At 38.0% G+C, this 72,089-nt stretch overlaps 1 protein-coding gene across 1 annotated transcript; it reads right to left on the bottom strand.

Annotated features, from left to right (window-relative positions):
* Positions 1-16,884: 16,884 nt before the first annotated feature.
* On the bottom strand, positions 16,885-50,087 carry SYT15 (synaptotagmin 15). The gene is made up of 8 exons (XM_072424121.1): positions 49,971-50,087; positions 40,365-40,566; positions 39,096-39,238; positions 37,565-37,860; positions 33,937-34,107; positions 30,152-30,272; positions 20,476-20,658; positions 16,885-18,345 (listed from the first exon to the last, which is right to left on the bottom strand). Exons 1-8 carry the CDS (start codon positions 49,975-49,977, stop codon positions 18,209-18,211), a joined length of 1,260 nt encoding a protein of 419 aa, XP_072280222.1. The 5' UTR covers positions 49,978-50,087; the 3' UTR covers positions 16,885-18,208.
* Positions 50,088-72,089: the final 22,002 nt, after the last annotated feature.

The raw sequence follows: 72,089 nt of genomic DNA, 5'->3' as shown, positions 1-72,089 counted from the left end.
AGGTAAATCAATAATATTTTATGAGAAGGATCATATAAACAAAATAGTTAATGGGGTTTAACAGGCTGCAACCCTATATTAACTTTGTGCAAGTCACACTTTCTGCTCTGTTGACAGGTCCATTGCTGCTCAGAATGCCAACAGTCTCCTAAAATAAATACTTTAATATCCGCTTTGAAGTCCCCAGGGGTACAATGTCTGCAGAGAACTCATTACTCCTTATGTGATGGAATTTATGATATGCTCCAGCCTCCAGCAATGGAGAAACTGGCAACACATGTGATAACAACCACTCCCATACCACTGGCTGCCCCCTGCCACATATGCTGACTTGGGTATATCTGAGATCTCTACCAGTAATAGACCCAGATATCAGCAGCACCTTCAACTATGGATGGATTTCAGCGGCCAAGTGGTACATCCTTGATTTGTATGACCATACATCTCCTACATGAATAACATTCACCTATTCTTTATTTCCTATTGCAAATATTACAAAATGTAGCATTAATAATTGATAATACTAATTCATGCATGTATTACAAAACAAAAAACTGCATAAAATCTACATTAGGTTTTTATAAAGTTTCCTGAATAGCTTGGAAAAAATTGAACCTGGACCATATTGAGTTCACCTATGAGCTAAGCTATTGACCACAAAACACCATTTTTTAAATATACAAAACCGTCATATTACTTGGCCAACGCCACTGTTGATTTATTGCCCTTTGAATCTTTTGCTATTGCCCTTTGAATCTCATGCTTCAGACTGAAAATAACCCGTGCCTAACCCTGTATGAATACAACACAAAAACATACCTTACATACTTCAGTGTGGTTGTCTTTTTTTGCTTTTAACTCTTCGGTCACATTAGGACAAGGGAGGCTTTGCTGTATGTATGGCTCAGGGTACAGTCCTGGCACTATTCTGTGTTGGGACCAAGAAACTCTTATGTATATGCACAGTACACAGTTAGATCATCATCATTTGAATCTCAAAGCCACCTTTAAAAAGGGTATTTAATAATATCTTCCCCTTTATCTTGAGAAATGGGTACAGGGGTACATAGAACCTCTTTAACATTCCCAGAAAAAGTTAGACTAGCCCTAAAAATAACATCACAACACAAAGGTAAAAAAAAATATTTATCTTTTTTTAAACTAATAATTACCATTTCAAGGTCTAGTGATGTTTATATAGAAGATCCTCCAACAATCCATCCTACACAAGCTCTGCCCGAGTTCTGTCAATCAGGCAAGAAGGACAACTGAGGATAGATGTCACATAATAGATAGATGAACACATAATAATGACAGGTGGATAAAGCACCTGTCATTTCATTTAGGGAATCTAAGAACAGTAATTGTTTGATTGGCACAATGAAAGGAGCATTACTTTTGCTAGTAATTTTGAGCAGTAAAACCCACAAACAATGCTAGTCTGAACAAAGCCTAAGTAAAGCCCCAGGCCTTGTAAACATTCTGTATTAAAAATACTGTACATACATACTGTATGTTCAGCAAAAACCTTGTCTATCTATTACTAAAGCGTCAATTTGGGAAGATTTTTAGGATCCTTATTATTCAACTGTTATAGTTCTTTTTTCCAAAACTTTGCAAACATAATTGTAAAGTCTGTTGACAATTTAATATTTTATTTTGACATTGCAATAAAGAGAAAAAAGCCAGAGAAAGGATGTTAATCCACTGTGTTAACCCTGACTGCTCTTGATTAAAAAGTGCCTAATGATTAACCCTTTAGTATTCCCTCAATTTTTTCTAAATTGTCCTGAACTAGACTAGAATACTGTGAGAACACTTCAAATTTTTACCAATGCAATTTTACCATCTTGAAAATTTTTAGAATCCCAGGGGAAGTAAAACACTTTGCCAGTTCATAATATCTTTCCCTGTGACCTGCATTTTGAGCTCATCGCCACTTGGTAGAAGACACCAATACATCTCTAATGCCCTGATGAAGTCATATTGGTGAAACGTGTCCAGCCAGAGTTAATTGTGTTCATCCCACCATGTTCATCTATGTAATCATGTTACATATTTCTATTTTGAACTGTTAACCTGTCATCATAGTACAGTTGGTCTCTGTTGAGTTAGAAGTAACCTTACATGGTGTCCAACCTCAATTTGATCATTAAATGTTTATTGTTTGTATGTAAAAAAAAACAAGCTTTTTTCTCTTTGTTGCATATCCATAATTTGGGGTTTTGGAAAGGAACTAGTCTTGACAGGCTTTTGGTACCCCTCAACCTCTAAACTACTTAGATTGACATTGGCTTTACATAAACAGGCTGGTCTTGCATCCTGTGCACAGCAGTAATCAGACAGAATGGAAGGATTTGCTTTGGGAGTCACTGAGGCTCTATGGAATTGCACAGTATTACATGGCAGATTAAAAAATTGTTTTCAACACTGCTATATTCACAGCACTGTTGAACCCACCACTGCTAAAATCCTTTACTGCTATGGCACACATGCAGTGAATTAAATCCTCCTTCTGCAAATGACTGCAAGTATTTCTGATCCTCACAGATAAATGCTATTGCTAGCAAGTACATCTCTACATTTTTTGTGTATGACCTATAGACGAATTAGCTCCTAAACTTGTTATACAATTGACTTTAGGCAATTAGAAAAAACTGATCCTAGTCTTAGAATGCAGCTATGGTACTTATTAAGACTTCCTCTCAATAATGGGATTCTTAGAGTCTTGTACCCCCAAAAATGGTAAGGACTTTCAAAAAATTGTTACTCCTCAAAACAAAGTTTCCAGCTATTTCTTTAGTGTCCGTAAAGTTAATTGTTTTGTCTAGTGTATGTTGGAGATTTGACATTTTCCAGTGACTGAACCTTCTCACTCATTCTCTTGGCCCTCCTCTACAAATGCACCTACCATAAACTAAAATTAAACAATAATAAAACTTTTTGACCATTAGCCATGATGTACAGAATTTCATATTCTACTTTGTAGGGATTAAATTCTAATGCCTTGCAAACAATTAAATTATTAAATGTTATTAAATGTTAAAAATTATTAAATGTTTTTTGTTTTTTTTTAAAGCAAACTACGTTTTTTTGATTATTCCAAGGGCATCCCATTGGTTGCTAAGCCTCCAACTTTTAAGTTCTGAGCTGGCTCCATTGCCAGGAGCTGATGACCCAGAGCTGAAACGGAGTCCCTGAATCTGAAGTAAAGCTGAAATTAGAATGTCTCCTAACCTCCTACCTCACAGTTCTGACTCTGGGTATGTACTGTGACAACAAAAAATGTGGAAAGTAGCTGGAGATGGAGTAGGGAGGAGCCAGGTATGTTAATACAAGTATACCAAAGGAAAGGGAAAGGTAGGGGTTTGCATAAGAGACTTTGTAAAAATATATACAGATGGTTCTCCCTCCAGGCAAATTATTGTAATCATCTTAGGTGAAAATGTAGCATGTGTATAGCAGTCCCCAATGTCTAATGGCAACTTGCCACAGTGGTTCACTAAACAGCTGGGTGGGGATGACTGCTGTTATTTCCAATGAGGGAGGACACAGCAAGGTATCTTCTGCTTCTCCTCCATCCTCCCTTCTCCAAAAAATGTGTGTACAGTGGTCATTTATTTGAGTGTCACTGGAAATGATCAAGAGAAATTGCAGCTATAGTCTGTAATTTATAGTATCCTAAGTACATATATATTGACCTGTCAGAAAATGCACTGCAACTATTGATCATGCCATCCTGATCCATGACCTATTTGGCCTAATATGCAGCTTCAAGAAAACATGTTGCAGAGAACCTTCATGCCAAAAATTAGAAGGGATGATCTGATATGAAGTCTTAAAAAAGTGGGAGAGGCCAAAAAACATGGCAAAAATTTTATAAAAAGGAAATGACAAATACCTGAAAATATCTGAAACCATATTAGAAGTAAAAAAACAAGTTTTCAATCTATATATTATTATCAAAATATACTATTCAAAAAGTTGGTACATTATTAGTCTAATTGAATAAGTCCTGTAACTCCCAGGTACCATGCAAATTGAAGACTTTTACCATACAACGTTAATGCAAAAAATTGGCTGCTTGGTGTTTCTGCACTGTAATATACGACTGCTTTGCTTTCTGCATTGTTCAAAAAAGACTCAATAGTGAGTAAGTATGCACACAGTAGAGATATACATATATTAAACATATATTAAACGTATACAGAAAACTTTTAAACAAACTATGACACAGTCAAAAAAAGTCATAGTATACATGTACTCACACCAACCACAGCATCTCTGTTTTATTACAAGCTTTACTGTTGCTGTAAGAAAAAGCAAATGCACTTAGTTCTTAGAAAAAAATGTTAGTGGAATGTATATTGATGAACAAAGGTTTAGTACAGAAGAAACTCTGAGCAGATACTGCTTAATGCTTTAGTCAAGCAGCAAATTGGCTGTGACTCACACTCCAGCATCTCCCTCAAGTGCCATAATGGGTGAATCATTTGTATGAAAACCAGACTTCTGCCATAGCATACGCCTAGACTTTCAGAGCTACAATATTTTACTGCCTGCACTGATTTTTAACCATGTTCTCACGGACACAGAATTCAAAGAATATCTGAGTGTGCTGTTTCATAGTGTGACCCAAATGCTGCATGCAATGTTTGTACAACATGATGACTGACAAAATACAAATTCTGTATTTACCCCATTCCATTTCAGCATCGACAATGATTGTTTTTATTTTCAAGCAAATGATTGCACAGGTTGAATGGGTTAGGGCTGATTTTAGACCAAATAATAGCAGGATACCTATGATGAAATTGTTTGGTCTTCACATTTTAGCATTTTCTTTAAAACTGTAAAAACCCCACAAGTGCAGTATATGAGACCACTATTCCTAATATTGATAATTTTTGATGATGATTAAAAATAATCAGCTCTGTTTTCTTTTACTGTTTTTATCTATATCTTCTGTATTTTGCAATTACACAATAAATAGATAATATAGACTGCAGTCTTTTACAGTTTTGCAGAGGGAATTACTGGGTGTATTAGTAGAGTTACAGCTGTTTGGAGCTGATCCCCAAGCTGCTGCTTTTGTAGAAACATAGACGTCTGTTTCCCTGGCATGTACCTGGTAATCAGCCCCCTGATTTCTGTTCTGCCAACATCCTCTGCCCACCTCTCAAATGTTTCTCACTTTATAAGTGTCTGCTGCCATTTAGTGAACATTGCAGCCAGAACAATGCTGGGCACAATAGAAAAGGAGAAAAGTAGATTCACGGCAGCAATCCAGTATGCAATCACAGCACTATAAAAAAGTAGAATGATTTATTCCACAACAAATCTGAGAGTTAGTCTATGGATATATAGCTTTTGAAACCTGTAAAGAATGTTATTAGTGTAGGAGCATTGGGGCAAAAGTTTTTCTCACATAAAGTTTAATTGTGAACCATACATATACATTTTCGTCAATGTTTTTTTTGTCAAACTAAGAACCTTACCCTAACCTGCTTAAAGCCCAACATAGTAATATAAAGTATAATTTAGGTAAAAAGCCTTTTGTAGAGTAGAGAGGTATTTCAATGCCATTTGGGTCCCTTCTGGAAAGATGCACCCTATTTGCGGCCATGGTCACTGGGACTGAAAACTCAGGTTAAGGGAAAACTCAACCTTGTAGACTTCTCAGCCATAGCTGAGGAGCATACTTTCAATGAAAACAAATATTCCAGGGACAACTGAGGGAAATTCCCCTCACATTAGGAAGACTTGCTTAAATTTCTGGTTGTGCCTACAGAATACAGAACATTACAGCAAAACGTAAACTGATATGGGTTTTAGTCTTACACTAAAAAAAATGTTTAAAAAAACTCTATACATTTTGCTTTACGGTGTAACCACACTTGTAATCCATAATGAAAATCTTCAGTGAACTTCAGTGAGCTACTAGATTGTAAGCTCTTCGGGGCAGGGTCCTCTCCTCCTGTATCACTGTCTGTATTAGTCTGTCACTTGCAACCCCTATTTATTGTACGGCGCTGCGTAATATGTTGGCGCTATATAAATCCTGTTTTGACTGCAGGTATTGGACACAAAATTCAATAAGCATTAATGTCCGGCAACTAGCATTTTTTGAAGAACAGATTATGGCAGTCCCCATATCTCTTTTTTATCCTTAGCCTAACCACTAAGCCATAATCACTAAATATATGTGTATAATACTTATACTATAAACCAAGGTACCTACTTTCACCTAAAAATTTGGTAAAATGTTTTGACAATAGTATAAACCCAGAGTAGCCAAAACAGCTAGCATTCAAAACAGTAATCAATAAAAAATGCCAGTAAATATGTGAAACAATACAGTGTTATTTTGAATTTCTTTATATATAACTGGAAAAAATGAAATCACTAAGGCTTTGTCTTTTTATCTCCCACCACCCCTTCCTTTTTACAGTTTAAAGAATTTTGAACTTGTGAGTTGGTTATGAAGCTGCGCTTGGTTCTAAATTATCTTTTGTGCATTCTCCAGTAGATGGAGCAATATCCTCATGTAAAGTTTACAAACTGCCCCGGAAAGCAAGGGTTTACAGGAGGAGACAATACCATCTAGTGGCCAGAGTAAAAATAAAGGTTCTTTTTCAAATGGCACTTTCAGGTGAAAACAAAAAGGATTTAGTTTATACTCAAGACCTAGACCTAGACTAGTGGAACAAAAGCCACCAAATAAATTGGGTTGCCAAAAAAACATCAAGTTAGAAATGTTAAATAAATGTATTTGAATACTTAACAGGACAAGGTTTTAGAGAGGGGGCAAACTGGGCAACTGCTCAGAGCCCCCACCTTCTCTAGGCCTCAACTGACAGAATTGCTCAGGTTGCAGCGAACAGAAATACCATGCATTTGGGTTCCTTTCTTTAAATGTGCCAAGGCCATGCCTACTAACTAGTTCATGTGCAATGCATGCTACACTCAAGGCATGCCTGTAGTGGTGACTCCCACAGTTGCCATCATTCTTATGTCAGCTCTCAAGTAATTTTTTTAGTGTTCAAATATCATAATATACATGCCATATCTAAAAAAGGATAGAAGAATGTGTTATCTGCTTGCTCCACTAATTACACCAAAAACTAAGAATATTTAATTTCAGAGCTGTTTGATTAGGGACATCATGGCTGACACATTTTTTTAACTTAAATGTGTATTGTAAGCAGATTTTACCAATAAACTATTGACATTCTGCATGAATTGTTCATAAAAATTTAGTAGAATCTCTATGTTTAACATGGCAGTTTACCAGACAATGAATATGTAGCTAAAACAAATGACAATCTAGAATAATTTGTTGTGTAGAATCTTTTAGGAGGATTTACACGGTCATCAGATATGATTCTGTAAATGTGTGTTGCCTGGGCTAGCTAGATATGCATTTACCAGTCCAAACAACTCCATGTAAGTTACACCTTGGACCTGGTTTTATATAGGACAAGGCTAGGTACAGATTGGACTATCTCTTTGTTTTAATGATTTCTGCTCTGAATGATTCATGCAGTAAGATAGAGACATTGAATTTGGTTTACTAAAGACAGAAAATAATCTGCTGGAAAAATTGTACCTGTCACTGAGAGATGATTGAAGCTGCCATTGCTGAACTTGTAAAGAATAATAATTCCCTGGATATTAATCTGATATTTTGGTGTCAGTAGTTGCAGTCACACCTGAAATAATCACGTAGTTAATTGGGTGACAATTAGCTGAACACCTGAGCTGTGTACTCATTCCGGGTCAGTGATCAGAACACCAATCAGACAAAATGTATGTTATAGAACTAGGTCAGAAATGACAGCATCCTCATGGTCTATTCTGTACAAAGGTTTTTCATTTTAATGGAAGGGCGCTAAACATAGTTATGTGAAATGGCTAGAAAGTAATTAAACTAGAGTGTATAGGAGTGGCAATTTTCTAAATTAAATGGTAATAAAGGGGGGGGGGGTTCTTCCTGTTTTTCCTCTGTGACAGAACATATAGGACCCCCACCCCAAAAAAAAAAAAAAAAAACACAGACGGCAATAGAAAAAACTGACTACCCCCATACCTAATCTTTAACTCCCCTGGCAGTTAGCCCAATTCTTTTCCATCTGACACTCCGAGTTGTTGGTACTGGCAGGCCCACAAGTATCCTATCAATGAAGGAAGCTTCAGGGGATTGGCCACACAAAACAGGAACCCGCAGAATCAAGGGAAATTGGGTAAGTATAAATGTGTTTTATAAACCTTATATGTATATGATAATGTAACCCTTGCAATGTTGTAATGTGCATGAACATAAAAAATGGCCTAAGAATTTCCATGACCTTTGCATACATATAACTATGCTCAATAAAATCACAAACCTTCATTTTTGTCATAGCATACATGCCACGTATTGCCCACACATTCCATTGACCAAGTATAGCTTTTCACAACATGCCGTAACCAGAAAATGTATATGTGTTGCTTTTTATAAAAACTAAATGTATTTTTACTTTCTTACAAAACAGAAAAATATCCAATTGTGATCTGTCAGGGGAGAGGTCAAACTTTTAATACTCAGGGATAGTAGTAGAACAGTAATCCAATCCATTTCCTACTGCTGGATTTTGTATTTGGTAATGAAAATTGTCACTTTTAGCTGATTGCCTCTTTAACGTTGAAAGCTGTGATAACCATGCTTACCAAGTTGTGGACAATGTGATCACACTTTATACTTGAAGTATTGCATGCACCATAATAAAACGAAAAAATTCCATGGGCACTTATCTCTACTTTCAATAATGATGATAAGGCATGAAAAAGTGCCCATCAGTACTACATGAAAGTGGTGGGGTGTTATTAAAGTGGTAAAAAGTTTCTGAAAGTGAAGAATTTGCAGAAAAGTGAAGCAACTTAAAGCAATTCATAAAACTCTCTTTAACGCCAAACTTTTGTGAGACATTTTTTATGATGGTGTAATAGTATTTATTTAAGGAAAGATCACGAATCATTATCCTGAAGTCATCGTGACTGTACTCCATCTGTGGACACCACTTGTATGTCTATACATGTACACAGCGACATCTAGTGGCCATTCTGATAATTGCAGGATGAATACAGGATAAATACAGAGTCAAAACGTTTCTTACAGTTCTGTTATTTGGTACTCATTCTCACTAATGTATACCAAGATTTAAGCTCCTCATAATATATTAACTTATTATTTATACCAGATTTGAATACCAATATATTAAGTTGTTAGCTAGACACGATTTGATTCATCATACCCAGATCCACATACCCGTGGGTGGGTCAATCTATCTACCTCCTTGAATACCTTCAGAAAAATATTTTCCTACAATATCCCCATACTCCTAAAAACATCATCTATTTATATAAATAATTACCTATCTACCCTCCATACAGATTTGAATATCAACAAGCTGACTCAACAGGTGAATGAGTTAATACGTTGGATGAATTGACTAAATATTGTCCTATACTTTAAAGCCTAAAATATACTTCACCAGAAACCAAGATGCTTGGGCTTCTCTGATTTTCTATAGGTATCTAACAAGCATATATATATACACATATGTTATCTTTAAATCACTTAAATACACTGTACTAATTTTATAATGCATATTATTTCCAATTGCAAATCTTGCTTGTTAGCACATACAGCCGAAACATTGCTGAATATCAAAACCACTACCATAATTCCTTAACACTTTCTGCTCAGACCACGCAATTTGTATACAAAACTGTACCCCTGAGGAAGCCAAACTCTGGTGAAACGCGTCAGGTCCTATACGACTAAAACGTATTAGCAGCTAGTAGCTGCAGATCCTTGAAGGCCCAAACACAGTTCCACTCCACCTGAGGCTGCCACCCTGTTCCCAGCCACAACACTCTGCCTCGGGAACGCAATCTCTTTGCAGCAGCCCCTACAACCATCTTTAACTTCCACCACTTCAGGAGACACTATAACTTGATAGGCCCTGGTTTTATCACCTTTTCTTACCGCCAATCACCATCTCTGAGGACCTTAGCCGCCACAGCATGCGGGTATAACACCCATACGCCCTCCCACACCTGTAGAGCCTTCTGGATGCCATCCTGAATGCCGAATGCCCATAATTGAGTCCCCACTGCATTCAGATGCACCCCATCACCTCTGAGATAGCACCATGTCTCCCCCTCCAAGTCCTGATGTCACACCACTATCCCCCCATTCAGTGCAACAAACTGCCCCACACCTTTTGCTGACCTTCACTCTCACCCTTTTCAACCAGTCCACTGAACGCGACAGCCTTCTACACGTTCTGGCCACAATATCTGGCCAAACAAATAATATTCCCAGGAAGGCAGTATATAAACACAAAAAGGTCCAGTTAATGTTTTGTATCAGTTCCCAAGATGATCTCAAATCCAAATCATTCCCCCCAGAGTGGATCACCATAATGTCAGGAGGCCTATGCAACCAAGCCCTAATACTATCCGCCCCGGACCCCCAAACGTCTAGCAACATCAAGCCCCAAGGCTGCCTAGTAGACAGGCTCACTAACTTCCCCACCCGCACTGCCCTGAACAACAATGTTTCATACCTGCTGTTACAAACTGCCCCCAACTGCCCCAAAATCCTCTCGAGCAACTCAATGGTAACTGAGCGCCATGAATCCTGGCACACCCAGCCCCTTCTAAAACCTATCATGGCCTGTATCAACACAAACGCCTTAGTGGCATCCCGCAAACCCAATTTGAACCAAAATGCCAACCCCGCCAAACGCCTCTTCATAACTGGAACCAAAACACCCTCCAAAAATGATCTACACACCCAGAGCACCACTAACTCCACCCACCTCTTGTAAGAACCTACCCCCCAACTTTACTACAAAGCTCTCCCCACTGCCGCTATACAGCTGAGTACGCTGCCCTCGTGCTATCGCTAACCAACCTGCGAATCAAGACTGGGAGAACTGGGAGAACAAGACATTCTACCACAGTGCCACCAGACATGGTTCTCCCCTCCACACTGCCGTCGGTGTCAACTCCTGAAAGATGTCCCACTAGAAGCGAGAAATAGCATCCTCCAATCTTTTGGACACCCCCGGGATATGTACAGCACAAAGTTTTGTTGCATGCAGCGCAGAACCAAGTACCGCATCAAACGCACCACTTGGGGGACCCTGCTGAGAAATGGTTCAGGATCTGCACCACCCCATGTTGTTGCAGTAGAAGCGTACCCTCTTATTAGCAAAGAACTTCCCCCACAATTCAACCGCCACTACTATTAGAAAAAGCTCCAACAGCACCAAGTTACCTAGCAGGCCTGCCCCCCAAGGACTCCACCCTCCGCTAAGTACTCCATCCACCTATGAAATACACACCGGATCTGGAGGAAGCTGTAGCATTGGTAAACGGCTCCAAATCCACGTTCGTCACTGGCCCTTCCAACCAAAACGCCTGCCCATTAAACTTGCTCAGAAACATTTTACAAAACTGCAGGTCCTCCTGCAATTCCCTTGTCAAACACAAAATGAGATGGTTCCTACACTTCTGCGAAAAAATCCTCCTCGTGGGGACGATCCAGCATGCAAGAGTCAGCTTTCCTAACACTCCATTGTTGGCCCCTCCGTCTTTTCCAAAACCAGTGGCACTCCAAAGGGATCTGCCACATGTTGCACTGTACCCAAAACAACTCTACACACACTGGAAGCTGGCAGACCAATGCATAGAAAGTCATCCAGGTAATGCAGGATGGACCACACTCCCACTAAGTCCTGCACAATCCACTCCAGGAATGTCCTGAAGATTTCAAACAAAGCAAATGAGAATGAGCAGCCCATTGGCAAACACCAATCCACAAAGTACCTACCTTCCCATTTGAATCCCAGCAGCCACATTCTTTCCGGGTGGACTCGCAGCAAGCGAAATGCAGACTCAATGTCCGCCTTCACCAGCAGTGCTCCCTTACCGTACCTCCAGATCCACTGTATGGCGCAATCGAAGGACGTGTATGCCACTAAGCACAATTCCAGGTCAATGGCCACATTAACCGACCCTCCGAGCGCATAAGGCAAATGGTGAATAAGCCAAAATTATTTCGGCTTCTTCTTGGGCACCAGACCTAATGAAGACACCACCAAATCAGGCCATGGAGGGGCTTCATACAGACCCCCAATCCTGCCCGACTCCAACTCCTTCTGTAACTTACCTTGTACCAGTGCCAGATTGACCACGCAGATTGCACACTTCTGGAGCAACTCAGCGCATCGACCAGCGCACATCGGATCCGGAACCCATCCCTGAACCCTGTTTCCAACAAATACGCACCCCCCCCCTTCGTGTCCAGATACTTACTTGCTTACTTACTTATTGTGGGGTCTAGTTCAGTCACACAAGTTGCAGTCTTAAAGTTTGGAAGTGAGAAAGATTCACTCTCCATTAATAGTTGACATAAATCCTTTAAAATTATGAAATCTTGTGTATTTAGGTTTTTGTAAAGTTTTCGTTGATATGGTAGTGGGTCTATAGTAGGTTTAACGAACATGATTTTAAAAGTTACATTTCTTGCAAAAAGGTTTATATCTTTGATTAGTTCAAATTTCCCTAGTCTCTGAAAAAAAGGTAAGGCCCATTTTCAGAGCCTGTATTTCTATGTTAGATAGTTGGTATGAAGATAGGTCAATTGTTTCCAAATCGTTTAGTCCTTGTTCATTTTTACAAGGTAAGGATCTAAAGAATTCTTACGTTGTACAGGAGAGGGTATTTGTTGGTGGAGGACCTCTAAAAAAGATTTTTGTATTTTTGGAATGGCTCCTGAGGATGTGGTGTATTCTTGAAGACATGAGGATTCTTTGCATATTGAATATTGGGCTGTATCAGATGGAATATCTTTTGAATGTGTTTTTATGATGTGAGTTGGGGAGAAATTTTAAATGTAATGTGTGAAGTTCGAATAGTAGAAGGTGATGGTTTGGTATTGGTAATTTCTGGTTGAGTATTGCAGAGTGAAAGTGATATGTTGGTAGAGTAATATTGGGGGAGTGGAAGAGAAATAATTTGGTAAGTTTAGGGGATAGGTGATGGTGCTGATGGCACTCTTTTAGGATCTTGTGTGTTGTCAGATAGGTCACTAAAAATCTATTTTTCTTCTTGTGAGTATGGGTGATATCTAGTGCTGTGATCTGTTAAATGATTGAATCTATTAGGGATCAATTTGGATTGTTTACCTTTGGTTTTTTGTCTGGGATTAAAGTTGTAGTGTTTTTTCCCCACCTATATGCTCTTTTATTATTAAAGGCCTACTTGTCCTTTTTTTTTTTTTTTTTTTTTTTTTTTTTTTTTTTTTTTTGTCTTTTTTGTTAAATATGGAAATGAAATTTTCATTTTGAGATCATTGAATTTTTCTATGAATATGAAAGAACTAATAGTTCTAGTTCAGAGAGTTCTTCCTCATACGGTAGTAATGTTTAAGTAGTCGCATTAGATCCTCAGAGCATTAATTTATTATCTGTTCCCAAGGTGTACGAATTTTCTGTGTTTTTAACTTTTGGGAATAGTTGTATCCGTAGACCAAAGGGGTTGCAGTTTTCTGCAATAATTTGTCAACGTACTTGATGTGTCAATATAGTTGGGATTTCTTCTCAAGGAGATATTTGAATTTCAAGATAAGTGTGTCAATTTGAGCTTCCGTTTGTTTTAGGGAATAGCACTTGTCTTCAATTTCAGACGTGAAACCTTACCACCCCTTTCCTAGTATATTGATTCTGATATGGAATAGTGTTTTGGTGGGGTGTTTTGGGGATAGGAGAAGTTATGAGAAATGTTAGGCTTGTAATTCCCATTACTAACGTAGACAACGTGTACAAAATGTGGTCCTTATCTTTCCCTTGGAATGCTATGTGAGAGCCGCCCTCTTTGAAGTTGCAAAAGAAAAGGGTTGTTGTGGAGAGGAAAGAAAGGTTTGAGGCTCAAATATATAAAAGGTTAATTCTGTATCAGGAGACTCCATGATTCCCGAACTGCCATCTTAGAAGCTGCATCCGATCACCACGACTCCTGCTCCACCCTGCTGTCCTTCTGCATCCTCTCTCCAGCCTGCCATCCACACCAGGAGACTGGCTGGCCCCTGCAGCTGTACTCCTCCCTTGCCGGGCCCCACCACCACTTGCGCAACCCCCGAGCAGCACTGCCGCAGCTTCCTGTTGCTGATGAGCACCTGGGACAACCCCACCATGATGAGAAGGGGATTTCAAACACTGCAAGCTCCGCTGGTGAAGGGTATTCCTTCCTGCCTGCCCTGCTCTCTGCAGAGGCCACAGGAGGGTCCCTCACAGGGCTCCTATGGTAGCGCTGAGCGTGCGGGGAGACTTCTGGTGTCAGGTGCCCCCGAGGGAGGATGCAGTACAACTGGGCTCTCAACATACTGGTCTGGCATTTCCCCCCTGCAACACGGCCTCCATGTGGTCCCTATGTGGCCAATCCTAACCCCTGGATCGTGCTGCAGCCCGAAACGGTTAGGCTGTTAGCCATAAGGCTGTCAATCCCTGCCATTAAGCTTGCTCCCTGCTGTGCATCCACTGACCTCCCCCTCCTTCTTAGCCATCCTTTTAACCCCTTCCTTACTCTCTCGCCTAAACTTGTGCCAATCCCTGACCTGCTTCCCCATCACCCTACTTTCAAAACCTAAACTCCATGCCTTCCCTCTGCCTACTCCCCCCAGTTGCTCGGCTTTGGTCAGTACTTTCTTGCTAATGAGGGGTGGGGGGAGCAATACCAGCTTCTGAGACTAAGGATATATTTACTTCTACCACATTACTCTGTTACATCTCTAAATATTTTTGTTGATTATTGAAATGGCAAATTTATCTGTAGGCATTGTTTGCATGAAGAGCTAATGTTTACTTGTTTAAATATGTTGAAAAGGTTATCAGTTTCCATGGGGTGTACATAATTTTTCATGTGGCTGTTGTCACTTTGATGACAGGCAGGGTGGTGGACCCTTCATATTACCACCCCACTTGGCAGGGAGGTATACAGGGCCCAGATTCTAAGGCATCAGTCTACGGCTTCACCAGTGCACCCCACAAGAAATTATGGGATTCTAAGAGACCGTGCCCAGGTTGCAGCCCCTGTACACACAGAAACTGGTAACCGTTGTGTGGGTAAGACAAAATTACAGTACAAAAGTGAAAGGCAACGAAAAGTCAGACAAGCCAAGGTCAGAACAGACAGCAATCAAGAGTAGTCAGGTCAGAGCTGCAGTTGGGCTGCGTACTGTACACATATTCAAATCAAATCCATATAAAACCATGCTGGCACACCAAGGCACTTCTAGTTTAGCTGAAGTTCAGATGTCCCAGCTAATTCAAATTGAACTACAAGAGCAGTCTTTGTTAACCTTTACAACATGAGGGAACCCTTGAAATAACTTTCAGGTCTTCAGGGAACCCCTGACAATAACACATTATCCACAGCTCACAGTATATTAGCGTGGTGGACACTGGGAAGAATGCCTTTTACATTGCTGACCATTGTGAAGAACATCATCCTTACAGATCAAAATTATGAAAAAGATCATTGGTGTCACATAAACTTGAGAAGCACAAGCTGCTCATTGCTCAAGGAACCTCTAGGAACCCCTAGTTAAAAAACATCGTACTAGAGTGTTTAGTATATTTTTTATCTAAAATAGTTTTCTCTTTGGGGTTCCCCTTCACACATAGGAATCCGGAGATGGCACGTATCTCTCTGGTACACAAGTTTATATAGTCAAATACCAATAGATTCAATACCAGATCAAGCTAAATGGTTACTAAAAGCCACCAGGTGGCATTAGGTACACATCACTGCATATAAAGTTTGTGGAGAAATATATAATGGCAGAAACATGGAGGCTTCTATTATTAAGCAACTTCTGAAAATGTTATGCTGACCTGCCACTGTCCAACTCCAGTCAAAACATAACACTTCACAACCCTTGGCTTCTGTTATGGTCAGTATGCCCAATGCAGAGATTCCTCCTCTCTTACTGGACGATAGAGGGACAAGAAAACACACATATAAAAACCAGACATAGTCTAATCCTTGCCTTGTTTTTAAATATTTTTGTTTTGCTATCGCTTTCCTTTTACAATGGTTTATGTAGTGAGGATTTTATACAGTAAATGACACCACACTGCCTAATAATATGTTGAGACAAACATCTGTCCTAATTGCATTTATTAAAATAATGTACCTGTTCCGACTTACATACAAATTCAACTTAAGAACAAACCTACAGTCCCTATCTTGTATGTAACCTGGGGACTACCTTTATTCAAAATTTGTGATTAACTTTGGTTGCCAAAAAAAGTTCTTCTTTTTCGTTCCCTTGACAAGGGATTGAATATTCCTGTCTTTAAACATGTCAGGGATATGGCAACTTTGCATCTGTTTGAGGAAGATAGTTGCCATTTTCAATTACTAAGAATATTGTTTTGAGGGGGGGGGGATATTTGGCTCCGGATGCTGACATCAGTATGACATCAGGCCCAGTGGGTTACCATTAGACTAGTCATAAAGTTTAATCAAGGGGTTTAAGGTGGCCCTTTGGGCCTGCATGAGATTTAGCAAGATAGCCAAAGTCAACAATCTTGTTTAGGTGATCAATCAGGAGACTGAGAGCAAATAAATATATTTAAATATTGTTCAAGGTATATGGAAATGTTGTCTGGTATTTTTTTTTTTACTCCTAAGAGTGTATTGAGCACTTTGTTACATGAGATAGGATGAGGCCATTTGGTGGGAAGGTAACTAAAGGGTTTTTAGAGAGTTTGCAACTGTAGGTGCCTAAAAGTAAGGGAGGCTTTTTTTGTCTCGTCTTGCAAAAAGGCAAAGTGCAGGTTTCATGCTGGATTGGTGCACGTATCTTGAAGAACAAAAAGACACAAACTCAATGCACATGACTCTTGTACTTGGACAATATATTTAAAGCTCGGATTTCTGCTTTAAAGCTGTGCAAGTGTTACAGAACAGAACAATTTTCACAGACAGTCTTGGCAACAGAATAAACTAGCAGCACATTTTTGGCTGTGAAATAGATTGTTTTTTGTTTTTACAATTAGCTTAACGTATATACAACAGCAAACCTTATTTTTTTCAGCAGCACTGCATGCTTTAAGCTGTAATGGGCCATCTTTGCATGGAAAGTAGATATTAGCCAGTGGTAAATGATTTAATTTGAGGTGTAAACAATGCAACTGGCTTGCTACAAATAAGACAATTTAGCACTTTAGTGTCCCAATGTTAACAATTTAGTGTCCCTCAAACATAAAACAAATGCCCATCGTCCTAAAAAGAAGCCTAACAGCACAAAAAAGGCAGTTTAAAAAATTAAAAGTCCTATCAACACAAATTAAAAGAAAATATAATAAAAAGTTTGCTATGGACATGGCAGCAGCTGATTAAAATCCACAAAAAAGGCCACAATAGTAATTAAAGAGGCAGGAAAGAGTTAATTGCCCAAAGAGCTAACAATCAGAAATTTTGTTTCCTGTTTTTCCTTTCAACAGCTGGCTGTCCTGTGCGCCCCCTCCCTTTTACAGCTGTTCATCCAAAAGCCCCCTAATTGGTCTTTTTAAACCCGCTGGCTATGGTCTTAAGACCCTGCAGTAGATGTTTTAAAAAAATTGTGAATTATTCTAAACATAATTTTTTTTACTGTCAATTTGGAAGTAATATGCTTTACTTTTTTCCTCATGGTACCCGCAAACCAGAGCCTCATCCCAATTTTTAGACTGTGGCATTTTTTGTCTCCACCATGTCATTGATAGCAGTGAATATGTTGTGTTACTTCACCCACAAATAACCTTTTTGGGTGGCATTCTTCTTTTATTAAATGTAAAATATACAGGTATATACATATTTAGTGGTTCGTACATGATTCAAAGTTTTTCTTACTAAATATCAAACATGAAATGATTATGTGTTCTTTGCTGTGACAGAGCTAATACTGTGAAATAGCCACGTTATGGTACCATGGTCTATAAATAAGTATATTATATTCCTTGGAAAGCCCAGTCTTTTTTCTATCAGACCAAAAACACTGACATTTCCAGAAGATAGCAACATACATTGGAGCACACAGAAGACTTGTTTGCTTTTTTCCATTATCCTTCCAAAAGTGTCTTCCTTTGTACAGGATGTTAGTTACACTTCAGGTACTGATGCTCAGGGCATGCCATCTTTTCACCAGTTCTTTGGGTTTATTAGTCATTTCATTCCAGTGTTCTAGCTCCCGACCTCTGGTGTACATGTATGGTCCAACAACAACTCGGCCCAACAGACTAGTCTCTAGGTAAAGCAGAAGACATATAAAACGATTGGTATTTTGTAATGGGTTATATAACTCAGTTTTTTACTTAAGACAGTGTGGCCAATCCCAGAATGATCATATATAGAGAACGAAGGATACACTGATGGGTTGTTTTAAAGCACCTTCTTGATTTTACCATCAGAACAATGTATCTTAAAAATCTCAAATGTTTTTTGCAATTCTAGTTAAAACCATTAACCTAATTAAAAAGAATTAGGGTCACACTGTAGTTACAGAAAAAAATACTAAAAAACAGTATTTCCAAAAAGGTAAATGCTACTCAATAGGGCCTTTTTAAACACACAATCACCAGGAATTCACTATCATTTATTGATTAAATTCTTTTAGCATTACAGAATAGCAGTACCATATGATCCATAAATATTAAACTTATCAGGATCCAACATATCTTGGTGTCATGTTTCTATGAAATTTCTACCACTTGCAGCCAGGACGAGCAGATAAAGGGTTAAGAGCAAATAATATTAATTACTTGTATCAATTGCTTGACTGATAAAAGGGCTCATGGAAAGCATGACAGGAGTCTCATAAATGGACCAAGAAGAGTGGTTTTCGTTTTCTCCCCATTTAGGTAACCTGCTTTAGGCTTGAAGAACTCCCTCAGTAGGAATCAGAAACACTAATAAAACTACCCATGCAGGTACAGGAACATCAATAGTCAGAGTTACATTGAGTCTTGCAGTTGAAGTATATTATTTATATATTAGACTTTGGGTTTCAGAGTTCCTGTTTTGGTTTCCTATGAGTTGTAGTCAGCATTGATATTAGGAAAATTAATAGTGACAAGGCATCCCCATGGTCTATTAGGAATTGCATAGAAGGCACTGTTTATACATGGGCAGTGAGTTGTCATTCAAAGTAAAGTCAGAGCTACAATGAAACATAAAAAAATCAAAAATTGTCTGTGATTATAAATCTAGCCAATCAAACTCTGGAGCTGCAGAATTGGATTGGTCTGTTTTGAAGGTGTTTGTATCTCATTAGTCATCTCTAATCAGCACTTGCATTAAAATGAGTGGTTCATGCAGCTTCCTACAACCTATCAGTTTTGGAAAATAAGCATCTTCCTTTATCAGGAGAATGTTTATTGGTGTTTCTATCCCAAGGAGGGAAAACCAATTGGTGTTTTGATACTGAGGATCATGAGACTACATCACATTGCCAACTTTTGCAGCAACCTTTCCTTATGGGCGGCATCCTTGAAATAAGATGCATATCTGGAGGACCATATGACTCAGGTTTAGAAAAATATTTTAATTTCAGTTTTTGCACTTGTTAAATAAACAAAGTTGTTAAATTAATCAAAGTTTTGCCTTTGTAATCTCAATAATCACTGCTATAGCAATAAATACAAATTCTTTAAATATACTGTAACACTCTTTAAAAGACCCATTTATGATTGTTCTTATCCTCAGGCCCTTCCGTCATACAGCAGCTGACAAAGCCTACAGATGGCACCTAATTGAGTTTTGAAATCTTAATTCTCTGTTCTATTCTATATAATTGTTTCACTTGGGAGAAACATACAGTACAAAATTTCCTGAACATAACAAAGGCTTTTATAATATTATTAATTAGGCAGTTTGATAGATGCACATCCTTGTGCCCTTTTCATATGAATACATCTGTGCAGTAATTACCCTCAGTCACTGTGACAAAAACCTGCAGTGCTCTCTGACGGTGAAATGGTTAATAAGAAAACTAAACTTATGTTTGCTAGTGATATTGGACAGGTGAAGGTTGGATAAACAGCTGGAGAAAGGGACCTAGTTCACACATTGTTGTTTGTTGTATTTTCCATCCAAAGTTTTGAAGCAGAACACTTTAACTCCCTATTGGCAAAAACAAAGTTTTTACTACACGGTGGTTAAATAGAAATAGACGCAAGTCTAGGTTATTATGCCATGGGCAGTATTAAAACCATATGCCATTTGCCCAATGACTGAATATGAATATATGGAAATTGTATAACCAATCTTGGTTTGTTTATTTATAATTTTATTTAGAAACAGACCGAATGAACTTATGAATTTGAAGTATTGATATTATAAATGTATTATATGTGTATGTGTGTATTTGATACTTACTATCCCCACTAGTATTTTGCAAAACTGAAAGACTCAGACTTGCTGTGTCCAATTCACTTTGTTCCAGTTTAAAGCTGAACGTTTCATTAAACACAGGATTCGGAGTCCCAAGTATTACAGCAGTCTTCTTACTCTTAATAAACTTGTTGTGGTTCATAAGTGACACCTTAACAAATGCTGTGCCTATAAAAAAGAGACATGAATTCTGTGATCAGTATAAATAAATTAGGCTGCTATAAGCAAATAGAGGAAGCTTTCCTAGAAGAAACGACCCGCAAATAGTTGGTTAATCTGGTGGGTGACTATCCTATAATTACAAAGACAATTGAAGAGAAAAGACAGGGAACCTATGTAGGCGAAACTTGTCTCGGAGGGTGACCATCTGTGTCTTTCACTTGTTGTACTGTTGTTTAATATACGTACAAGTGTCTTTTTTTGTATAACAATTTGATTGTCTTTTTTTATATACTTGTTATTATTAAAATAATGTTTTTACTCAGTAAGATTACTTTATGAGTGCCATTTAAAAGCTTTCCCTGTCTTTTCTCTTCATGGTTGACTCAATCACTGCAAGATGCCCAGGTCCTGTATTTGCACAAGTCCAAATAATCACTCTATTACTGGGTTTGACAGGCGCTGTGCAGTATGACCAAACATTGCCATTCTGGTCTTGTCTGTCCAAACCAAATTGTCCCAGAAACTTGTTGGTTTGTTCAGATGCAACTTTGTAGACCTAAACTATGCTGTCATGTTCTTTTTAGAGAAGAGAGGTTATTGCCTAGTAACTTTTCAAAACAAACCATATTTAATGGTATGATCATGAGCTTTAACATTCCATCTGATGGTTGTAGTAGTAAAGAGTTGTAACTCTTACAATTTCTCTGAACATTGCATGGCCTGACTTTGGGGTGATGGGAGCCACACAGTCTACTTATAAAATAACAAAACCCCCAGTGATAAGTATCCTGGACCTGGTCTTCACCCTGTAGTGATGTATCCTTACAAACAAAACTGTAGGCAGTCTTCCCAAGGTTAAAAGGTTAAAAATTGATCTGTGATGCCATGACTTACCATACTCTAGTATTTTAATAAACAGTATATTGCCAGCTGATAGATACCCACTTGATACCTAATGTCTCCATTTCCCTTTTGGTTATCAAAGGGTGCATACATCTCGGTGTTCTCAGAAATGTACACCGGTGTATTGTAGGTTGTAGCCCTGGCCTATCCTACATTATAATAATCAAAGGTTACACATCAATATAATGTTACTAATCTCAAATTAATTAACTAGTTGTAGACGGACAGTACATTCCTACATTTGTACAATGGGCTTTACATAACCGCCTTTAAATAGGGAAGATCTTTTAATAATATTTCCTTCCTCTGGTCTGTCTTCTGTGAATCTTCTTCTGTATAATCAGATCTTACTAAAACCAGACATCACAATGAATGAACAATGAAGACAGAAGAAAGAGTAAATCTCAGAATGTGGAAATAAGTTTGGTTTTTGCATATACAAATTACTGTATTTCTATTGATCATGGGAAACATGGTAAATATGGGAAAAGAAGCTTCCTTCTTCAATAGGCACTGACCTTAAAGCGTACCTAAACTCAGAATTTTCACTTTACATAGAAGGGTAGACAACCCATTTATGTTAAGTAAAAATTCTGCGTGGTTGTTTGTTTTTTAAGTGCAACAAACTTTTTTTTTTTTTTTAATAAAGGTGCAGCACCGCTTCCCAATTCTCGATCGCCTAGGCGGTCGAGAATGAATGGGAGCGCAAAGCCTCCCGGGATGCCTGACGAAGGCTTTGGGTGCTCCTTCTGCGTATGCCCAAGCATCTCGGGCATGCGCAGAAGGAGCATTTTTGCGCAAAGAGAAAAATTTTCCGATCTTACGCATGCGAAATGAGATCGGGAAATTTTTGTTTTCATCCCATGTCACCCGCTTTTGCGCCTGGGTCGGGTGACGTAGGATGAAGAACAGGAAGAAGAAGAGAAGATGGCGGTGCCCGGAGAGACCGCTCCAGAACAGATGCCAGGACAATGCGGGACCCAATGCAGGACAACCCCGGAGCAATCTGACTGCCCTGCAGGATTAAAGGTAAGTGTATTTTTTTTTGTAAATTTGAGTTTAGTTCCTCTTTAAGCCTAAAATATGATTAATGGTGGCCCTTTCAAATATTTCAAATGTCAAATGTTGTTTAGTAAAATCACATCATATATTTTTTTGTGTTCCTTTTTTCTATTTCAAGGATTTTAATGCCTACCACCTATTAAAGCTTTAAATTTAGGGTAGAGGAGGGAATAGGTATAGCTTAGTCCAGCCTTTTACTGTTGTCTGTATTGGGAATGAGGATTTGTCTCCTCACCTCCCATCACAAATACTTCATGGGAAATCAGAAACATTTTGCAGTTCTCAGGACACAGACAAAAGCTACTAGATTTCCTCTAGAGTTTACTGGGGGTTCCTTGGGCAATGAGCTTCTCGGGTCAGTTTACATGACACCAATCTTCTCTTTGGCTGTAAAGAGGCATTCTTTCTATATTCTTTCAAAAATATTCTAGTAGACTAGAATTGTTCAAGTACATTTACCATGTCTTGACCTGCAATAAAAGATATCCATGTTCCCACAATAAAAGTATAACTGGCAATAGTCTGCCTTCTGGTATTTGATGGATCAAGATAATCATTCACTTAAACACGATTATGCCCATGTACAGCTTGTTTTTATGTCAGCTATAATTTGTTGTACTTCTCCAAATCAAATTGTAAGCATTCGTTGTTATGATTAAATAACCGCTGTTGTTTGAATTAGAAGCAGCTGTAACTCATGTGTTACTGTCCTGGATCATTAGGCAAATGTTGTCACTGCTAAGAGGTATCATGTGTTGGATTGTCATACTGTAATACTAGCCATGCTTTCATTTTCTAAAATTGGGGACTTCCAGTCAATCAATAAATCTTTTGTGTAGACAAATATGATACAGTGCCACGCTATACAGCTCTTTATCTTTGCTTGTAGAGGGCACAGTAATGAAACTTTTCACCCTGTTGATGGCAATTTGTAAGGCTATTATTCGGTTTAGGGGAATTGTTTTTAGAAATAAGTCAAGGCCCTAGTAGCAATGGGCTGCATATTTATTTCTGCACAAAATTCAATTTTGATTTACAATTGGCAAATAAATGAAACTTTACTGAATAATCCAAATATTGTGTCCTAACAATGCATTTTGTCATTTGAGTAAAACATGTCTCCTGTTATGCATCATTAAAAACATATTTAAAAAATAATTGATCATAACAAATAAAATGATCATACTCAGGGTTTGTAAATTCAACACAAAATACTGACCATAAAAGAAATTATCTACAGCCTAAACAAACGCAAAAGATAAACTCTGGAGATTAGAATTAACAAACCAACAAACACACTTCTATTTGATAAAACAAATGAAGGACATTACATTACCTTCCACCTGTTCTCATTGCTCTCTAATAGGAGGAATAACTTCTTGTTGGTGTCCCCATTGTAAGTTTTGTTGTGTCAGAGTTGTCTCCTAAATATTCCTGGATATATGCTTGATTTTGACCCTGCAACCTTAATCATACCCCCCACAGTGCTTTAATTAGTAATGCTGCTCAGAGAACCTGTGCACTAAAAAAGAACAAACTTCACATTCAAGGTAGTTTGTCTGCCAAGGTAATAAAAAAAAGCAACTTGGTTTAATTAAGTTTTAAAATAGTTAGTAAAGGGATCCCAATGTCTGCATCATCATAGTAATGGTATATCGCCCTCTTAGCAAGGCTCCACTATGTTACAGGTAATGTGGTGCAATTTTTGTAGCACAGTAGCATGCAATCATTTACGAATTCCCTAGGGAATGAAACATATTCACCTTATTAATTGGCTACTTAATCTCCTTTTCAATATGGTAGCAGGAATATACTTTGAACCAAAGTATCCTTGCTGTGTGCACAGGCAGGCTTTCAGGTAGGACAAGGTTGTGAAACTGTTAATCTGAAATCTACAATTTCTTTAGTCACCACTAAAAGGAGATTCTCTCAGAATTTATGGAATGTTGTCAGGTGCCTATATAAACGTAGTTCCCCTTGGTCTCCTTCCTGAATTTTTTTTTTTTTTTTTTTTAACATTCTTTATTTTTATTTTATTGGGAAAAAAGAACACAATACATAAAAAACAACATAGATAGAAACAATAAAATCTCAGAGTAAGACAAAAACTGAACAATGGTAAGTATGGGGAAACAAAGACCGGTGCATTGCATATATCACATCATAACACAAACAAAGAAGTTACTCGTGGTGTAGTTACAGGCATATCAGCATCATCGGACAATCGGTGCTGCAAAGGGAGTTATAAAGAACAAGTAAGTGAATGTAACCTGAGATACTCCAGGCCCCCCTCCCTCAGCCTGAGAGGCTCGGATCCAGGTGGCGCCTGAACTCCAGTGTGTCCCGATAGTAAATACACCCACCCCATAACATATTAAATTTCTCTTGCGTGCCTCTCAGGCTCGCAGTCATGTCCTCCATGAGCATGATATCATTAACCTTGTGGAGCCACATGCCCACTGTGGGGACCGACACTGTCTTCCATAGCATAGGAATACAGGCGATTGCTGCCACTATAAGGTGTCTGAGAATGGAATTTCTGTAACCCTTATCCGGAATAGTATTGTGATGCAAAAGGAAAAACCCGGGATCCCCAGGTATATTGTGAGTAGTGACCTTCTGCATGAGATCCCTCACCTGAGCCCAGTATGAATCCAATAACGGGCACGACCAAAAAATGTGTAACATGGTGCCCCTTCCTCGGTTACACCAGAATGATGGAATGAGGCGGGATCTAAGGGCCTGAGGCATCGAGATACTCAAGGCTGCAGATTTAGAGTAATTGATTTTAAAATTTGACACCAACCCATATTCCCGTATCGTGTAAATAAGGTTTGGCAAGGAAGTAAGAGGGTTAGTGCTGATGATTCTTGATTTTTTTATCTGCTCTGGCTCATGTTGTTAACTTTGATCTTGCTCTGGTTCCTGATCTTTTGGCTTTAGCCTCTGACCTTGTTTTGGTTCTTGGCCCTGGCTTCTACCTTATCTAACTTTACTCTAGCTTTCAATACCTGACCTAAATACTAATGATTCTCCAGTCACTGCCACCATGCTTCTGCTTGCATGTTCTACCTCTTCTTACCTTGCTTGTGTGTAGATTGAGGACCAAAATCTGGTACCTGTTAGTAGCACAACTCCTCACCCTCAAAGACTTTGTTGAAGGTGCTTAGTCCTTGCATCTTAAACATAGACTGTGCTGTCAACAAATCAACATCCATAGTTCCTAGATGTTTTTGTTTTAGTTTATCTAAATGTTATGGACCAATGCTTTATGTTCAACATGGATGCCATATATTATAGTGCGATTCAAAAAAAATCGGTTAACAATAGCCCAGACCATTTAAAAATATTTGGGGGCATGCTAAACAACATATACATTTTTAATAGGAATAATAAACCCAACTGAAGGTAAACTGATTTTGGTTAAGATAACTTGGAGGTAACTTATTGGTCTGCAGTGGCATATGACAACCTCATTACTTATGACTGAAAAAAGAACTGGTTCAGTGATTTTTTTTTTTTGACAACTGGAAATGATAAAAACTAAAAACAAAGTTTCTTTAAAAGTAAGCTGACATTCATGGTTGCAGAAAAAGTCAACCATGTAGAGGATATGATGGTGGAATTCACAATATTAGCCATACAGAGACACTTAAAGCAGAACTGTCATAATAAATAAAAAAAAGACACCTTTACTTCCACATAGTCCTCGTTCCTCAGAACGACTTTGACCTCAGCTCACTGCAGTCAAATCAGTTGAAATTCCTGTCTACTCAATGGCTGCCAGAAGCTACATATTGTGTGCAGGAATTTTGCCTAATCCACCACAATGTAAATAAATGCATGTGCAAAATGGTTCCCAACTGCTAATGGTTCCATTACAGTTAAATAGAAGTGGTTGGGAGCATACAATAATAATTCTGCAGTATACCACGAGTCTGAAAGTGGCCAAACAATATTAAATAAAATGTGACTAGTGAAAAGTTCAAATGGGTTTCTTCACTTTGCTTTTTATAAAAGTTATTGATCTCAATGTAAAATAAATGAGTGCTATATTAAAATGTTAACTAATAATAAAACAAACAAAACATAATTGGGTAGTTGCAACTGCACTGTACAAAGACATGTTTTCTAAAGATAATAATTTTCTGCTAACACAAAAAAATATAATAATTATTGCCTATTGCAATTTAAATTCTTCTTTAAAAACATCACACCCATAATAAATTCAGTATTACTAGAGAAAATGTTTGCTGTAAAATATGCCCTAATTGCGCTTCATTAACCTTCAAGGAGGAGAAATTAGTTGAGAAATTAGTTGACATTTTCAAGGTATTTATCAAGCAGGGACCGTAACACTGACTCATCATCATTCTGCTGTTAGTATGAAGAGAATAAATCACAACCTTGAGGAAATACTGAACTAAATCATATTTAAGTACTATGAATGCTCTGTAGCACAAAGGAAAGTGATCTCTGATCAGTTGTCCATCTGTTAAATTTTACTCTGTAGAAACCTAATCCTAATACTAGTCAACAGACTAAATTATGAAATGTAATACAGTGAAGACAGTTGATAATATATTTCACACTCTGAACTGTTTAAAAATTGCTACTATAGGGTATATAGAGCCCTGTTGATTTATTTTTAAAATTATTTTATTACAAAAATATGGACAGATTTGTTTGTGTATACGTATGCATACAGACCAAGATGCAGAGTGTTGCTTAAGGGGGAAGATTTTAAAAAATTTCAAAACTAACCCTAAGAGATTATTGCTTTAAAATAGGATATATAAGTGTGTATGTTTTAACAATCATATTACAAAACGGCTCAAATAGTAGCTGTTCATAGACCAAAATTAAAAAAATTAAAACAAGGCATGATTGCAAAGATAAATCTAGTGATGGTCCATTGGATTCAATACAAAATAGCTGTATTGAGTCCAATACAAAGAAATCTTTATTTGCTGGATCACCCTGGTTCAATAATGAAAGTGTATCTTCTCCACTCTTAGCGAGTTTTAATAAATCAGGTCCAAATTCTGAGAAACCTGCTCTCAAATGTTTCTTGTGCAACTGAGAATTTTATTTTGCCTGAATGCTCCTTGTTGGTCATCTGTCTACTTTCCAACACTGCTGCTCATATCAATGCCCAGTATGACCAGCATACATAAAGACTAATACAGCTAAAGCTAATACAGTTATTGTAAATTTTCTGGTTAGCTCAGCTGGAATACCAAAAAACACATCTTTAAAATAATGGGTTAATGTGTGTCTATAACACTATTCATACAAAAAAATGTCTCGTAGATTTTTTTAGCTTTGTTGTTCCATTAAACTACTATTTAAAGCACATTCACATTTAAAGAAAAGAAGCATGTACTTAAATACTTTATTAACTATGCTGTCAGTGCATGCAGAGAGCCTTTCCATTCCGTGTTCCTTTAATTGGCAATTACTGAAGCACCTTGCTGTTAGTGGTTGCTAGTAGTGCATTTTGGTCTGTCTGCAAAGTATGGCTGTATTTTTAATAAGTAAGTAAGCCATGGTGAAAAGTAGTGTTGAAATATTTTAATGTATAATTGCAAATTATAAGGCAATAATTTACAATATAGTATCAATTGGCAAGTGTATCCATATTTCTCAGCCCATGCTCATGGTAACTTTAAAGAACAAATCAGCATAGTGGCAGACGGTTTTAACACTATTGTGGTAATCCCTAATGTGAAATATCATTGCAGAAGTAGACTATTGTTTTTATCCGATTAAAACCTTTAAAAAGCACTGCATGTTCCTCTCATTTATAACTTCATAACCTTCAGTATCAACCAAGCAGAACATTCATTGTTGAATCCCAACCTCCCTGTAACTTGAAAAACAAAACTATAATGACACTAGGCTTTTCTGCACCTCAAAATGAACTATATAAATTGTAGCATAGACAAGATGTTACTTTATACACAGATAACCAGGTTATTAAACATTACTTGGTAGTAAAAAATACTTTTTCAAATAAACCCAGGAGACACAAACTGCATATTAAAAACTGTCCATGGCCTCCCATTGTACACCAAGCTTAGACACACACAGCCTAATGGTGTGGGAATTTAAAGTATAGCCTAATATATAAGCATACTCTGTCTTCCCTTTGTAGAAATATGTTTTCTCATTGTTTCCCTCTGTAAAGCCAAGGGTTGTTTTGTGTGTGTGTTAGTGTTTTTTTTTTCATTATACCCTGAACACAGCAAAGATCAGTCCTCAATATCTAGTGAGATGTGAGCCCCCTCAGTGACCTATCCCCAGGTTAAAAGTATTTTTTTTTTCGAAACCAGCTCCAGCTCAGGTATGGTTACCCATCAATGTTCTTCTGCACTTATGTGTAAACCTTGACATGCCTAGCCTATTTTCCCTCAGTGCTCAATCCCTAGGCATGTTTATTAATCTCATAGTGCCCAGTATCCAATTTATGATGGTTTATGACTTAACACTGTATGTGCTATATTCTCTTAGCACCCATCTGTTGGCATCTCTTAGCTGCTAATATGTACAGAACAGATCGATCTATATACAACAAACTGTTATCGCCTTGAATTTGATGTAATTGGTAATGATACATAATGATATTGCAAATACTGTAAGGTGCTAGAAATAACATAAATACATAGTGAACAATGAACTTTTAAAATGCTGTTTTAATAATTGTTTCTGGACTTATTAAAATATAATTGTTTATACAAATGTTATAAATGATATAAATTTGTTCTTTGGTGCATTCAAAATTCCAATAATTTTTTTCTGGATGTATATAAATGTGTATCTTCCACTGTATGTAAGGAGGTGGACATGGTAAATAGTTTTCTACAGGAAATGTAAGCAAAACTTCCCACTATATGTGCATGTACCACTCAACAGCCAGTTCCCTATTCTGAAACAGACACACTTTAAACACACAAACAGTAAATTTAGACTTTAGGAAAAACTAATCTTGTCTAATTTCCTAAATAATGAGCTGAAGTTCTCACTTCAACCTTCTTACCCCTGCAGCATGTCAGGATTTGGTCTAGTTAGGAACAGAACAGATATGACTTAAGCCACGTACACACTTTTACGATCCTTTCCAATGTCTATGCACTGCACGATGCATGAACGGTGCTGTACATACAGCAGCGTTCTGCTCTATGCAGAGGGGAGGGGGGAACAACGACGGAGCGCCCCCCTGCTGCGCACTCTCCCCCATACCTTGCATTACAATCATTCGTCGTTGATCGTCCGTGGATCCGCCAGGACGGTCATTCGGACGATGAACGACGAGTGCTGTACACACTTCAGAATCCGCCCTGTGCCGATTATCGGGCGAGAGCCATTAGTAGTGTGTACGTAGCTTTGGAGAAGACTTTTTTTAAAGAATTGTTTAGGTATTTATCACACAACAGATGTCATAAATGGTATTATAATAACATGTAATACCAAACTATTTTTTTTTTTGAATCGATAAAAAAGCTCACATTCCAAAATGTATATGTTTACTTACTGACAGCACCACGGTCCTCTGGAAACTGTATTCCCTTTGCTCGAAGGACCACTACAGTTAGACGTCCAAGGTAGTCATTGTAGCTAAGAGAGAACTGAATGTCTCCATACACTGATGGTGGCTGTTAAGGAAAAAATGATTATATTTAGTGATTACCAGTACAAAAAGACAACAGTGTACCTCCAAATGTGTATTGTTCTTCTGGAACATGGTGATGTAAGCTTTTGAAAGATTTTAATTATAAATAAAACATAAGTCTAAAAAAAAGCAGATAATTTCTGTTGACTCACATGAGTTAATACATTTTTTAAAGTATTACACAGCAAATGTCCCTAATGAGGACACAGGACAAAAGTTGAGGTTCTAACCCTTTCCTACTATAGCCAAAATTAAAAAAATGTAATCATAAAAAATGCATCTGTTGAACATAAAGGGTTTTAAAGCTAGATTGGGCTCTATTTATAAAACGGAGAACCAGACCAGAGATTCCCTCATTGGAATCCTTCAGGTCCATGTGTTTCAATAGCAGTAATTGATTGCCATGGGGAATGTTTGAGAGAATGTGAGATTCCCTGTTTTATAAATAGAGCCAATTATGGTATTGCTTGTTTCCCAATCCTTTTTCATTAGCAAGCTTCCTTCCTTCCAGAATAGGCCAGGAAATATGCAGCGTATTAAATTTCTGCCCAATGGGTGGCTACAATGCTTTGCAGGTTCTCCCTGTAGGTTAAACATAGCCACTCTTTGCTCCCAACTTAGACTGCTTTAATTATGTCTGTGAAGGTTCTCATTATCCAGGTCATTGTATATTTAGTAGTAGTGACATTAAGCTGGAATAGTTCTTGTAATTTTGAAGATGTCTCCAAGTTGCTTTAGAATTTTTACAGTTGCAAACATCTTCCACATTACAAGAACAAGTCCAGTTGAATGTGATGAACTACTACTAGATATTATTTTGTTATATCCATGCTGTGTTTAGGAGCCCCAATGATGTTGCACCCACAGGTAATATCTGCAATGATTGTAAATAATGTAATGGCTTTCTAAAGAAAATGTTTTTAGATTAGAATAACTTTGCACTATTTTGCTAATCCTACATCATTTCCTTTTTCCTGTCATTTCATTTTATAATTAGTAAATAAAGTCAACTTAAATCAGTCAAGCACAAGTAGTTGTTGTAACATCCACTTCAGATGGTTCTATGTTTGTTTTCACTACTGAATCTAATTGAAATTATTATCCTTACGGAAAGTGCAAATTAATGCATTTTATTTTAATAAACATCTAATTGTTTTATCTTTGGACATTTTTTTAAACAGCATTCCAAAACTCTGATAAGTCACTTAGTATGCATAAAATAGACTAGACATCATGCACAGACAGGAGTTTTAGTATTACATTTTGGATTATCAGACGATACAGTAGTGAAAATATTGGCAGTGTCAGACATAACGCACCGTTAAGTGCTTCACCACAAGCAAAAAATAGTATTCAATCTTTAAAGTGTATTTGACTGTTGTGGATTGGTAGTGTCAGGCTAGGAAAAAACAATTTCTACTTGGAATCACTCCACCCTTTCGTTTAAGTCTATCTCACATCCATTTAATATCAACACAGTAGTTCACATTGTGACGTCAATATGCTTTGTCATTTGAATATCCAGTATGTCCACGCAGTTCTGTTTTTTGATGTTGTGACATAGTATCCCACATGTATTCTTCCAGTAAAGTGGATTTCTTGTCCTTAAAACATGTCAAGGCTGGCCCTGCCAAATGGGAGGTGTACTACTAGCGTTTCCTCACAACTTCTATCTGGTACAGTAAGAATTTTCAGCACTGTATGAAAGAGTTATAGGCTTCAAGCAAGTTGTGCACAAATAACGTGGTTTTAATATTTATCCTAGGGCTATTTAAATTGGAGCTTTAATCTTCCACGAATAAAGGTATTCTATTTATTTTTTGTTGTCACTTACATGATAAGGATCTATACCAGAGCCATCAAAGTTCCAGAATCTTTGTTGATCATAGTTTATGCATATTAACTTTAGAGGATGTGGCATGGTGGACTTGATTACTAGGTTCAGAACTACTGTCATATTAATGTTTTATTGTTTAATTATTAAAATAATTAAGGAATTCCAGATAATACAACAGTGTAAATTAGCCAGCAGCTGGAAAGTTTTAATTAGTAATTAGTAATTTTGTATCCCAAAATCTCTGCAATGGATACTTACAGAGAAATCCAATTCATGTGACGGATAGCCAAGGGGGGCATTTTCTTAATCCTACAGAAATTAGGGTTCATTGAAGGTAAGTTGCCAGTTGTGGGACAGATGTGTGACAGGATGGCACGGTATGATATAGTTTTTTGTATTGTTGTTGTGATGGCGCTGCAGCAATAACATTTAAGAAGGAGTTAGCCACAAGAGTCCCCCTCCTATCCTACATTTTTTTTATACCTACAGCTCCTCTTTCAGCAGAAATTGGGGTTCAAAGAACATAAGAGAACATTTATATGTAAAAAGGCACCATGGTATGGTAGTGATAAAATTTTAGTGGGGGGCTAGCCAGACAAGACTCGCCCATTTATCCTACACTTCCCTTTCTCTACTGTTAAAAAGAAATTGGTGTTCACTGAAGTTAAGTCGCCAGCTATGTGTGACAGGGTAGCACGGTATGACAGTTATAGTTTTTTATATGTTGTGATGGCGCCATAGTAATGAAATTTTAGGAGGATTTAGCCACAATAGTTAGTCACATTTTTCTTTTCTTACAGAGTAATTGGGGTTCATAGAGAGTAAGGGGATAGCTATGTGTGACAGGTTAGCATGATATGATGGGTATAACATTTTATTAGGGAAGGGGGGGCATAAGGGGCTTCCACATTTCCAGTTGCCAAATCCCTCTGATCCAGAGAAATTAGGGTTATAAGAAGGTAAGTGGCCAGCTATGTGTAACAGGCAGCTCGCCAGTCGCTTAGTCCCTCGCACTGCAGCGTCTGCAGATTTGACTCCTGATGGCAGTGAGCAGTACTAAACTTCTCCCCCAAGCCAGGGTTCCATGGCATGAGGAAGGGGTAACAGCACTGCAACCTTACTGCCAACCTAAACGCACCCTTTGGGTCACCATAACGCACAGACGATCGGTAGTACCCTAACCCTGGTCTTGAAAAAGCCCTCCTTAATGTGATGTTGTAATGTGTGTTGTTGGAATTTTTTTGCTTGTGACCCCCTATCTGGCAACTTGTTATGTTTAGGGGGGTGAAATTAATTTTAGTTACAGCTCTCAGGGTCCCCTTTGTACCCTGCAAATTTGACATTTCTATGATAATCAGTGAAGGAGATATGAAGATTTAAAAATGTGGATAATTACAGCTACATGGACACAGACACAGCTCTCACGCTGCTGCTGGGATTATCTTACAGTAGTGGGCGGGGAACAGTCACAGCTGATTGCCAGGTCTTTAGTACACGCCCACTCCCAGGGAGTAACACTGACATGCTCAGGAAGCTCCCTCTCCTGGCAGCACAATCTCGATAGAGGAACATAGGAGATGCGCACGCCCAAACCCCCACAAGACAACGAGCTGGGAGGAAATGAGGAAAGGGATGGATCTTGCAGCCGTAGGTTGGCAACCTTGCTCTACATGATTTCATAAATGTAGTGCAAATGCTGAAACAAGAAAATAAAAGGTATAGCACAGGATAAAGTCTGCTCAAATGCCAATATCAGTTACACAGCAAAATCTGTCAGAAATTAAAGGCCTTATTCTCTGTAATGTCTTACCTCTGAACTTTCTTGTTCAAGATCTCGCCAAATGACAAGCTTGCCATCATCTGTTAAGTTCTCATTTTTCAGAGGGAAGAGAACCTGTCCCAAGAGATGGTGCTTTTTTATTTTATCCACATGATAGACAGAAAATCTCAGAATTCTCTGATGTAATGTTTTACCAGAAACCTGCAGAAAATTGGACAAGATCATTCAAGATATTAAATGAATACAAAAATACAAGATCTTAAATGCAGAGTTTATGCAGAGTTGGAATTCATGAAATCCATAAATTGAGGGTAGAACATTCCTTAAAGGACTTTACTGTAGAATGGCCATAAATTACGAATAAAGTTTATTTTTAAGTATTCCACTAACCCAACTCTCTCCTTTGCAATCTATTATAAATGCTGCAGCTCCATTCTTCCCACCACTCCTCTTCTGCTGCCTTTCTTTGTAGTTCTCTTCATTGGCTTCCATTTTACCTTATAATCATATTCAAGCTCCTGTGCTTAGCCTTCAAATTCCTTCATAGCTCTTGTCTCAAACCTCTTGTCTTACCTTTTTGACCTGGTAGAAAAATACACCTCTAGCCTCTCTCTTCACTCCTCCAATGACCTACTACTGACTTCCTTACTCATAACCCCCTCACATGCACGACTTCAAGACTTTTCTAGAGCTGCCCAGAATCTCTGGAATGGTATTCCTTATTCTATTCGGCCTGCTACTACTTTCTGCTAATTTAAAAGAGCACTCAAAACCCATCTTTTCAATTTTGCCTACCCGTCTTCTTCAGTCTTAAAACCCTCACTACTTCCCACCACTCCCTATCTCACCTCCTATTGTGTGATACTTCCCCCACCCACTAGATTGTAACCTCTCAGGGCAGGGTCCTCTTCTGCTCTTGTGTTCTTGTCTGTATCTGTTTGTCATTTGCAACCCCTATTTATTGTATGGTACTGTGTAATATGTTGGCGCTATATAAATACTGTTTATTAATTAAAAATAACAATAATAATAATAATAATAAAGTTCATGCTTCTGCATTTTGTATAATTAGTCCTCCTACCTGGCAAATTTCTAAATGGCAGTACATTTTTTATTACAGCAGAGAGTGATAAAAAGAAATAAGTTATGGAGACCAAACTCCTTATGCTCCCCCAAATATCAAGGTTTGAAATTATGCAGCCAAAAAAGATGTACAGTATTGTACAACCAATGTGTATTGGCAGTATTATGCAATTTTTCATCAACTATTACATTCAATTAAACAAGGAAGGATTTTGGAGTATTGCCACACGCAAGTTAAGATACAATCTGAATGTTTAGCAGGGCAAAGAAATATCTTGACAAACCTGTAAAACATGCCGCATTCCTCATTTTTAAGATATTTAGGTGTTTAGTTTTGTCTTTGTTGTTTGAGTTTAGGGAAAGTTTAAAGTAAACTGCCATGACAAACTTACAGAGTGATATAGTGCCTGTAATCCTTCGTCCGCTATGGAACTTCTATACTAGTTATCATGCTTTTCCTGTGGCTATACTTTCCAAATCACTGACCTCGAGCAAGCATGCAGATTATGAAGACGGAAATTAGATTGTTCCAGGTTATTAATTCAAAGTGTTTAGCTACAGGTTTACCATATCGTGGAAACACAGAGCAGTGATGGTAGATGCCTATCAAGTCTTCCATTTCTGATTATAGTACTAAATTTATCCTTTATTAGATTGCCCTACTACCTTTGGAAGTCTATTTCAAACATCTAATACTCTTGTGGCAAAAGGACTGTTTCTAAGGTTAGTTTTGCAAGTTTTTTGCCGTATCCCCTGTTAGTGAGCTCAGCAAATACTGTTCCTGCAGTCTGTCCTGATATGAGTTTCCCCTAGACCTTCCATTATGTTTGTTGTCCTTCTCTTGATCTGATCTGTCTTTTTAATCTTGCACAGCATTCTAAATGTTGGCCTTTATAGCAGAATCAGTGCCTCTTTTACCCTGTTGGTGACCTCACTAGTTAGAATAGCCATACCAACCCAACATTTTCAGCAGGAGAGGCTAACAAAGTCAATCTCTATGTGATTAAACTTTTCACTGGTAATGATACACTATGTGCTGTTGATCGTAATTCCAGGCTGCCACAACATGATAATCAACTAACAGTCACACATGCAAAACTGGCCATAAACCTGTTCCAGATGTAAATTTCAAATTTTTCAGCTGGTCCAGAAGTAATTTTTTATGCTACAAAGTCAATTCTAACTTATTAACAATGGAAGTTCGATTCTGCTTCTGGCCTCCATATATTTCCCTTAGTTCTCCCCTCTGGTACTCTCTATACACGGGAGGTTTGCTTTTCAAACTGTAGGAAAACACTGAAATTCTGACCGGCTGTGGACATGATGGGATTAATCATGTAACCCAGTATGAGAACCTGAAATCCTGCAAGGGTTGTCCAATGTTTCCTCAACTAATGAAAAAGTCTGAGAGGAGTGTTTGTAGGTATGCAGGAGTGTTTTAAAAATACCCAGCAAGCATACACTTTATATCAATTATCCTGGGTAATTCCATACTTCCATAGCTGAAGGCTTAATAATCTGTACAAATTATGTTTTTTAAACATGATGGGAATCTAGGGTGTATGTCAACCAAGAGGTCCAATGTGTCTTGGTAGTTTGCCCCATGCTATATTTTCTGGACCTTGTACCTTCTTGTACCTACCAATTCTTCTACACTTTTCCTCACTTGTTAGGAATGTAACTTCATTCCATTGTAAATGATGAAATATGCAGGAATTTTAGATTAATGAGACCCCTGTGTTTAAGTTTGGTGCTTTCTAAGATACACTCTTGCTTGCTAAATGTGCTGCCTACCATGACATACTGTTTCAGCTAATCAGCAGGGGTTGCATCACGCCCAGTGCAGTTTCCCTATAAGCCCCTTACAGTTTTGGGGTTGGTTAGACCAGAGGTGGGCAAACTTCTTTAGTCAGGGGCCACAATCTGAAAAAAAAAATTGCCAGAGGGGCGGGGTCGATGACAGAGTGGGCGGGGTTATGCCAAAATCCTCGTCCACTCTCCCATCGCAAGCTCAGAGCCTTGGATGGCAGAGTGGGCGGGTTATGTGCAGTGACAGCCTGCCCACTCTCCCATCGCAGGCTCTGAGCATGATGGACTGAAAAATAACACTTTTATGAGCTATCTATATAGTCTATTCACAATATTTGCATGATCTGGTCAATTCAAAAATCAGTTTGCTTTCCAACTGTTTTGTGGTTTCCATATAACTTATGGAGCTTCACTTCTACCATGTTATTTGTTAGGTACAAAGGATCTCTTTAAGGCAAATAGCAAAGCCAGAATTTTACCTAGACCTTCACTACTGTATGCAGTTCCATCTGCAATATATCTTTCTATGTTCTATCCTAATGACAGTGAAACAGAAAACGAGGGAGCAAGTATTCCTAAACAAGTAAAGATAAAAATACAAATCAACAGACCTTTTTTATTTTACTAATAAAAGGTGTAGAACCTGAAGTATAAATATATACCCATCTTCTCATGTCTCCTTCATTATCTCATTGAATTTTAGTAGTCATGGTTAATTGGGAAGTTCCCTCCCAACAACTGTCTTAAATTTGTCAGCAAAACTTACCTGAAAGACAAAGTTTTCATCGAACTGGGGATTCAGGGTTTTACGCTTTGATTTTGATTGAAGATAGCGCCTTTCGTCAGGCAGGAGATGCATCTTTACAAAAGGGTTGCAGGAGTCGGAGTTGAACTGAAGGTTTCTTACTTTAATAAGAGAAACCACCAGTCTTTCTGTCTCATGTTCATACTCTACAGCAAACCATATGCGCCCAACATTTCCTTCTGGGAAATCCATTTCTTCATTATCATCAGGATATTTATACAAAGCTGGGTTGATTGAGCCCAAAACATATGCTCCCCCTAAAAATTGTAAGTAGAGATTACATTAATATATTTTCCAGCAAATAGTTTACTGCATATACTAGAGTAGAAATAGTTTTTTCCCCCAAAATGCCATTAGAAAAAGAATTTCAGTTTATACTTGAATCTCACCAGCAGGCAGCACTGTATCTTCATGTCAAGTGTGTAACAAACATTATGAGTTAAGATATGAGTTTGTTATGCAATTTTAAATGAGGACACAGCTTCATCTTTCTTGTTGACCAACAATAACGCACAAAACATCATTTAGGAGCACATGACCAAAAAAAGTACAAAATACTTTATCCTGTAAAAAGGTTGAAAAAAAGGATATATACAGAGCTTATGTAATTTTAATTTACACCATGGATGTATTTATTTTTGTTAACTTTATTGGCATGTCCTAGATAGTAAGCTCTTCGGGGCAGGGTCATCTCCTTCTTCCGTGTCACTGTTTGTATCTGTCTGTCATTTGCAACCCATATTTAATGTACAGTGCTGCGTAGTATGTTGATGCTATATAAATCCTGTTTAATGATATTAATAATAATAATAATTACTGTTCAGAATGTCAGGCCACAAATTGAGGTTTCACAAATAGGTTTATAATCTATAGAAATGAGATACAGTAGCTTTTACACAATACACAGAATCTGTTTTTTTACAGAAGCTTACTTATTTTAAAAACATGCATGCTATACTTCTGTACAGTAATGCCAAAATTATTTTCCACATACTTTTTTTAACAGCTGGAATGCTGTAGTAGTGTTTTCTATTAAGGTTACAGAATTAGGTGTAGAGAAAATGGGACCAAGCCAATGGACCTGATCTATAAAAGTTATCCAAGGCTGGAGAGGATACACTTTCAACAGTAATGCTAGGTGATCCAGCAAACCTGGAATGAATATGGTCCAGGTGTGAAAACATTTGCTAACAAATTGCACAACCATTCCATGTGTCCTGGATCACCCAGCTTCTCTAGCCTTGGAGAGCTTTATTAAATCAGGCCCAATGTAAATGAACATGTTGCAATATGAGATTATATCATACATATGTACAGTAGATTTAAAATACAGCCTAAAGAGGAATAGGCCAGATTTCAATTTTGATATAAGAAGTTTTAGAAGTTTACAGGTGATTTCCCATTAAAACAGAATTACTCCTTCACTTTATTCACACATTTTCATGTTAATATAAGTGAAACCTCCTTCAAATTTTAAGAGAAAATATTTTACCCATAGAACAGAAGGACGATCGTGGAAGAAAATCTGGAGCAGTATATGGCTCACTGTCTTCTTGGACACGTTCCCCATTCTGTAAACCAACCCAATCTCGCCCATGGAACTTTGGTGGAACAATAAAAGGTACACTTTTTGTTCTAAAGTCAAAAGAAAAAGATAAATGCCTGTTACCAGTTACATAAATATGACTGTTGATGATATTTGCTCATGCTTAAAACTGCAATTGGCATTGCTCGGACATTTGTATTGCTATGCTATTTGCACCTTTTTTAACTAATCAAACAAATAGAGTGATGCCAAACATTTTGATAATAATTGGGCACTGTACCATAAAAAATATTTAAAGAAAAATACAAGTTTTTGAAGAACATTCTCAACTTCAAACCTCAATATTGTAAACTATTATAAACTGAAGAGCCTTCACAGTAGGTTCTTCCGCCGTCTTCAGTTAACTAAACTGAAGAGCTAATCAAGTTGAAAAACCAGACTTGTTGGCAAAGGGTATAGGCCATGTGGACATAATCTGATTTTATTGCAATTTTTGCTAATTTCAGGTTTGTATCTGCTTTTTAAAATATTATACTGTTAATTGTTGCAGCAAGTAGCTTTATTTTTTCATTTTCTGTTAAACTATCCGGATGATAATGAAAATTTTCCGGTCCTTTTTCATGAAATAAAGTATCACATCAACAAAAAGATCAGACTTTTAAGGTACACAGTGAACGATGCAAATAATGATGTACATACATTGTTTTAATACAAACAAGTCAAAAACACATATCACAGATGACACCAAACAAAGGGGTCAACACTTAGGCAGATAAAACTGAACCCTTTTTCTAAAAAGCTTAATCCCTAGGTGGATACGACTGTTCAATTAAACTATTTTATTATTTGTGTATTCAGGTGAGTGCAGCTGTTAGACTGTATGTCATTTGTTACTATTAATTTTGTATAACGTAGGAAGGAGTTAGGACTTCTGTCAGGTTTACCTGGGATACCATTCAAGGTTTTCTCTAACTTCTGGCCTTGTTTATGATGATTTAAAACACAAGTGGGGAGAACTCTCTAATAGGGGAGAAACTCCAATTTTATCTCTAGTTGACCTCCTCAGCAAGTTACTTGGAAAGGATAGAAATACATTTATTGTGGGACTTTCTATACTACAGCAGAGGGTGGATAGGCATTAAAAATATTCAATTTCTATTTAAATTTCGTGATAATTCTTGTAAACCTCAGCAGAATTCCAGTGTTGAATCTTACCCCAAGTCCTTAGCATAACTCAAAGATGGTGATAGTCTCTCCATACCGGCAATGTCAGTTTGCGTTGGAGTTGATGTGTTTCCCAGTTCCTCGTAAGAAAGGCTAATGCACTTCTTCTTCCATAGGATGTAGACTCCAAACCCAATTAGAAATAATAGAAGAACTGCTCCTATTACACCTCCAGCCACTGCTGCCACCTGTTCTAATTGAGAACAAAATAAGCAAGTTGGTTTCCTAAACAATCAAATAGTTGTTAGTTAGTGCTTATGATGCATGTCTATAAGTCTGAAATATTCCACAGACAATTAGAGTTCATAGTTATGTCATGTCATTGACTAGCCCTTAGAAGAGCAAGCAATATATTATCCCTACAATATTTTAGGGTCAGCTTTGGGGGAAGCAAATTTACCTACCATATGGTTCTGGGATGTGAAAGGAAACCTACACAAACATGGGGAGAACATACAAATCCCATTGAGATAGCTCCAGTGCAAACTAATCAGCTACCTTGAATTCCACTCCCCACCCCAATGTTATAGGAAATACTCAATCACAAACCAGACTAATCATGAGGCTAGTTTGTCCACTGCAAAAAAAGTAGGTCATTTCAAGATTTTAGGTCTACTATCACATAGCATTACTAGTATTAGACCATACAGTGAAATTTCAGTCCTTTGAGTGAGATTGCTTAAATCTTTATTTAGAAATGTTCTGTCCAGTGATACAGTTAGTACTAAAGTCAGAAGATCAACAAGACAGGTAGGTATTGATTTAGAAATTTAACAATGGCAGTCTACAGCAGATAACTCCTTTTTAAGCCTAAACTTAGTCAACCTATTTTTCCCTTTTAATATAGCATGGGAAGTAATAAAACATCTGCCACATTCATACCGATATATGTGATCGAACTAGAGGTTTTTCTCCTTTTTTCTCAAATTACAATGCTAGAAAAATAGTGAGGTGAATGCACAAACCCCAATAAAACCTTCATATTTCACTCTTTTCCACTAGAATCAGTGTTTTGTTGTGTATTTGTCCACTTTGGAGAGATTTCTCATCAGTTTCTGTCCTTGTATCCCAACAATAAAAACAAAGGATCCAACCCATGCCGTTAAAACAAAAAAACCTACAAAGGCCTACAATGTTTGCCAGAAAACAAAGGGACTTCCCCATCTTTTATATCTATACAGTTTAGCCTGAAGGCTGGAAAAAAAGAAAACATATTAGGTGTTTTTAATATAATACTTTATGGAGTCATTTTAGGGTTTAATATTGTAATTACCAATAACATTAGAGACTAGTACTGTGAAAGTAAACCGGACATCCATGGCAGATGTTTTCACTGCCGCCATAGACTTGGTGAACCCCATTACATAACCACTGGAAACATGTTAAACTAATCATGGTATATAAATCACAATGAGCACCTATTTGTTTGGATTAGTCCTCCATATGTTAAATCATACCTCGTAATTTAAGCCAGACACTCTCTGTAGGTAATTTACTTGAACAGGATGACAATGTTGCCATAGTACTGTTAAAATTGCAATCAAAGTTTTCGTTCCAACATCCACCTGTTCAACCCTATACACTGAAATATTGTGCAGAGTTCTACCCCTGAAATGTTTAGAAAAATTTGTATATCCCCACATAAGCCACTGCCCATCCCTCCTGCTCAACTACTTACCATGTCCTTGTATGAGTATATAGTAAACCATTCATTTGATTATTTGATGTAACTAATATGATTAAACTGAACAAATCCTACATTCAATCCATGCTGTGAGCTGTCAATTGTTTTTTGTATTTAGATTGTTTCTAGCTAATCGTGAATATTCGTTTGTGTATCAGATGTCAGATCCATTAAAGATCACTTTGAACAGTTTTTAATATATATTGTATTTTCAGTTGATATTGAACGTTTTCTTGGTTTGGTTATTTAATTGATGGTGAATCATGTGTTTCCACTCTATTGTACCTAGACTGTTCATTAATTGATGAGTGTATAGCGACTTAAAGGGTTACTAAAGGGTGATCAGGAGGAGCCTTGGGAAATATTAGTGAACTAGGCTGCAAACTAAAGGGTAGGACCTCAGAAGTATATATATATTCTCTGGAATATTACTATGCAAATGGCAACACAGGAAAGCAGTGGGAGCTTAGAGAGACCAGGCATACCTGGGGTAAGTGGAAAGGATTTGGGTTCCTAGAGCACTGGGCTGAGTGTTCATTAGGGTACAACCTATATGCTAATGATGTTCTGCACCTAAATGGAAGGGGATCTGCTGTCCAAGGGGAGAGGTTTATGGAAAGGTTGGAGGGATATTTAAACTGGGATTGAGTTGGGTAAAAGAATTGGGGCCGAAAAATCGGTCAAGGATTAGTCACTATTTGAGGTTGGATTGGGGTTAGGTAGGGGAAGGTCTATGGCAAAAAATAAGGACATTTCAATGTTGCAAACAAACTTTGGCAAACATAGTCCCATTTGTACTACAAAGAAAGATATCATGAATGCAAGTATAAAATTGTGCTTGTTCACCAATGCCAGAAATCAAGTAGGAAGGTGGGATTATTGCAGAACTTTATTAATTATAATTGGCTCATCGTAATCGAATACTCCTACCTAAGTATTGCCACAAACATTTGAATATTATGTTTGTGAAGTATGGGCTTGCACAATGGGGTATATATATATTAAATTACTTTCACCACACATTCCCCAGGGGTAGAAGTCCTAATGCCTGTTCCATAAAGCTGAGCAAAGCTGGAAGAAACAGCAGCCCTGCAGAGATGACAGATCCTAAACCAGTCATTGATGTATTCTTGGTAGGTGCTATCTTCACCGCAGGCTCCATGGTGGATTTTGGTGAAGATGATATAACTTCTGTGCATGCGCATGAGTTACATTGTCTACAGTGGCTGGCTCTGTGTGTGGCACTGCATGCGCCATACAATGCATTGTACAGTGCAGGGGTAAAACAAAATGCCACCAAAAGCCAGGGATTAATGCATATCATGTCTCTTTTGTCAATTAGTACTAATTCCTGGTTAGTTTTTTTGGTAAGGTCAGCAGTAAAAGCAGCAGAATCAATGCTAGTCACTTCCTATAACAAGTTAATGTAGAATTCTCAGGAAACAGTTTTACCACACCACACAGTCCTGTCTGGCAGGGGACCTGAGTTTACTGTGCTTCAGTTAAATATTACCTCATGGTCATTCTATCCCTCAGCCTGGGACTGGACAATGATCAGAGAAGCAGCACACTAATAAGCCTATATTTCTGTCTCTTTGCTCTCTTTTTATGTTCAGCACTGTAGCGTTTCTGACTGGATCCTTGTGCTTCTTTTCCTTTTCCCTGTCTGAATTTAGATGTGCAAGGTCTACAAAGGTTGACTATAACGCAAATTTAGATACCATTCAGGTATAATTTTGTTTATAACTAATCTACAAACACAATAAAAAATTATATTATAAAAATATACAGGAAAAGCAAAAAAAAAACACAAAAAACACAGCTAAGTATTGCATTTAGAAAATAATGTAAATGAAGGTTAGTTAGGGATAACTAAGGGCTAATTAATCTACTTTTAGGTTTGCTTCGGCAACGTATGTGTAATGAAACAGTTTCATTGTAATTAGCTGCCCCCAATATTTGCAACTACAACTATGTATTCATTTTTGTTTGCATTTAAACCTTTAACATCTGTTACTGCTAATGAAACTGCTAGCAACACAGACTGGGGACCCTTGATGTCGAATAAACAGCAGATTACAATAAATCGGTCTTTTATTGGTTAAATATGTAATAGTCAAATGAACTAATCCAATGATTTTTCAACCACTGTGCCACGGCACCCTAGTGTGCCGTGGGAGATCTCCAGGTTTGCAGTGGGAAATTAGCCAAGTCAGGGGTGGATCGCCATGGCTACGCAAGTCGATTGTGGAGCCTTGGCTCAGTTCTGGCTTTGCCCACTCATGTCAGTAGGGGTTGTCATAGTTCCTGGTTTGTGGTAGCACAGGACCCGTAGTCTGACAAAGGAATACAGAGGCTGCTCTCTCACTCTCATTGGGTGAGTCATATTGCACCTTAGCTAGAACTTCTTTTTATGTATATTCTTATAACTTGAAGTCATGTACTTGTTTCTTTCCCTATATCCAGTATCTTAATTTCTAGTGGTTGGTAAAATTCTAACTTTCAGAGGATCTAAAAATACACTCTTTTTTGTAGAGTGGCTGCTACATGTCACTTGATAAATATTTGACTTTAAAGCTGCCTTTGACTTTAAAGCTGCCTCATTTTTTTTTCTAGCATTTTTACTCCGACCAATTTTTGGGTATAACATGTTACTGGGTACTGAAGAAACCATGCACCATTGCAGAATATAACTAAATGGAAAAGAGATTTACATTAACAGACACGAATGAAGAGTGCAAAAATATACCTACTAAAATATGACACAGTTTGCACAAAATGTGTTGCACTCTATTATTTTAAAGCTTAGCAGCTTTTTAGCAAGTACTGTGTTACATATAATAAAAAAAGGAAAGATGAGGGACTTGAAATGCAGTATATACATGGCAAAAGGATCAGCTTGGAGGGAAGATATATTTCTCCTTGTTTCCTCTTCTATGGCAGAGATTAACCAGCAACAGGTCTGCTGGGATTGCAGATCTGGGTTTTGCATGTCACTCAGAAGTGTTCTGATCCAGGCCAAAGTTTGGTTTTGTCTGGTCATTAACCCCCCTAGCGGTAATCCCGAGTGTGACTCGGGGTGGAAAAAACTAGCAAAAAGCAGTAACCCTGAGTCACCCTGAGTCACAGCCCCGCGCTCCAGAGGCGATCGGACGATTCCGCTGTGATGCCGGGGCGCCTCTCTGTTGGGGCGTGGCCGGGCGGGAAATTTAAAAGCAGATTACTGAATAATCTGCTTTTAAATGCCGCCCGGGTCCCCGCCACCCCGCTGCACGCATCCGCAGTTAGGATTTCTGCATGGTGCATCACATCTAACTGCAGATGCGATCACCAATAGTAAATTCCAGGGGTGATGCCAGCGGCGATTTCCCGCCGTGATGCGAGCAGCTTCAGCAGAGTGAGCAGGGCAGGGACATCCCCACCGCATCACCCGGCAAGATGTGTGACATCTTCCGGGTGATGCAATGGATTCTGGGGGCCGGAAATTTAAAAGCAGATTACTATGTAATCTGCTTTTAAATTTTTTTTTACAGTAAAAAACACAGCAAAACATAAAATAAAAGTATAAAAACACATTTTATTGCACCAAGCATCATTGCCCAGTGCCCTGATTTACATTTTGCCCACTATTAGCCCCAGAGAGGTCAATTCAGTACAAAAGGATGCCGTTTGGCTTGCATGGTGCTCCTGCCTCCTTCCAAAGAATGATGGACAAGCTTTGGGACCTCATCGCCAGTACGAGGCCGCGTATTTGGATGATTTAATCATTTACAGCCCTGACTGGGAAACCCACCTGCCTTGGGTACAGGCTGTCTTAGACACACTCAGAAAGCGGCACTGACGGCCAACCCTAAGAAGTGTTATAAAGGCATGGAGGAAGCCAAGTACCTGGGGTATGTCATTGGTCAAGGTGTGATTAAGCTCTAAATTAATAAAATCGAGGCAATTCAAAAATGGCCCTAGCCTATAAAAAAAAAACAAGTCAGAGCCTTTTTTGGAATTACTGGCTATTATAGGCGCTTTATTCCCAATTTTGCTTCAATTCCAGCCCCATTGACAGACCTCACTAAAGGCAGAAGTTCTGTCATGATTAAGTGTAACTCCGAAGCCGAGAAGGCTCTTTGTGTACAACCAGTGTTGATGACTCCAGACTTCACAAGAGAGTTTGTTGTTCCGACTGATGCCTCTGAGGTGGGACTAGGTGCGGTACTGTCCCAAATCAAAGACAGGGAAGAGCATCCTGTTGTGTACTTGAGCAGGAAACTGAATGTACATGAAAAAAAATATTCAATTGTAGAAAAAGAATGTTTGGCTATCAAGTGGGTATTGAAAGCCCTTAAGTACTATCTGTTGGGTAGGAAGTTCAGACTTGTCACAGATCACGCCCCTCTGAAATGGATGTGTGACAACAAAGAGAAAAACAGTCGAGTGACCAGGTGGTTCTTGTCTCTCCAACCCTTTAAACTTACAGTGGAACACAGACCTGGTAAACTCCAGTATAATACAGAGGCTTTGTCATGAGTCCACTGCCTCTCAATGTCGGTTGCTCAACCGCGGTGGCTTGAGCAGGGGGGGGGGGATATGTGACATGGCAAAAGGGGTCATCTTGGAGGGAAGATATTTTTCTCCTTGTTTCCTCTCCTATGGGGGAGAATAACCCAGACCTGGGTTTTACATGTCACTCAGAAGTGTTCTGATCCAGGCCAGAGTTTATTTTTTTCTGGCCATTAATTACTGCACAGCTGTGAGCAGCAGGTAAAAAGGAGAGGAAGGATGAACTCCCTGACCTGGGGCACAGGGAAGCCGCCTTTGAGAGCCATTGTTGTACTACATGTGATTAAAGGTTGCTGGAACCTTTATGTTGAGTTGGCTGGGTTAGCCACCAACAGGTAGAGAGGAATCTGCTTGCTGTTTAGTTAGTGCCTGACTGGCTAGGATTTATTTTTGTTTTGTTTTGTTTTATCTTATGCAACCTTTTAATAAAACTGACTGCGGGTCAGTTTCAACCTTAACTACTGACTCCAGTGTGCTTCATACACTTCTCCCTCAGTCTGGGAGTACCTTTTACCCCAGAAAAGGTGATCCCACAAGTTTGGTATACCCATATACATGACTGTGTTGCCTAGTAACTAACAGTTGTAAAGTTCAACAATACCAGTAACTTTGAAAATTCCTTAATATAAAAATTAAAAACAAACGATAACACAACAACACATGCAAATCACATATGCATGAATTATCCTCCATATAATTCATGAGGATAATTCATGCATATGTGATTTGCATGTGTTGTTGTGTTTAATTTTTATAATAAAGAATTTTTAATGTTACTGGTATTGTTGAATTTTACAACTGTTAGTTCATTGGCAACGTAGTCATATGTGTATATATATATATATATATATATATATATATACTGTATTTAAAGTCCCCCACCTTTTCTTTTTCTGGTATTTGTTAATTTACAGATGTGGCAGATGTAATTTTGTTGAATTAAATGTGGAAGTCTCCATGTTTGTTTCTTTAAAGTCCTGTGTTACACTTATGCACAGCTAGTGGAGTGATTATTGTACTACAGAGTGTCATTTTGTATCATTTTGGTTTGTGGTGTGCTGCATTAATTTTTTCAATGTAAAAAATGTGCCGTGGCTCAAAAAAGGTTGAAAAACACTGAACTAATCAACTTCTGACATGTGTTTGTGTGTGTGTTAGATGCCTGGTCCTCGCTTGGGTTCTGTGGTTTCTCATACTGACTGTTACACCAGTACTATGTAATAGACAGGTTCTATCTGTAATGTAATAGATAGACCAAGTGCACAGAATGTAATAAATATAGTAGAGTTTACACCTCCAGAGTTTTGCAGGAAACGTGTCCAAATTGATATATTCAGTGCATACTATACTAACACCACCGGAAACCTATTTGCAGAAACACATCAGTATTGTATGGACACCAACAGAAAACGGTCTACAATTAAACAAACAGTGCCATACTGACTTCACCAGATACATGCACCTCAGGGCATATTCAGCACTATATTGACACTAAAAACATGGATGCAGAGACAAAACGGTACCAAAGTGACACAACAGTAAACATGTCCACAGAAATAAATTGTACTGTAGTTATGCTGATAGAAACATATGTTTTAAGTACTGAAATGTGACTTTGTATCAGTCTTTTGTAAACTCGCAAAGATCAGATATGGAGAGGGAGAAACCAAACAAGCCAGGCATTCTGTAGTACTTATGTTTTAACAATAAGCAAGTTATATGATTAAAGAGCACTGTTCATTCACAAATTAGGGGTGCAAAATATGGAATTGTGACATGGAAGTGGGTCACATAGAGGCATGCTCTTTTTGGGTGGCTAGATCATCCCCTTAACTTAGGATGGTGCTAGAGGCAAATTCATACTCAACAATAGTGCCTACCCTGGGGCGGTTGCCCAATAACTCAAATTTACAGTTTGACCTAAGTCATACCCAAAATAAACCTTCCATTAGGAGATCAAGTAAGCAGTCATGTCTTCTGGTTATAAAATATCCAACTTGCCTGGTTGGTGCTCTGATCATTGGCCTTTATTACCTTCTGTATCACTGACCCAGAATGAGTGTACAGCTCAGGTGTGGTGCATGATTACAGATGTAACTACAATTAGTGCCACCAAATGATCGGCTTTACATCCAGGCAATTAGTATAATTCACAATGAGTTCAGCAATGGCATCATCTCTCAGTGGTAGGTCTTCTTTAACTGCAGCAGAAAAGAATCAGGTCTCTCCCTTGCTAAACAGGGATGTCCTGGCAGAGCTGTGTCAATCATAGGAAAGGTTAGGGTGAAATACAAATCCTTTGGCAGGCATCACAGCTCCTTTATACATATTTAATTTGTGTATTTAGCTGTTTGCCTGTAGATTAACTTTACATCATTTTTCAAGTATCAGTGTAGAATATAGCCAAAATGAGCACAACAGATGCAGGTAGTAGAATTAGCTATTGATCTATTTGCTGGTTGCACATGCTGCTATTTTCACAAGCCTTGCTTCCCAAATTTTTTAGTGACAGCAGGATACATCTCAAGGTCTACCACTTTAATAACACATATGTGCAGCAATTTGTCACAAATCCTCATTGTACTGCTTCAGCATTGTGGTTGTTTAAACAGGGGTATCAGCAATGTCTGAGTCTGAAACCTGTTGGGCGAGCATTGTTCCCATGTGCAGACAACTTTGACAAATGCTGCTGACAAGCAAACAAGTACAGAAAGAAACTCCTGACTTCCAAGGCTGATTTTTTTTCTCTCCAATAAGAAAGTATATACAACATATATTTACAAATTCTGTAAATAGTTATAAAGCACAACAAAAATCATATAACATTTGTGATTCCTTAAAAATCTGTTTGAAAAATCTGCCAATTAGGCATAGTATTGGATAATGATGGAAATGAATACAATCATATGGCAAATTATGTAATCATATGGCAGGACCAATAACAATATAGGACCATATCTGTCTCAGAAGAGATCTGCTGGAAGATTTCAAAGAAAACCCTTCAAATGAAATGCTGACATCAGATTACAATCATAGCCAAACATATTTCTGTCCAAAAAAAGGAGAACCTAATTAGTCCAACACAATCTGTTCTACAAACATTCACTTCAATAAAAGGGGCTGCTTCTGGCTTCCTGAAACTAATTTAAAAAATGGGAAACAAGAGAAGTCATTCATTGTAATCAATTAGCTCTACAAGAAATCAGACTGGTAACATCTTTTGATCTGCTCCAAATTTTGTAAATCAGACTCTCTCTAACTCTAATGTCCTTGCAGGAATATACAGACTTTCTAAAAGTGCAAGTCAAGATCATATGTAAACTCCCCCTGTGACAATATGCAAACATGTCACAGCTTACCAGACATTGCTACTTGTCCTTCTGAACAGGAAAGGTATGAAGAGAGGACTATCCTCCTCCTGGTCTTCCTCAATTCATGGGGATCAGTTCACTTTATTCAGAGATCTCCAATTCTCAGTCCTATCCAGCTACAGGCACAGTGCTGTCATTCTCAGATCCCAGGTCTAACACACATGCAGTGTACAGTGACTAACTGCTGAATCCTCCCCTTTACTGTACAAGCATTGATTCCCTGTCTTCTGTTCTACATGACTGAAGGGGAGGAGGGAAAACAATTATCATAAGACACTAAATGATTTGTTTTTCTGTCATATATGAGTTTACTTTTGTCTGCTGTGGGTGACGGAACACAGTAAAAAAAAGAAATGTTAAGGGTTAGTACCTATGGACAGATTTCAATTTCTGATCCAATACAATGCTCGGATCTAAAATGAATCTGATGGAAATTCAACAGCAGACAGTTTGTGAAGTCTTTTTTTTAGTTTGGAACGGCTGTGAATAGATCATACTAAATTATTGATCAAAATTCCACAAGTTGTATCATGTTTGTATTAAATACATCTGATCAGAATTTCAATTATTTGTTCCTGGGAAAAATCCATCCAAAGGAAAGACAAGAATCTTGTACATATGTGTGCAGCATTTTGACCTCCAATGAATGCATTACCAATCAAAATATAATTCTGATCAGTCACTTAATCACAAAATTGGAAACATATCTGTTTGTGAATAATAGACCTAAAGATTCAGTAGACCCAAATCTATTTCTGTTTTTGGTAAATACTGAAAGGTCCATCTCTAAAGTTGTTTTATTATTACAGAGAATGTAACAGAAAGGGAGGAAACTCTAAAAGATAGGCTGCATTATTAAGTGGGGAACTTAAACAAGGAGATCTTGCCATTTCAGACACATTCAATTCACATTGTTACAGTGCATTAATGCATTTTTTCACACATTAACATATACATTCTATTAAAGTGGTCTTTTAATTTCTTAATAAGATTATGACATGCCATAACACCATGAAAAAACACATCTGTGCCATTTTCCCGGTGCAGTGTATCTGTGTGTATCACACAGAGTTTGCAAAGGTCACACTGAGGTGCGCCGTATCTGCATTTAGGCACTATTTAAAATACATGCCATTGTGCTACCAATAAATTTGAATGTCACTCTGATACTATTATCATGACACTTTCTGCACTGGCTTTCTGTGTGAAGGTGACTGTCTTAGTAGAGGCTGTGTTTTGCCTCCTTATGCCAAAATACTTGAGAGGGTAACAATGAGTATCGGGGAGGTAATATTACAAAATCTAAGGGCCTATTCAAAGCTATGGGCCTCAGAAGAACATCTGTGCTAGGGCTGTGAGTTGTGTTAATGCACAGTTTTGTGGCAGCACACCACACCACAATGCATTATAGTGTGTCACCTTACAGTGGCCTAGTGAAGGTACGCTAGGGATGATATTTAGAATAAATTTGCCCTAAATCTCATGACGCTAGCATTTTGCCACTTGAATAGGGAAATGCCACTAGTGCTGTCATTTTTGCAATTGTGTATACACAATGGGCCTGATTTATTAGGGTTCTCCAAGGTGGGAGAAGATACACTTTCCACAGTGAAGATGGGTTATCCAGCAAACCTGGATCGGATTTCTTAAAAGTACTTTGCTATTTGTTAGCAAATGTGTTCAATCCTAGACCAGATCCATTACAGGTTTGCTGGATCATCCAGCTTCACTGATAAGTGTATCCTCTTCAACCTTAGAGAGCTTTAATAAATTAAGCCCAATTAGTTAATTAGCCTTGAACATGACACATAATATTCCATTACTCAATATTCCACCCTTTAATCTTTATTTTCTAAATACATTTTACAACTGCCAAAAGTTCCTAAACACACTCCTATGAAATGATCAGCAGTCATTATATGCTGAGTGTGATGAGACGTTGGCAGGTGTTATATACACAGGTGTAGCCTTCACATGCTACAGGCAGCCAACAGGGTCATGGAGATTCTGTGATAATGTAAAAGACGTGTAAACCAAAACAGCTATGTAAGATGGCTTTGTTGAAAAACAACCATTCTCCAATGTATGTGTTCAAAAAAGAAGCTGGAACTGTCCACTTTCAATCTGAAAGGCAAACAATGCAGTATGGCAATGCAAAAGGTGCACAGTTTATTTTGGCACATAAAAGTAATGCACTTTCATAAACAGATGTGATGGGGAACCAAGGTATAATCTAAGAGCGTTTGTTTTTTTTTTAATATTTTTTTTTAGTAATTTATGCAATACAAATATACACAATATACAAAAGGACAAAAGAAAAGGAAAGAAAAAAAAATCAAGTTCCTTGTAATGATCTTAAGAGGTGACCCCAATAAAAACAATAAAACAGACTTTTTTACACAGACCTTACAGTGAAAAATCCCTTCCTTACCTGGAGATTGAACTTCTTTTCCTCCAGACGCAAAGAGTGCCCTCTTGTTCTTTGTAATGAAGTCAAAGTGAATAATTGGGCTGAGAGTTCCCTATATGGACCATTGATATATTTATACAGAGTGATCATATCCCCCTTAAACGTTTCTTCCATCTGTCTATATTAAATGTCATTTGCCACTTGGCTGCCCAATCAAACAGTACATCCAGGTATGCTTGTAGATTATAGACATCCTGTATGAATATAATTCCATTACATAGTTTGGTGTCATCTGCAAACACAGAAATGGTACTTTTAATCCCAAACTCCATATCATTTATACAGATGTTAAAGAGTAAAGGTCCCAACACTGAACCCTGGGGTAGACCACTAATAACCTTAGACCATCCAGAGTATGAATCATTAATTACAACTCTCTGGATGCAGTCTTTAAGCCAGTTCTCTATCCATTTACATATTTACTTTTTTAAACCTATTGACCCTAACTTGCATAATAACCTAACTTTAGTTGTCAGTGGAGAAGTGCCCCCCTACATTAGTAGTCAGTGGAAAAATGCCATCGTACATTGGTAAGTGGAGATAAAGCTTATGTTGGCGTACAACTACAACATTCCCCGGAACAAATTACATGGTCATTTCCCCTATAATCTGGCCCACAAATAGAAAAACAAATGATGTTGGTGGCCAGTGGTGAAATACCTCATTATATTGGTAGTAAATAGAAAATTACAACATACTATGAATACTGAAATTCCCACTTACATTGTTGAACAGTGATGAGGTGTATATAGGGCGATTAATAGTAAAGTAAATAGTGGTGTTTTTGATTTTTACCAAGAAGAGAGCCTACTTTGCTCATGAAGCACTGACTCTTGCTTTACTATGTGACATCTTTACCAGAAATGTGAGTGCACTATCAGCAGGAGATATACCCATCTAGGACTTCATCTATGTCAAGTGTTAGTAGACTTGTGGTGCGGTGCAGGTGTTGGTGTTTCCAGACAATGTACCTCTTTAAAGGTAAATTCCTGACAAACTTAAAACTACAGGTAAAATATATTTACAACAGGTATATCTGCATGTTTGTTTCTGACTAGTCTTTCCTGAGATGTACACAGCCTAGCCAGAAAACAAAACCAGTGACCTGACTTTTCCTAACTACAGTTAGAGATGGGTCACCTCCCTGCCCACAACTTGTAATTTAACAATAAAGAACAGGTAGTGACAGGGTTGCCATCAGAATGTGCTGGGCCCCACACTAGGTAAAATTCCTGAGTCCCCCTCCCCTGTGTCTAAAAGTTCCAGCATAACAAATTCAAATTATTTTGATCAGAGCCTGGTACAGAAGTACCTCTTATCCCTTCCCATCATGGCAGCTCTGGGAAATGGGTTTAAACACTACTGGTACAGTTTTTTTTATTGTATTTACCTTTGCCAGAGTTTGGAGCAACCCTAGGGTTCCACAGAACCCTGGTTAAGAGAAGTTGGAGTTGCAGTCAGTTGGGCTAGCTGTAAAAGTGATATTCTTCTCACTGGCCAGTAATGTAGGAAGCATTATTCCCACTGACAGCCACACTAATGCACTGTGAGTTGAGGATATTGTATTTATATAACAAGGGATCCCTGAAGTCCTGGAATTTATTTCAAGGGGTCTCCCATGTTAAAAAGGTCAACAAACACTGATCTGAGATGGGATTGATCTAGTTGTAAATTGCCGCTTGTTACAATGCTGTGCCTTCAAATCTGAGCCATAATAACCTTTATTTACAATAGAGCAAAAATGTATCAGCTATTACTTGGAAAAGTAGTTGCACAGCTTAGATCAAGGTTACCATGATTTGTTTGCACAGTTATAAATATCCTCCACAGAAAACATTAATATAACTGAATGGATTCTGTTTAAAGCTTGCACGATTACATGGGAATGAAATAGTTTAAATTGCAGTGCGATCTGCAACCCCAGACTGTCACCTGGGCGTCCTTGCCTTCAAGCAATAATGCACCTTGCTAAGAAAAAACTTCCACATGTTTTGTGAAGTCATTGTTGACCAAATCACAGAACAAACTTCCTAAAGAAATATTTGACCTGCTGAACATCTCATATTTTAAAAGGTCGGACAAATTACATTAGGACACTCAAAGGAAAAGCCAAATGTTTAGGCAGAAAAACAAATTCCATAGTTCAATAGAGTATTCCAGTGGATTATTAATCATTGTGCTGATGCCTAACTTGATGTGTGTGTGAAAGTGTTTTATGTTTGGTTTTGAATACAAAGGGTAAAGGCCACTGTTGCCTAGATAGAACATAAAGGTAATTCCCAAATGTTTATTTTTAGTAGTTGTTACTTAATGAGCGTAAATCATACAACAATGCCAAATATTTTAATGACAATTGTTCAGGATAGAAATTAGGTTCACTTTGAAGATTTTCTCTGACTGATGTGTCTTCAGTACAGGAAGTAAAGGGAAATGCCATAAAAACTTGGCCTCTTTATCTGCGGGCTTTCTACTTGTAGCTTGCCGTTGATGGCAATCTAGGATAAATGCACCTCTGTAATATAAAAAAACTTATGTTATTTCTTTTAGGTAGTTGAGTTATTAAATGCAGAGTGGGATACATATTATCCTCAGGGGATTTTTTTATTTGGGGCATTATTCATTTATTAATTTGCAAATTTTTAAAGTTGATATAGTGGAATTTTAACAGCTTTTTTTACATATTGTTAGCAAAACACTAAATTAAAGACTACCAACCTGTCCAAGTTCACATCCTTGAAATGTAACATTGTTGGTGAGCTGAAGACCTATAATCACAATCCACTTTATTAATTATACCCATTTAACTACTGAATGCAAATATTTTATAGGCCAATCACTTTTTCTACTGTAACACATTGGTTAATTTGCTGATACTCTTTAATATTAAACTCAACTGGAATTTTAGCTACACATTGCTTCACTGCTGATTTTGCTCAGGAAATGACTGTCACTAATGCTTTAGTTCTTTTAAAAAAAGGTATTTAACCTTTAGGATGGGCCCCTAGGTCAGTTGCTATACTCCAGAATTTGTGCTGTGATGGATTTAGCAGTTCATTCAAACAATGTATGCATGCATGTAGCAAAGAATGGCTGCTTTTTGGTGCAGTGATGAGCATCCTTCTAGAATAGTGGTCACCAACCTTTTGGACCTCACAGACCACTAAATTCATAATTTTAAATCCGGTGGCATGTAGTGAGTGCGCATGCATTAGGTCCAGAAACCAGACCGCACATGGATGGGGAGCCGTGTGTCACTGAAAGGCGAAGAAACTTCCCCTAGAGTGACGTGATGATGCCGGAAACTGCCCACTCTCCCATCGCAGGATCAGACCTGCTTGCTCAACATCCTGGGGGGGGACAGTGGAACAACTTTTGTTGTGTCCATACGAGGGACATGATCAGCGCGGTCAGGAGAAGGACCCCGCTGGGGGGCGCACTGGCCAGATCCGCAGACCCCCAACATTTTCTTGCGGACCGGCCACCGGTTGGCAACCACTGTCCTAGAACATATTATTACTACATTAAATATATACTATAAAAACCTATGTGGACCAGGACCAAATTAGACCCTAACAAAGAACATATGATTGTATAAAAATAGTAGAGTGCTAGAGGGAGTCTTTATTACTATGGATGTGATATTATGAAGGACATTTTAAATGTATCTAAAATTTGATATGATGCAATAAATCAAATGATTTGTCACTAAGCTCCTGCCATATCATCTTTGTCTGTAGACAATCCGCTTCGTTTGACAATCATCGAAATTCAAATTTAATGGCTTTCCATTTGCTTATATTGGAATTTATTTAAAAGAAAACATCTTGTTATTTTTCCAGAATGAGTTTGCATTCTGTGCTGAAGCAGACCTTGTTGTTTTCATCTGGTCCTAGGAATAATGTCTTGTGCATCAATAATTTATTATCATATCATTGCTCAGTAGTTAAAAAGAAAAAAAAACTGCTACCATCAATTAATAGCAACATTAGTTCTATGATGCTAACATTAAGGCGGCAGGGAGGGGAGGGAGTGACACATGGGAGGAAAAGAGGAGGAAAGATGAGTATCCTCCTGTAATTGTCAAAGTTTAACCCATTGATTACGTAAGACATATTGGTCTTACATTCTGCCTATATGCAGACACTTGTATAATTATTTCCAGGAGACTAATCACTTTTTGAAAGCTATTAATAGACAGCATTTATATAGCGCCAACATATTATGCAGCGCTGTACAATAATTAATTAGCTAGATCATTTCTTGAGCACAGTTTATTACTGCATGCCAATAATTCCATAGATGGATGTATACCAACACGGATGTTATTTGTTAAAATGTTTTCATTACCCTTCGTTTCCAGGACATTAGAAGTATGTCTTGGAAAAAACTTTTTACTTGGACAACATAGCATCTCTGTTGAAGTGTAATCCGAAACTGCATATTTCAATTAATAGCAACATTAGTTCCCATTATGCTAACAGCAGATGTCTTCCTATTGGACTGTAAAACTTTGTCTGGCTCTAAGATTCTGCCCTCACTGGTCTCTTTGTCCTGACTGCCCCCCTAATAACATATAGCCTAGTGTAAACAATGCAGGGGTCAGGATTACATAGTGCACAACGCAGTATATAGTGATCAGTATTATATATGGCAAAGCATACATGTTACAGGAGTCAAGATTATGTAGTGTACAGTTCAATCTACAGGGTCTTAACCGTTGTGTTTTGGGGTATCAAACTTTTACTGTATCTTACCTACTGCACAGAAATTTGGAATGTATATTACATACTGCTCACTACTGCACCTGTACACTAGGATGTATATGACATAATAATGATGCATACATACTGTACATACATATATACATACACATACTGATCTCTGTATATTAAAAACTTTAGACCGCTGCGCTCTATATGCTATATTGTAATTACAAATTTAATACCAAAATTTCAATTGCCTCAGTAGTTGCTGATTGCTAAATAGTCCCTTATCAAAGTGCATTTTTTATTCCCACTCTAGGAGCTATTTTGCTAGAACGTATTCTGTAAGAATGCTGAAATAAACAAATTAGTTGTAGCAAAACTAACAGAATGTAAACTAGGCACCCCCATGTCATCTAGTTGTATTTCAAAACATGCAGCACACCTAGCAACTTTTTGCTATTTGTTATTGCCAAATAAATCCTAGTGAAAATCCTAGTAAAATCTTAATGAACATCAGATGATCATGTTTATGTTGAATTACCGAGGAACAAAGAGATAACCTTTCCTGAGTCACAGACAATAGGTAACTGTTAATGTACGTTTAAAGCCTGTACTGCATACATTTAATTTCTCTGTTTTTTAATCTTTAGTCATATTAAATTGTGGGTTGAATCTGATAGGTTGCAATGTAAGATTTTACACATGACATGTCTTTGCAGTTGTAGCCATCCTATTTCTGTAATGCTCAACCAGCAACTCTGGACACCTCTGATTTGGCAGTAGAAAGTAGAATGTTAGGATAAAAGCAATTATCTTTATTTGGTTACAAACATTTTTGGCTATGATAAACCAGTGTGGCACATTTCTTACACAGCTAAAGTTGCATTCACATGTGCAATAATAGTCGTTGGAAACAACTACGGTAGCACTGCACGATGCATGAACGACAGAGCAGCACCCTGCTGAGTGCTCTCTCCCTTCCCTTGCATTAGGATTGTTAGTTGTCAGTTGATCCGCCAGTACAGTCATTCGGATGATGGACGACTGTCGCTATACACATGCCAGATTGTCGCCCGATATCGGCCCTGAGCTGATTATTGGGCGAGAACCTTTGGACGTGTGTATGTAGCTTTAGTTAGATAGATCACTGGTGTCAAACTTAATAAGATCAAAAGGCCACATTGTTATCCACTAGGCAAGTGGAGGCCAAATAAAACAACAGATATAGATCTTTTTAATCAATTTCCAGCTGACTTTGTATTACAAGCAGGGAAAGAGTATGTATTAGTTAGTAGATGGGATTTAGGCTGTGGAGCCTAAGGGGGTTATGGTTCAGTGAGTGATATACTGTAAGCTTTGGAATGGGAGGGGTCATTGAGTAGGGGGAGGATGAAGTGACCAAAGAGGCATGTGTTTTTGGGGGGGATGCACTGTGAGCAGGTTTAAGGGAGGGGGCTGGTCAGGAGTGGGGCATGAGGCAACTGGGGGAAAGCAGCGCATTCCAACACCTAACCACTCTCAGCAGGTAACCAACACATCTATCCCTCTCTTCTCAATCCTCACCCAAGAGGGAGAAGGATATTCTGGTGAACTTCTGTGAGGGAGTGGCATATGTCAGATACCTGCTGTATTGCTATCATGTCCATGGCTCCAGTGCCACAGCTTCCCCCTCCTCTAAAAGCAGCAATCTTGTAGATTGGCCAGGGCAGAACTCTTAGTGACCCTAGTGTAGCGATAGATAGAAATAACTAAAGCATTTTTTGCAGCTGCTATAAGGAATAGGGACAAGTGTCCCTATAGTTTTATTTTGTTTCACAATTCGACCTATGGCATGGATAAATGTTTTATTCAATTAAAGTTGGCATATTTAGGGAGATTTCCAAAAATATAACAAACATTAATTATTTTATTTAACTTGTTTAACATAGGCTCTGTGTTTTTCTATACATTAGTCATAGCTTGCTTTTAGTTTGAATCATATCCATCTGTCTCATAATTGCTGGAACTACAGGAAGCAATACATTTAGTTTATTCTGGTTTCACTGCTTGATCCAATTAGTTTCTTCATAGGGTTGCTTGGTGCAAATGCATCTAAAGACTGCTTCCCATCTTTCAATTACCAATACTGTTAAAAAAAGAGTCTATTCACTTGTGACTAATACAACTAAAATAACATGAACTACTTTCAACTATGGTGGTCCAGACTGAGAAGCGACATAAATATAGCTTTTTGGATCACAGATCACAAAAGAAAAATCTTATTGCTATAGCAGTCTGCCCTTTCTCCACTTCTCCCAATTATTCACAGCTGAGTACATGGATCTGGAGAAACTTTCTATCACAAAATATCAATATATATATATATATATATATATATATATCATGTATGTTGTTCTTTAAATGACAATGGAAGATACAACCTGACATTTGAAATTACTCTGTAGTTTGCAATAAATATTTGTTCCAATACAATAGTTGTAACACACATTTCTAATCTAAAATAAGAACAACTTTCCTAAAAATCTAACAACTGATTTAACACATGTTGGCATAAATCTGAGTGCACATCAATAGCCAGATTACCTGAGAGCACTGTTTCAAAAATGAAGGCATAATCTTTAATTCGAGGCTTTAAATAAATCCGATATAGTGAAAATATAAATATATATACTGTGGGGTCAACTGCTTTGTATGCCAAATACAGGTGTGTACAAATTTAGTAAATCAGCAGTCAGATGATACAGTTATATTAAATTGGCCAGTGACAGACCATTTTCAATTAAGCAAAAATTGGTCCAAATAAAAAGAGGCATTGCAGGGGCAGGTGTTTTTTTTAAAGTGTCTGAACTCAATGTGTACTCAATGTCAACTATATGTGTATATGTGCATTAAAAAAGGTTTTTTTTGTTTATTAGTATAGTGGATCATTTAAATTCCAGGTTCTGAGAATTAAGGGGAGTTAAAAACCACGGAATAATGGATAGTTTTGACTATAGAAGAAAAAACACAGACAGAAATAATATTATTAATGTAACTATGGCACACAAAATTTAAAAAGCTAAAATTATGTTGCAAACAAACACACACAGCCAAAGGTCTGTCATATGAATATGATTGTGCACATTGAATTTGCTCTATTTCTTTAAACAAATACTAACTAATACAAGCTGGCATTCAGTCTGCTCAAGGTCACATGGTCTCATATACATGGTTGTGAGTTAGCAGATATTTTGTTATCTGTTTTGCACATGCAATTTAAAGCAAGCATGAGACTATAGCCAGCACCAACACCAACACTATAATACCCATATGCTTTTGCTTGTACAGAGACAAACAGAACAATTAAGAATCCCTTGACCTTGTGATAGGATCTAGTGCAGTCTATTACATGGTGTCAGAACATGGCAGTACATGATATCAGATAATTAAATATGTGATCATAATGATAACTGTATTTATACCCATTAAAGTTGTCAAAATACACCCCCCCCCCCCCGGTCTATTGCCTGGCAGCACATTCTGTGACACAGAAATGGGGAAATTGTACAGAAAGATGTATGGCAGCAAACTTTTTTTTGGCCACTAGGCCATTTCAGGGGTAGGCAGGAGCACACTAGGCCACACTAGGACTCTCTCTCGAGTCCCACCCTAATGGCTCTGCCCCACCGGAAACGCCCTCTGAAGGGCAATTCCCTCTCCTCCGCAATGCATACGGAGGAGAGGTAATCTTCCCTATTTACCCCGGTGACGGAAGTGTTAACGCCGGCCGGGGTAAATAGGGAAGGGAGCCACCGTACGGAGGCTCAAGAGCCGCATGTGGCTCCGGAGCTCCGGTAGTTTGTTCTGACTAGGCCTTATCTGACCTTAAGGCCTGAGTTTGCTGACCCCTGATATATGGCAACAAAGTATCTACCGTATTTTTCGCCCTATAAGACGCTCCGGAATATAAGACGCACCCAATTTTAAAGGAGGAAAATCTAGAAAAAAAAGATTCTGAAAGATTATTCCCCTTCTGATCACTTATGTGCCATTCATACCGGTATTCCCCTTCTGATCACTCATGTGCCATTCAAATTCCCTTTCTGATCACTCTATGCCTTTCAAATTCCCTTTCTGATCACTCTGTGTCATTCAAAATTCCTTTCTGATCACTCTGTCATTCAAATTCCCCTTCTGATCACTCTGTGCTTTTTTTCCACTGTACGGCAGTTAGGACAGGGAACAGCAGGTGGCGCTGTGCCGGCTTCTTTCGCTCTGCTTTACAGACAGGAGAAGACACGTGCTGCTGCCAGAGAGAAGAGGAGACAGACGCTGCTGCAGCCAGAGACACACACAGGATCGGGTATCGGGTGAGTATATTATTTTAGTTATTTTATCACACCTTTGTAGTATAGGACGCACTAACTTTCCCCCCCCAGTTTTGGGGAAGAAAAAGTGCGTCTTATACTGCAAAAAATACGGTATATGTTTTTTTTCCTGGCTGGGATAAAATGACCAATAAGAATTACTGGGATTGTTTGCAAAAATCAGATGGTTGGCAGTCGTCCCAAGCTGCATTTTCACTTACAATAGGTACAATAGGTAATAGAGCTCCATCTTCTGTTGAAATGATTACTTTAATGATCACAGACAATTGTTAGGTTACCAGTGATATAACAGATGCAGGACTGTGACAATCATTCAGTAAATGTAAGCATATGTTTGTAATACAAACATAGATATGAAACAATGATTAGTTTAAATGGTGCGATTATAAAATGTTAAATAAATTGTTCCATTAAAAGTGTCATGGTATGTATTTTCAATAAAGGGCTGTAGGGTTTTCAGAGGTACCATACAACAAATGTTTTAAAGGAAATTGCATCTTGCATCTTACTAATTGCAAAATTACAGGTTCATAAAACATAAAACATCTGCTTCTGAAAATGTACAGCCCTGTCCACACTATCACAAACCTTGCACTGCTGACTCAGAGAGAATTATATTCACTTAGACAGCCTCTTTGGAGATTGCAGATTCAATGTGGCTTTTCTCATGCTGTAATATTGGGGAGAGCACTAATGTCAGATTATGATTTTTTTCCTTATCAGATATTTCTCACTCTATCATAACCTCTCTATATTTTCTCACTCTATCATAATATCAGATAACCCATCAGCAGACCCTTCAAGATCTGCTAGTTTACAACAGGCATAGTAAAAACTGAGATTTTGTGTTTGCAGATGTTATAAAACTCAGGATCTGGCAGATAAGGGTAGTAAAGTGGCCTCTGACCGACCTGTAGTCAGAAACACACTATTGTTATTTTATTTTTATATTACACTATTAATATTTGTCATATTTCCACTACACAGTTTCATACAAATTTGTAGTTTACTGATTAATAGCCAGATCATCATTCTGAGCATTTTGAGACCAAGAATTAATCTCCTGGGCCTAGGAAAGCCTCTTTAGCCTGTTTTGGTGAACCATAAGTCTCAGACATCCTTAGTTTGGTCTCTTTAAACTCCAAATTTTGTGCTAACTAATAACCTGGGGGTTGGCAGTTCTTAAAACCTGAACCTGGGAAATTATGAATCTAGCTACAATCATTAAAATCAAGTGCGTCCCCTGTCAATGGCTAACAACAACAGCATTGACAGATTGAGCACAACAGAGAGCAGTGACTCTAAACAACAACTAAACTTTGAATGAGCAACCTGGACTAAGGCATACCATATTTCTCTTAAGTATTTTTCATTGTTTTTTTCCTTTTACATGCACGTGGTGGCATTCTACCTGCGAGTGGGTGTGTTTAGCAAGGGTTAACCTTGCCCCGTGATGGCCCTTCTCAGCCTGCTTGTGCTTAGATTCTTGCTAAATGGGCTGGAAAATCTATGCTCAGGGTGAGGTTGAGAGGGCTGATTGTCACTCATGCCACCTTTTTTGAACTTTTTTAAAAATAATGTTACCATCATAAAACATAAAAAAGGAAGCAATGATTCAGAGTTAGCAGGACTAAATCATTTATCAACAAGGACATAGAACTGGTGTTGGTGTTTAAATTTGGGTTGTCCTTATATTTGACCCGAATATGGCTGTTCGAATTCAGATAGACATGACCTGAAAAAAAACGAGATTCGACGGGAAAAATTCAGATAAAAAAAATGGAAAAAAAGTGTTAAAAAAAAAAAATTATTGGTAAGTTAATTTATTGAAAGTTTGTCCGAGTCTGCAATCATTAAGAAAAGTGTGCAATCCCCAGGGCAATACAGGTTAAATATCCAAGGCTGCAATCATTGAGAAGAGTTTCCAACCCCTGGGGCACTACAGGTTAATTAAGCTGTAGTGCCCCTAGGATTGTAGTGGAACTGCAGAAATGTTGTGGTCACAGCTGTGACTGCAGGCGATCCCCGGACACTAGAGGTTGAAGACGAAAAGGTTCCCCATTCATCACATCTAGTGCCCTGTGTTCTTGGATAGAGAAACTCTATCCAAGAACACATACAATTACTAAAGGGCTGCAAGAGCGATCTGATTGCTCTTGCAGCCCTTAAAAGTCAATAAAAATAACCCGAGTTCTCCCACAATTGACTTCAATGGTGTTCAAATTTGGCATCCGATCACCCGAACAATTTCTCACTATTCGATCGAATAGCTGTCGAATCGAATAGTGAGATATTTGACTAACACTACCTAGAACACCTAGCAGCCTGTAAGACCTTGGAGAGAACAGAAATTATCAACTTGAGTCTAAGGCAACAGCGTGACCATCATGGCTGGTTCCTGGATGACCTCCTAGGCGTGTTTTATATTTATATATTTGTTTACTGGAAGCTAGACTCTCAATAATTTAGGCACATAACATATTTCACACACGGGCCTACTAACATAAAAATAATACAGCATAGGACTTTACAACCCCACCAATTTAAAGAAACCTGATTTTAAGTTTTCATTATCACACATTGTATACATTCTGACATTTCCTACCATGCAAGCTTTCTACCCAATATATACACTCAATCACTGTTTTTTCTCCTTTCTTTATTTTTGGATTTCCCCAGCCATATGTTTTGATATTGGTATGATAATTACTTTCCTTGCTTTACTGAATAAGCCGCTTTACCAAGTTCCACTTTCTCCAAGAAGCTGTGTTCATACCAATAACGGAAAAGGTCCCCCTACTTCAAGATTTGTCCTTCATATGTATGGTCCTAGAGGATCTTACCATAAAGAAATGTTGGCCAATCCTGGGTTTAAAAAATAGGCTAAAGGATCTAAAAATGTCCTTTGACAAGAAATGTGACTAGTACACTTTAAGCATATTGTTTCAAGTTTCCTTGTCTCTGTTCTATAACATGTTTGCTCATACAAAACAATGGCTGAGTTTAAGTTCATGGGTATTTTCACACTGCCCTTCATTGCTGGTGAATTCACGGGAGGGATGACTTTAAACACCAAGCAGTGTACATAGATTTGCACCACCTATATTTACTGTTTTTCAAAGATGTCTGATTTTTTCAATGATGCCCATCCTTACCTTTTTAAACATTTCCCTGCAGTGTATATATCAATTGTCAAATAGAGTAATCAACACTATTTTGATGACATTTACTGGTTGTTTTATATTAGACACACTTGCCAGCTTGGTTTGTCAGTTTACTTAAAAATATAGCCAAATTTATTGTTCGTTTATAGATGATAATGTAGTTCACAGTTTTAGTAATTTTGTTGGCAAACCTCACAATTAGCATTTTTATGCTCCATTTTTAAAGTAAAGATTGCCAAAGGCTTCATGGAGATCTGTGGCTTTTTGAAAAGTGGTGATAAGTTACACTAGAGATAAGTGAACAGAGTTTTTGATCGACTTTACTACAGTACCTCTATTCTCAACTATTAGAAGCAGTTTTACCAGGAAGAAAAAATACTGGTAATCTTCTGCCATTTCTAGTAATTCATTGCAAGACAGACTATAAAGGAAAAAAATTGTGTGCCTGTGTGTAAATATTTTTATATAGTATATTTATTTTTTTGTATACTCCTGCACCCCCAAAAAATATTTTTCCACATTTTTTGCACCACAAAGTGAAAAGTTTTCCATGTTTTTGTGACAGATTTAAAAGAATATCATGCACCTTCCTTGTCTTCAAACCTAAATGCATATGTTTCACAGGTAATGTCTACATCATAATAAGATCAAGCTTTTACCATCTTCCTATTGTGTAATGGGAAAAACATGTTATACCAGAAAACCCTAATTGGGAGGGCAACTGTGGTTGATGGTCAATGGAAGTAAATGGTATTTAGGCTTTAGTGGAAGCAAAAAGTAACCCAGGGACAATGAGATTAACTGTTAGTGGTCAGTGAGAGAACAATGCCAAATAGATTGAAATCATTTCCCATTGTTTGTTTAGGTGCACTATTATTGGTTTTCCCATCAATGGTGTCAATGTGAAGGGTAGTGCTCCATCATTTTTGGCAGCGGGAAGAATAGTGACCAATGTGTTAGTGGGAAGATCAGTGACCTATTAGTGGTAATAAATAGAAAAATAATGCCCAATGGTTGGTGTCAGTGGAAAATTTTTTTTTGCCAATCACGGAATTAGAGAAATTAGAAAGATCCCTCATTATTGGTGTTCTGTGGTCTCTATCTTTTGTATGTCCCCTGCTGCATCTCTAATGGCTCGATGACATCACAGTTGGATTTATGCAGGCACCTTTGTAAATAATTTTGCCCAACAATACTGATAAAGGCACATGCCAGAATGCTGTAAGGGGATTAGGGTAATCAACGCCCTGTGAGCCTTCAGTAAAAGTACTGGTAAAGAAGTAGGCTGCAGGCTACATGTGAAGCATAGTTTAATGACACTTGATTTATTTGATTTAGAAATTGAGGACCTAATATTGCATAAATATAAGGATACAATCAATAAATAAAGATTATTTTCCGACTCTTTAAACTATTAGAAATTATGTAGTAGCCTCCCCGTAATCATTTAAACAAAAAAGGCAAAAGAATGAACAGATGGGCTGGTATTTAAAGGGGTATTATGTATTCATACAATTATTTAAACATAATTAAATATCAATCAATTTGTACATTCCAAAGCCCATTATTTTGTCATGGGGTTGGGGTATCCATACTATACAGAAAACAAATACAGTCGTTTTATAACCGTTACAGTGTTAGATACTTGACGCATTTTGCCTAACTTGGCTTCATTAGGGGTATATAGTTGGAAGAATACAACTATATACCCCTGAGGAACTGAGAAACATCCAGGATTTCTTTTATTCTTTCTATGAAAAAGAAAAATTTCTTCTGAAATGTAAGTTATTTTTACAGCCCCTATATTCTCTCACTATATAGGTAAAAAATGTTATCAAATTACCCATCTATATTCTATTCTCTATCAGGTTCAACACCAGTCAAATGTTATCCAATAACCGTTATTAAACTTCTTCCCATACTTTGGTTATCTACTTTACCCAAGTAAGTAATTTTTTTCTTTTTTATTTTAGACCATATATACTTACCCTAATACTCCTGTGTACATTATATATTTGGTCCACCTAATACACTCTTCAAATCAATTTTTTTATTTTTCCACAACTTTATACACTACGTTACATATTACCCCAAAATACTTTATACTGTGTTTCAATTTATTCTTATCCTACCTGTATATAGAGTTCTGAAATGCAATATATCTTATTCATGATGTCATGTATTTGTTCAATATGTAATTTTATTTGCACCAGATATGTATATTCATTATTGTTATGTTTATTTTGTGAGTCGTCTAGACCATGCAGTCCCAACTATATACTCCTGAAGAAGCCAAGTTAGGCAAAACGCAACGGGTAACTAAAACTGTAACAGTTACAAAATGACTGTAGTTGTTTTCTGTATAGTATAGATACTCCACCCCCTATGACATTATAATGGCCTTGGGAATGTACAAATTGATTAATATTTAATTACGGATGAATTATTGTATGAATACATAATTACTCTTTAAATACCAGCCTTGAGACCCTGTCTGTTCTTTATTTTTCCTTTTTTTTGTTTAAGGATACAATCCGCACGAAATAGTAATATACATCTAAAAGAATATATATTTAAAAATATTGATTACTGTGGTCACAACCCTAAAAGTAACCGCAATACCATGAACACAACAAAATGTAGCCTAGTGGCTTTAAGGGTTTTTAACAAATAAGCTTATCTATATTTTTGTTCTGCACACTTACAAGTTTTCCCTAGCCATTCATAGCCCAAAATAAAGTCTTTCAAATCAGTACAGTTTTCCTAAAAGCCACTAGATGTCTCTGCATACATTCAGCTTAAATGACCAGAATATTTGTGGTTGAAGAATAACTCCATACATGCTGGTTGGAAGGTGGTGCTCTTGGGTGGTTGCTTTAATAGTGATAGGACACTTATGCAGATGAACAGATACAAAAAAGGGAGTGTTATTTTTGTGTTCTTAAAGAGAAACTAAACTCAAAAGTGCCTAAAACGAATACACATACCTTCAATCCCGCAGCGCAGTCGATCGGTCCGGAGGTGTCTTCCATTGGGTCCCACATCATCCAGGTATCCGTCTCTGAGCCAGCGCTCTTTTCCTGGTTCTTCTTCCTATGTCACCTGACGCAGGCGCGAGATCGGGTGACGTGGGTTGGAAAAAGAACTTTCCGATCTCACTGCGCATGTGTGAGATTGGCAAATTTTTGGCTCCTTCACAGAAGGCGCACCCATGAGCCTCCCAGGATGCGTGACATAGTTATCCCGGGGGGCTTTGCGCTCCCATTCATTCTTGATTGCCTAGGCAATTAGTGGGTGTTGCACTCAAAAAACCTAAACAAACAGAATTTTCACTTATATGAAAGGATTGTCTACCCTTTTATGTAAAGTGAAATTTCTGAGTTTAGGTACACTTTACGTCAGTTGTAAAAGCAATGGTAAGGCATAAAGTGCAGTTATCCATATGGAACAACTGCAGGTTGTTAGCTCACTGTAAGATTAAAGCGGAATGGATGTTTTAGGTTTCTGTAATTGCAATGTCATATCTGTTTTTGTACTGCCATACTGTTTAGGTCTAAGAACAAATTGGCAATGACAGCACCATTTATCATTGTATACTAAATGAGTAAAAAGTAAATGTGTTTTCAAGGACAAAATCAGTATGAACCCCTTTGTGAAGTAGCACCAATGTAAGGGTGCCTTCTGCTGTGGCTTTTAGTACAAGTGCTAAAAACACCTTGACCACCAACATGACAGACACTTTAGCACTGAGCACCAATATGGAGGGGAAAGGGAAAGTTCTTCACTGACCACCAATATAGGGGAGAAGAGAGGGGACCAATGTAAGTGGACAATATGGTGAAGAATTGATGTACATTAAAAAGCTCTGAGCAGTGTATTGTGGAAGTTTTGCTGTAAGTTACATTTTATCATCATAAATAGCCAATAACCTTTTCAGTCCAGTTCTTTAATGAAAGCTCAGGTAGGTGTTAACACATTGTCTAAATTCTGCCTATTTTGGAAAAAATATAAAAAGAGATATTTTGACACTTCGTTTACATACTACATATGCCCAAAACCCAGTGTTTGTCCAAAATTCTCCCAATTTTTTAACACACATAACACTTTTTTATATAAACTTGGTTACATAAACATGAGCTGAATTACACAGTTCCCCCTCCCTACTTCCTCCTAACCTCCCCTATCCCCACCCACCTCCACCTCACATTTGCATTTACAATTAATTAAGGTACCAATCAACAATCAACAAAAAAAAAATCAACAATTAGCAAATAAAAACAGGGGCAATTCATCCTAAATTCTGAATTCTGTTAACAATTGTAAGCATTACTACATTCTTATAGACATCCTCACCAAATGTTATTACTCATGAATAGAGAGCCTTACAGGTATCAGAGTATCTGAAAAACAACCACACTGACCATATTTGATTAAATTTGGTGGGGTTGGTTCTTATTTCTTCCATGAAGAAGATTTCTTGTACTTTGTGAAGCCACTGTTGTATAGTGGAAATTGTAAGATTTCTCGTTTGGTAGACTGGTAGCAATTAGTAAATGTATGAGCAAGGATGTCTTATAGGCTTCAGGAGACACAGGGTAAAGATGAAGATGAAGACAAACCTGGGGAAGGAGGGGGACATCTGTACCTGTGTTGACATCTCCAGCATAGATCAGATTGATCAGGGAACTATGCGTTTAATTTAGCTGGCATGGCATACCATGTCAGGATCTTAGAGGTTTCCTGAAGTCTTGTGCTAATAGAGCCAATAGAGACAATCAAAAACAATTAGACTCATTGAGATATCAAGAGCCAGCTCATAGAATATTATGTGATACTCTAAAAAACAGTCCCATCTCAAGATCTCAAGAAGATCTGCAACTAGTCTTTGGGTAGGAACATGTAGATTCTGAGGGTTAGATTTCTCTCTGCCCCTCTGAATCAAGTGCAGGTGTTCTTGTTGTAAGATTTGGCACCCCTTGGCTCAAAATGGTCACTCATTTTGACAGCTGTGTTTCATGGCAAATCTATCTGGAGAGATATCCTGTCTAGCCTTTGGTGGTTGCGAGCTTGGTAGGGTGAATTCTTTGTACCAATCCAAGAGTTCTATCTGTGGCAGGCGTAAGGCTTCACAAAACAAAGGAAGGTCCTCAGGCATTCACAAGAGATTTTGTTTATGGTTGCGTGTAACACAAAGGGAAATCACCATCTGTACAGTATCCCTTTATCTTTCAGGAGCGTCAGCAGGGGTTTCAATACTCTGCGGTTAGCAATTATAGGATCTCCATAATGTAATGGCTTGATTTTGGCACGCAGCACTCAGAGTTTCATCCTATAGCAAGATCGGTTGGAGACAGCAAATCACATTGCACAGTAAACATATGTTTTGTCTTCCAGCCCTCATAGCCCTGTGTAGGTGTTTCAATTCAATTTGTGTGTCTGAAAGACATTTTAGCAGGTTGTTAAGTTTGCACAAAAAGAAGAACACTAAGCAGAGACTATCAGAAAGATAAAGGTTTACAGCTAAAAAACACATGGTTAAATAAACCAAAAAAAAATGCTTACAAAGAGATGGAGGGAAAGCTGGACTTTGTAGCAGTTGTAGTTTTTTAACATAAATGGTTTTAGTAACCCACAGCAATCATTCAGAATTTATGTAAAACTAGTTATAAAGGCCCATAGCCTTTTCGGAGTGGGTAGTGAGGACAGTGGCGGGGGTGAAGTTGGTCATCCATTATTTTGCTGATTTTTTGCTGATCAGGCTGCCGGATAGCTCTGTGTGCAGGGTGGTGTTAGCCACATTACAGCATGTGGCAAAGTGCTGTTTTTTCTCGGGATTGTGTTAGACACAATGGCAATGGAGAGCAGACTGGTACAGGACAAATTGGTGGCATTGCGGGAAGAAGTCTCGTCAGTGAGTGGTCAGCGCAAATGAAGGAAGTGCAGTTGTTGCTTGGTAAGCTTAACTTCGCCTGCAGGGTTATGAGGATGGAGAGAATTTTTTGCAGAAGGTTAAGTGCGCCTAGAGTTGGCCAACAGGAAGGTGCGGTTTCACTGTGACAATCTGAAGATGGTCAGGGCCAATAATCGATTTTCAGTGGCATCTGAGCTGGCAGTTCGGCTGTTACGACATTTGGTGTTGAGATAATTGCAACATAATATCTTAATTTTTGCTCAAAACATTCCTGGGGTGCACAATGTTATTGATGATGCAATGTCTTGTTTTCAGTGGGACAGGTTTCACGAGTTGGCACCAGAGGCGGAGCAGCACGGTTTTTCCTGTCCAGACCATTTGTGGAAAATTGCGATAGGATTATCGGTGGTTTGATTCAGCAGTCGGGGAGTGCGGTGTGAAGGCCAGGTGCGAAATGCTGAGGGCAAGTACTTATTCCATTGCTTGTGTTTATTATTAAAGATAGTCGAGCACTCATACGTCTGGTGGATGAAAATATATTTAGTGGACCGAAAGATACTAGTTGAAATTATATAGTTTTTTTTAACTTGTTATTATTAATATTATTATTATTATTATGCATAAACAGGATTTATATAGCGCCAACCTTTTACACAGCGCTGTACATTAAATAGGGGTTGCAAATGACAGACGAATACAGACAGTGACCCAGGAGGAGAGGACCCTGCCCCGAAGAGCTTACAATCTAGTAGGTGGGGGACTTAGCACATAATAGGAGGGGAGATAGGAAGTGGTGGGAAGAAGTGAGGGTTATAAGACTGAAGAAGACGGGTAGGCAAAATTGAAAAGATGGGTTTTGAGTGCTCTTTTAAATGAGCAGAAAGTAGTAGCAAGCCAAATAAAATAAGGGAGACCATTCCAGAGAGTCTGGGCCACTCTAGAAAAGACTTGGAGACGTGCATGTGAGGGGGTTATGAGTAAGGAAGTCAGTAGTAGGTCATTGGAGATATGTAGTAGTGGGAAGTAGTGATGGTTTCAAAAGACAAAAGAAAACAGGTAGGCAAGTTTGAAAATATGTATTTTGAGTGCTTTTTCAAATGAGCAGAAAGTAGGAGCAAGGGGAATATGACGAGAAAAAACATTCTGGAGAATTGGGGCAGCTCTAGAAAAGTCTTGTAGCTGCGCGTGTGATGAGGTTATGAGTGAGGAAGTCAGTTGTAGGTCATGGGAGGTGCAGAAAAAGCGGCTGTGGGAGTATTTTTTTTTACCAGGTCAGAAATGTAAATGGGACAAGAACTGTGGAGGGATTTGAAGGCAAAGCACAGGAGCTTGAATTTGATTCCAAGGTGAAATAGAAGCCAGTGTAGAGAACTGCATAGAGATGCAGCAGAAGGGGAGCGGTGGGAAGGATGGATGAGTCTAGCTGCAGCGTTCTTAATAGGTTGGAGAGAAGAGAGTCGGGTTGGTGCGATATCGTGCAGGATCGTTC

The sequence above is a fragment of the Pyxicephalus adspersus genome, chromosome 10 (assembly GCF_032062135.1).
Source record: "Pyxicephalus adspersus chromosome 10, UCB_Pads_2.0, whole genome shotgun sequence".
Lineage (NCBI taxonomy): Eukaryota > Metazoa > Chordata > Amphibia > Anura > Pyxicephalidae > Pyxicephalus > Pyxicephalus adspersus.
This window is presented reverse-complemented; position numbering and strand designations above follow the sequence as displayed.

What these genes read in the sequence shown, in the direction of transcription:
- SYT15 (XM_072424121.1), bottom strand. An exon ending in AGTTATGCTAAGGACTTGGG is followed by an intron (nt 39,239 to 40,364) that starts GTAAGATTCAAC and finishes TTTTGACTTTAG; the next exon opens with AACAAAAAGTGTACCTTTTA. An exon ending in GCAAAATACTAGTGGGGATA is followed by an intron (nt 18,346 to 20,475) that starts GTAAGTATCAAA and finishes TGCTTTACCTAG; the next exon opens with AGACTAGTCTGTTGGGCCGA.